Genomic DNA, 72,089 nt, shown 5'->3' with positions numbered 1-72,089 from the left:
GAAATTGGGCTACTCAAATGCTTGGAAATCTTCTTGTATCCTTCTCCAGCTTTATGACAATAAATCATTTTCTGCCTAAGGTCTTCAGATAGCGCTTTACTTTTTCTCATATTGACTTATTGGTAATGACACCAACCATCTTATGCCTAACCCTTTTATACTCTTTATGAATGTTCACCTACAATCCAGCATTTTCTAGACTTTTCTAGAATTGCGTTCTGCATTATCATATTGACATTTCTGGCACCTTGCAGACAATACTGTCATAGCATCAAAGAGTATAAATACTTTTGAATTAGCATTTTTGGAGTTTTGAAAAGAAATTGCTGAAATAAGTAAATGTAGGCATCTATTTCTTGTAACCTTTTTGTTCCTCATCCACAAAAGCAAATCTTTGCTACAATAGATTTTTTCTAAAATGTTTTGTTTTTGAGAAATTTCTAGAAATTATAAATTTCCACTGGGGTATGTAAACTTTTTACTACAATTGTATATAATAGTCCACTAGTATACACCCTTCAGAGAATTTCCTGAAATTTGGAAAAGGGTATGTGTAATAATTATTCACACTTTGTCAAGCCCAGTGTTGGTTCTTAATGAATTTTCCTAAAGTGAAATTAAAAACAACCCTGGCCTTAAGATCTTAACTCAAGCAGCTCAACAGGATGTTTCAATACAAGAAAACAGCTGGCAGGATTCTAGCAGCTGGTGTATGAACAGTATTGTACTTTGACCTGTATTGATTCCTTCCCATTTGCCATTACACTGAATGAAGAATGGATGGCGCCATTAATCTGGAGATAGGAAGGGCTGTATTGGCGTACAAGTCTTTGTAAATATAACTTCCCCAATGCTGGATTCTGTCTGTTCCAATGGTCAATACCACACAAAGCATGGGGGTCATGAGTTATTAGATTGTGTGTAGGATGTCTATAACTTTGAAGGTATAGTTTTATATTCTGAGTTATGGTTTATTTGCATGCCAGACACGTTACAAATTCCAAAACTGGAATATTAAATCGTGTTGTCATGGCTAGTCCGAGCACTGCATTTTGTGTACGAGGCAATGCCTCTATATAAATGTGTACACACACGGTACTGTATATAGAGCCTGTAACTCCACACGGTACCCAGCTAGGGAATGCCATCAGCAACATTCTTACTGTATGCTAGGATGCTGTTTTATTAACACAGAGATAGATTACATCTGTACTCTTTGAGCTTCAAAGGGGGCACAGTGCATCTCAGTACCATATACAATGATTTATAGTGCTGCTAAATATTTCAAGAGCGAATCGAACCCTGCTCCCTGCTCTTTGCTGGAGTTTCGCAGGGACACATGGCATGTTTTTGGGGGGTGGGGATTGGTCGTCCCTTGCTGGATCAAATCTTAAAAAGAAAATCTTACAATAAACACCTTTAACTCCTTTTAGATTCTACAATAAACTCCTTTTAGATTCTAGGGAATGTGCTTTTCTAAAAACAATTCAGAATCTGCATAGCAGCACGATCACGTACGTGTATAATGATCATGTTTGAGCATTGTGCAAGTAACATTGCTCCAATAGCAATCAACAGGCTGTTAGAATTGTAATTGTAAAAAAAAGTGCTAATGGTAATTTGGTAAACAGGAGTAAATAGAAATAAACCGGATCTAACCTATTATAATGCTGATACAGTGATTAAAGAAAAAGACCTTAGAAACACTTATAGAACATTAATAGAACAGGTTACATTCATTCTACATGAATGTAAAAGTGTTGTTTACAACAGCATCATCAAAAAAAAACTCATGACCAGGATACAAACATCAACATTGTCTACTTACAGCACCACAAAAACATAGGATAAGGATATTGCAACTGAAAAGGGGCAAGCTTGTTTTCATCAGCACTGTTATTAGACATGGATTGCTGTAAATGTGCACTACCTTCAAAAGTGCAAACCCATTACAGTGCTAAGTGGATCATATATAGAGGTAAAGAAAAAGACAATTTGTACTTGACAGAATAGAACCGGAATGACCTGGTCTTAACCCCCCAGCCTCTCTCTGCCCTCATTCCCACTTCGCTACAATAGTTACAGATCTGAACATTGAATAGCAATGCTGATTCCTGCTAGACAGGGAGAAAGACAGCTCTTAGGAGTATTTTAGAGAACTATAAACTTGAGCACAAATACTACAAAAAAGTCATTCTAGGACTCAAAATCGATTGAAAATGCAGACTGACACACAGCTTCTAACGTGATTTGCACTGGTTTAAAATCCCACTTCAGAATCCCATCACGGAAGCGTGCTATTATAGAACCATCACTTGCAAGATAAGAAGCTGATTAAATAATAGGGCGCATCAGTCCTAGTTAATTGATGTTAATATGTTTACTATGACTCCCATATGTCTTTTTTTGGAAGGTGTTTTAATCTGAATTCTTCAAGCTGAGATAAGACCCTTTGCCTGAGAGCTGGGGACAGACTATGATGGCAGTTTATTCAATATGACTGCAGTTTGATTTCTATTTCATTTTTTTTCTTGATAGAAATGAAAAACAAAAAGATAGCTTTTTTAGGTGGCTTGCAACAGATACTGTGCATCCTTGCAACATATCTTTTTATTTTTTTATTTTTTTTGGTATAATAAAATGGAATGGAATGAAATCTAGTTTACTACAGTACTCCAAAAAAAGATTCTACACTGTCTGCTGTATAGCTTGTGCAAGCTTATGCATTTCTGATTGATGCAAAGCAAATGTAATATGTATATATATATATATCCTTTGCACTAATGGCAATAGTGCATAATATAAAATCCTTGAAAACTCTGGGGCATAACTTTTTTAACCTCAGCCAACCACCTACTGCTATTTTTGCTGTTCTAAGAATAACGTTAATTACAGTGAATCATATTACTGGACAAACTGAGTCTAGATCATTTGGTTAATAACTGGTTTAAATCACCTGTTCAAAAGCAGACACAATTAGTTTCAGTGAATGGTAGTAATCCAGTAATCCCACAGGGATCACCAGCAGGGAGACTTTCAGGAAAAGAAAGACTTACCAGACCCTTGTGGATCTACCAATAAATACGTTCCCAGATAACACCATGATATAGGGAGGCGAGCAATGGGTTACTGCAGTGGCTTGCAGTCTGATTTGAAACAATTTACAGTGTTCCTTTAAATATAATGACTTATCTCTGAACAGCACAAGAGACACACTTAAGGGTATTTGAAATTAATTTCAGTATCAGTAAGTACTACAAACTTCCCTGACTGTATGACTCACACTGCACACCACGCAGCCATGCCTTTACCAGGCGAGCCTATCAGGGATCCCTAGGCCTTCTATTTTAAATTGCAGTTTCCTAGAAAAGAAAAGACCAGATTAAATGTACGAATGAGCATGTGACAGGGATGAATGCAGTGGAAATGCACCGGTTTCCAAGTTTGAAAAATATCATTGACTATTAATTAAATGATTAAGGACATGGTTGAAACAAGATCTTAGACAGGAATCACCAGTCTAAAGGGTTCAGGAAATTCGACCTTATGTGCAGTTTATTTGCATGTAAATGCAAAAAAACCCAGGTGTAGTATACTATAGTAAAATGAGAATGTGTGAAAGGAATGCAAATCATCCTGCTATTATCAACTTGCAACTCAAGCACTAAGGAAAGTACAAGTTATATTAGTCCCACTGATGAAGGAAGGTTAACATATTCAATATGACCTGCATATGTACAGAAAGAAGGCATGTACAAGCCTTATTTAAATTGTGGGTTAAAGACATACTCTACCAATGCTAGAGGTCAATATAGACTGTGAAAAACCGGTCGTGTCTTGTTGAAGTGAAGTTTAATCCATTACCGGTATGGAAGTCAGCATTCCCCAGTAAATAAGTATATAAGCTGCCATGTTATACAGGTTTATTATTACTATTATTTATTGAGCAGATGCTTTTATCCAAAGCGACTTACAGAGACTAGGGGTGAACTATGCATCAATAATTGCTGCTGCAGAGCGACTTACAATGTGTCCTCGCTTGTTTTACGTCTCGTCCGAAGTACAGAGCACAAGGAGGTTAAGTGACTTGCTCAGAGTCACACATTGTGAGTCAATGGCTGAGCTGGATTTGAACCAGGAACCTCTTGGTATGAAGCCCTTTTCTTTACCACCAAGCCTCCTGTTTTACTGTAATTCTGATTTCCCACATAACACTTTCTCTGGGAAGTCCTGTGCTAGAGCCCAAAACACCTATTACTAAGTTGTAACATTTCAAAAACAAATTCAAACAGGCATGTAACAGGCATGTATTGATTAGTAGATAATATTACATGTTCAATACATGAAAGCACCCCTAATTAGACCTTCTGCAACCTTGAAAAACAAATGCCAAGGACATAATTAATCACCAGCACCAAGGCCTGGGCTAAGAAAAAAAGAGACCATCAATTAAAATGAATCGTAGCTCAGAACAAATTGCTTTTATAAGCTTGCTTGAATTCTGCTTGCTCTGTTTTTATTTAGTCCTCGCTTGCTTTTATGGGTAGAAACTATGGGGTCAGTTTTTGCTTAATGGAAGTATCTTCCAGGTACATTTGGAGACCCTGGAGATGGGATCATTAACAGGACTGAGTATCAATGAGGCTCTCAGTGGTGAATGAATTGAACGGTCCTGCTAGAGGAGACGGGAGTGTCTTATTTGAAAAGTCAGTACTGCTGCTGGTGACGGTAATGACAGTAAAGAGGGGTCTGCTGATTTAAGGCTATGCTATATGATGGAATGGTGATAGCACTCATAGATTGGTTGTGTTTCTCTATTTTTGGATTTAGTTTATTGTAGGAACCCCAGAAAAGAAAATCACAGAAACATCCTGTCTTGAAGTTGTTTCTGTGAATCAAAAAGGGTGTTGATTAGGTTTGTCACCTTTTTTGCAAGTTGATAAAAATTCCTTCAGAAGGGTTTCATGAGTACAAATCTGCTCATGCAAAACCTAATACAATATTAACGTCTCTATATAGTGTCTGGAAGCTTGACCAAAGACTGCATCACTAAGACTTAATAAAGAAATGTTTCCAACTGCCACCTGCAATGATGCACAAGAAATCTTGAATCAGTCTCTTTTTGTTTGGTTTCAAAACCCAACTTTTCAGTCTCTCCAAATGGCTTTGAAGGAAGAGGTGACAAAAAAAAAACATTTACCATAACAAACAATAGTTACCATACCAAATCTTTATTTCTACAGACAATTTTTGGCTTTTATACTGCAGACAGTACCATGAGAATCACCAGTCTGATACTGTGAAGGAGATGAGCTGGAGTTTTACAGACTGGTTTCAAGGTACAAATGGAAACACGACTTTAGTGTTCAACTGGATGTTTAAAATATATAAGAAGAGCGACTAGTTTGCACACATGCTGCAGAATCATCATCATCTCTTAAAGAAACTCGAGTAAAGATAAAGCTCTGAGGGAGAACACAAGAATAGAGCCCCTGTATTAAATCCAGGGCACTCTTTGCTTAAGGAGTAGTAATGGGTAGGGTCCCACCAAGGGAGAACAGAGCACCACGGAGATTAATATCTGGCAGTTTCATTGGTATATTGTGAGGGTAATGAACATGACATCTGCCTAGTGGTGCACACGTAACTGTTTAATTGCTATCAATGGCCATTGGTGAAGCCACGTTTGAACCCAATCATGACTTTTCTGATCAATTGGAAGTGACTGTTAGCATGATTTCTAACAGCGCTGCAACAAGGAATCGTAATGTGCTGATTAGACTTCAAGGATAAGGCGGTCATGTTGCTGCTCAGGAGCTCACTGTGTGACCTTGAAGCTGAAGTCACTTGACCTCTTTGTAACTTAGTCCCGTTCAGCATTAAGAATGGGTAGAGGCAGCAGCAAGACCCCTACCCTTCACACGCACACGCACACACGCACGCACACACGCACGCACACACGCACGCACGCACGCACACACACACACACACACACACGCACACACCACGCGCGCACGTGCGCACACGTGTGCACGCGTGCGCGCGCACGCGCACGTGCCGTGCGTGCGCACGCACGCACGCACGCACGCACGCACACACACACCACACACACACACGTTTGTATTCCTATACTTGTGGGGACTTCTCATTGACTCTCACTATATTTTTATTTACTATTTCTAACTCCAGTCTGACAAAACTCCACACAGGGTGAAAGTTGACAACAAACTAAATATTTTGGCACTTTTAGGTTTTTTTTTAAAGGCATATTTAGTTCTTAAAAAGATGTTTTACAAAATGGGGACGTCCCCACAACATCGTTTTTTCAGGAGTTACTATCTTTGTGGGGACATTTTCTCAAATTTTGTCCCCACATCGATAGTGATACCTGCCCCCCCACACACACACACACACACACACACACACACACACACACACACACAAACACACACACACATACTCATGCACACATACACACACACACACTGGGCTATTCTTAGTAAAACTTTACCTCCACCCACACAGACACCTAAAGATGGCTTGTGGGTTTTTTTGCCGTTATACACTGCTGTTGCAACTAAGGCCTGGTCATAACTAAGGTGCACTCCCTCATATGGTCATAAACAGTATTCAGGTTGTATTTTTTATTGTTACCTTTTTAGCACATGTTGAAAATATTTGAATGTATCTTTCCATTTGGAAAAGGTGAACGACTTTATATGTTTCTGTTTTATTTAAGAATGTGATATATAACCTCGTACTGCTGCAAGTAAAAGAGGTACCGTAGTGACAAACAGGTTTCAAAGAGGGCAGGAGCTTGTGTTATTTGAAAGCAACCTTTGGAGAATGTAAACAAGCTAGGCTTTTAACAATTTCCACCGTACTGCAGTGCAGGGCTGTTTAACAGCGGGCGCTCCAGCCATGTACTGCTCATTGAGCTCACTGTATGACTCTGGATTTAACGCTGAAAGCTGGACAATCTGCAGCTCTTGGTAATTACAAAAACAAGAATGTATAACTTGTAACATGTTTGGTTAAATGCCTTGCTTGACACAATGTTAAGTGTACACAGTGTATGGAGGGTCTGGTAAGCATGCTTGTGTAAGCTGTAAGGATTTAACAATGAGTTGCTTTTGCTGAATAAAACAATGCTAATCAATATTTAAGCACTCTCACAAGGAAAGCAATCGAAACGTACAGGAGTAGAGTTTGTCAATGTATTTAGATTGTCAGCTGCTTGAATAGCTACCAAAGGGGGCCTCTGTTCTGTTCTGTTTGCTGCCTTTGTAGTTGAAGGAGAATCGAGGTACTAATAAGAGGTGGAATTCATTATCTCCGCCCTGCAGGAACCGACCAACTATTTCAATACAGAGTAGAGGGTTACTATGGTGATGTAAACAGTGTGGAAAACCAACGCTGCTGACTGTTCAGTAGGGTAGATACAACAGGTTAAACAAGAACCGTCAAGCTGACACACTGCAAAGATTTTGATAGCCATACACTTCAATTAGCACACCATTGAAGAGTCTGGAAAAGGCAGAAGACAATTGCAGGTTTTTCTTTTCAGGCCAGTGACACAGATGTCGATTCCTTATAAAGGCAATACACACAAGATAATTAATTACCAGGCAGGTGATTTATGTGCAGCACGCTGTAATCGGAACCTAAGCATTAAAGCAAGACCCTAGAGCTCTTTGTTTTGTTCAAGACACTGAATGGGAAAGGATTGGCTCCAGAAGACCAGATAAACAGAGAACTGCTCAAATTCCCTTTCTCTGACACGTTTGTCTATTTAATCTGCGATGCCTAGCTACAGCATGTTTGGTATGGTCAAGTTAAAGGAATAGTTTGTATCATTTACTTAATGTTTATTTTCCCATTGGACGTGTCCTAATCACGTATTACTGTTTTAGCACGCATGGATATCTGTCATGTTTAGTGGAGGCACCACCATATTTTAGGTGAAATACCAAGATTATCAAGGTGGAATTATAAAAATATGAAAGTATAAAAATGGTACTTTGGGGGTCCCTTGGGGTGTGTAGCGGCAGCTTCTCCTCCACTAAAGTAGTCTGAGATTTTCTATTGCAAATCTTTACCAATCTCTCTGTGTCAGGGGGGAAAGAAATTAAAAGTGCACACTACATTTGCAATGGTATACCTCATTACAGAAATTCCATTATGATCAGGTTTGCTGGTGACTTCATCAAACATGTCAAATATCCATGTGTGCTAAATGATGAAGGAAAATAAACAGAAAATAGGATGCACTTTTTTACACAGACTCATGGGAGTCTGAAACCAACTCCCCAGTAATGTTGTTATAAATGCAAATTGATATGTAACATAGACAGTTACAGTTTTGGTTATAATATGAATGTCTGGCAAGGCAGGAATGTTATAGACACTGGCTGCCTTCAGCCTTTCCATTATCGAGTGAGGGGATCTAATGAATTGAGTTATATTGGTTTTATCTTTCTTAATGGGCAAGGGCTATATCACTTATCAAGACACTTTCATTGTATCTGCCACTGCAATAAAACTTCACAAACTAAGTTGCAAAACGTCCAGAACTACACATGTAGAGATTTACAGGTAAGGTTTATGGAATCATTTGATGTAGAAATCAAAATCTTCTTGTGTAATCGTTTAAATACGGCTCATTTTAATGACAAGGGAGCTGACATCAGCTGCTTTGTCCTGCTGGCCCTGTTTCATCCGATTCAGTCTAGAGATTCAGAAGGTGTCAGTTACAAAAACAAAGTATCGTATTACGGAAAGAGATTCAGCTTGAAAACGTAGAGCAAGAGCAGGTACGTTGCACTGGACAGCCCCATGTCTTTAAATGAAAAACAGCAAGCAAAACATGCTGTTACTGTGAATGTGCACAAGTGTGGGAATATCCTGTGTGACTCACATTGCCACCTCTACGTGGTGAGGAGTGGGCTGAAGATTCAATAGCCCTGCATGAGATATCGTAGGTATGAGCTTTGGCAGTCCAATTGTAACTGTCTAATTAGCACTGGGAAACCGTCAATATGAATATTGTTACACAGACAGACAGAGCCCTCCCCCCACTGTAATAACCAACAATCATGTCCTAGCTGCATAACAACAGCCACGATTTTGCAAAAAACAGTTTGGAACTATCCCTGTAGGCTGCAAAGGCCTTGTAATTGTGGTTTGATTTGTATAGGCTGGCAGAAATCTCCCATTATATCATATAGTAATATCTGGAAGCCCCTCCCTCCCCTGCAAGGCCCCAGTAACAGCTATGGGGCTGATCTAATCAATTCCACTAAAGTACACAAGTCAAGGTACACAATGTAACTGCAGAATGCTGCTGTTGCTGCTGTCTAGAAACTTCAGGAGCTTCTTTCTTTGAGTGGGTTTAATGTCCACTATCAATCAATCAATGACATTTATTTTGTATAGTACATTTAATGCCAAGGAATCCCAAATAAGTATACTATACAATAATATAATATAATATAAAATACAATAAAATATCAAAAAAACATCCAAAAACAAATGGGGGTGTAGCAGGGGAGGTCTGTGCTGACTGTCTGGCGTATGCATGGTCCTGCAGGTAGTGGGCAGCTGCCTCGCAAAATCCGCCTGTCAGTCATGGCACTGACACAGAGAAGTAGGAAAGAGTGTGTGTGTGTGTACGGGTGAACCAAGCGCGGCTGGAGAAAACCACAGCATAAAAAAAGAAAAACAAAGAAAAGATTATTTGTACAGCAGGGAAAGAACTTGGGCAGACCCTGATAATTATATAGGGTAGTGAGCGAGCACATGAGAGTAGGATGGAGACCCGGGGCGTGCGGGTAGCGACAGAGACGCTGCAGAGTACAGCACTTTATTTTGTTATTATATTACTGTGTTTATTTTTCCTTTTTCTTTTGCCTTTTGTCCTTTATGATTATTATTTACAGAGCACCTGCGAGTGCACCTGCAGTGGACTGTGTACCTGGATTGGTTTGACCGTCAGCTTGTTTATCGTTGCCAGTACTCAAGCCAAGGACAACAGCGCCCTCAGCAGGCTGAAGATAAGAATGAAAAAGGAACTAATAAAACTGGGCACCTGTGCAGTGTTTGCAAGTACACTTTTGTCTCCCATGTCAGACAATACCCCCACCCTTCCACATGGGAAAAAAAAAACATATTAACCAAACTCTAAAATGGGCCATCCCGATTTACAAAAAGGGGGGGGATTGACCTTTTTGCCATGAAGGAGACATTAACGACATCATTCAGTTATTTGTAGTCATTGTTTTTGTGACATTCTGACAAAATGTACTGATCTGTTCTGCTTCCACAAACCAGGTGCTCTATCTTATCAGTTAATAATAATTCAGTGAAATTGGTTTGACGATTGCTTTCTTCATGCAGTCTTCCAAATAGCCCATGACAAAGCACTGAGGTGTGGAACCACACGGACCACATGGCAACGAGGCGCAGCTGACTGCTCATTTCAGAGGAAGCCAGAAGAATGCTAACTAAACACAGAAGTGGAATTCTCAATTCAGAAAGAAAGACTGACCACATGACAGATGCTTTATTTGGTAATGCACACACGATAGGTGAGACAATGACTTTGTTGGCTTCAGCCTTGTTCTTCAGAGGACGTTACTCTCTAATTGGGACTGGCAGGACATGGGATAGGGCTGGTGTTCAGAAAAGGTCCCTCAATCAGACCCATAGACAGTAGAAGCTCTGATTGAGTGACCCTTCTGAAGACCAGCCTTATATTTCCAAGCCTGCATAATTAGTATTAGAACCACAGTAATCATTTCTATAACTCATAACAAAAACCACTTGAGACTGATTGCAGACCCCTATTTAAATGTGTTTTATCTGGTTTGGTATTTCTATTGGGTGTGTTCTTTCTTTTTGAGAAAGAAAAGTTATTCTAGTAACAATTGGGAATAAGAAGCTGTTGGGTGTCATTCTGAGTAGTTCGTGGAATTACTCAAATATTGTGTGGTTTTTTTTTGTTTTTGAGAAGCCTGTGTTAAAGTGCTTTGACTATGAGTTTAGGAGGTTCTCTTCAGTTTTAGTTGCCTGCCACATGTATAATGTAGGCTAGATCAGCCTTTATATTGGTGGCAGCTGGCACCATCTAGTGCAGAGAAGTAAAATGCCAGAAAAGCATAAGGAAACTTAATTAAAAGCAGCAGATCACAAGATGCTGCTGATTCTTACTCCTATGAGGGCACTGGCTGATTTAGTGTATGTTACATACTGCAGATCTACAGATTTGAATAGCAGCTCCTGAACTTACAGTCAGACACCTCAACACAGAACAAGTATATGTCAATAATGCACAAGAATTGCAAACATCACAGAAAGATAAGGGGACATTTACACATTCAAATTAAACATGTGAAGCCCCTTTATTGCCTTTTTTAAATGCTTTTCTTTTAAGCATACATGCAGCTGTCTCAAATATCTACCACACACACACCTCATATGACTGGGGAGATTCTGTACGTGACAAGAAATCTTAAAAGGAGGAATATATTCCCCTGGCTTCTTGCATTTTACATAATCAATATGTCTTTTAGCTAGTCTACTTAATTATTCTATCACAGCTTCATAATGTAATTATGAGCTGAGTCTGAATACAGAAACAAACCAATAAATGATTTCTTTAAAAAAAATGAAAATTAAAAAAACATAATGAAAGAGAATCCACAAACCAGTTACTTCTCTCCTGCAGTAAAAAAAAAAAAAAAAAAGAACTTATTTAACTGATAAGAAGCAAAACTGTGAGTGGGAAAAAGAGGTCCTATTGTAAGTGACTCTGCAGCAGCAGCTGTTCGTGATTCATATCCTCTGTAAGTCACTTTGGATAAAAGCATCTGCTAAATGACTAATTAATAATAATTATAAGAACCCACAATGCTCAGTACGTGCATGTTAAGAAACTCAAAGCTTTCAGAGTCTGTTATCAGAGGACATGCTTCTGTCCATGAGAGTACAGGAATGTGCAGCAATGGGTTTTTGGATTCAGCTGACACATCATCAAAATCACCTGAATTGGGCTTTAAGGAGCGCGATTCATTTTCCATTCTTGATTTCCACTCTTGATTTCGATCTTTAACAATTATTTTTTTATTCACAGTGCTTCGTAAATGTGTCTTCTGTATGGTGTTGTTGAATGTACCCTGACCTAAATTGATACATAGTATGTAATTATTATGGTAATTGAATGATATGGAAAGTGGGTATATACGTTAATAATGGCTATAAACTCCTAGGAATCTCAATGTAGTGACACATATTCCTGTGGGGTTCCACTTGTATTGATTATGGATTTAAAAAAAAAAACTTCAGCACTAGAAAAATAATTAATGTACAAAATAACAACAAAACATTTTACTTATACTTTTTATAGTGTTACCAGAAAGTGGATTCAAATAAGAATCAGTTAATGCACGTGGATTGAAGTGTAATTGATAGTGATCAGCTTTGGTATTATGTTGGATGTGTCCCCTCATCTTGTAATACATATTTCTATAAACAGCATCACTTTTTATCAGTTAGACCAAATGCATGCAGCTAGAAAGCCTTGATGTCATTAACACCAGCACTCTGTGGTTAGGCTTGAGCTTGCAGAGACGCTTCCTGTTTTCTCAATCACTTCTGAATTTATTGCCTTAATTGCGTTAACGTCGTTGACCATGCTGTCACAACGGAAGTGTAGTGCAACTAACTGTCACACACTGCAAAGAAGACACAAAGCCAGGCATTTGTTTTGATGCCAGCAAACTTAGAGCAATGGACCTACAGCTGTGGATTTCCATATAGACAGCAAGAACCCCACACTGAGCACAGGTAGGTGAGTTCCTGTATAACCCTATTTAATAAGCAACGTATTGCAAGAATGAAGCCAAGTTTTCCTTTCAGGAGGAGGGGAGCTTGTGGGAGAAGCAAGACATTGTTGTTTTTTCTAGATGTACACTGCAGATAAACTATGACATGCAAGTAGTCTGGCTAGTGTTTTGTAACATGGCAGTACAATACTATTTCCTAAACGGGTAGGTGTACTGTACGTATTTTATTTGTATTAAGTTTGTTTTCAAGTGGGGTAGCTTTCTTTATGACATGGTCACTCAACCTCCAATTTATTTTCTGGCCAAAAATCCATATACTGGAGCGCTCACTATTGTGAGGCTGTATTGCCCCTCCAACAAGTGATTATTTTGTAATGCAAATTAATGTGCATGTGTTTTGTAATCATTAAAAATGTCAAGGCAGGTTTGGTCTTAATGGACTAGACAGCATTTCTGACAGAGCAGAGAGATGGCTGATGGTAGCAGTTCAGTTGGCAGGTGCTTACACATTCATGACTCCATGACCATTTACTGATGTTTTAAAAGAATAATAACCTTTATTTTGTAATAATAATTGCCTTCATTTTTATATAGCGCCTTTCATAGTGGACCACCATCACAAAGCAATTTACAAGATACGAGACTAGGGTGTGTGAACTATGCATCAGTTGCAGAGTCACTTACAACGTAGTCTCACCTGAAAGACGGAGCACAAGGAGGTTAAGTGTTTGCTCAGGGTCACATGAGTCAGTGGCTGAGCTGCGATTTGAACCGGGTACCTCCTGGTTACAAGGTAGAAATCCCTGGGACATTCTGGAGAACACATTCTCATACCCAACCCTTACAAACAGATTCCCATACCCAACCCTTAGGAACACATGCCAATACCCAACCCTTAGGAACACATTCCCATACCCAACCCTTAAACATGCAACACCAGGGTAAACTATGGCTAATGCATAGTATAGTCATGGGAAAACCCTGGGAAAACTGCAAAAATACAATGGCAAACTTTTATAAGGGGAGTATGTAGCTTCATTTGTCATTTGAATTGCTTTTTCTTATTCCCATTATCCTGGGGGCTTGTAGTCATCCTGAGCGCTTCTGGGTTTGAGTGCTCCCACAGTGAGTCACTATTGTTTTCCACTATAATGTGCTTTTACTTGAGTTTGAGCTTGTCTCAAGAATCCACAGGATGAACAGGTCATATTGTCCATTCAAATCACATGACAATATAACCTTTCACACAGGCTCTATCTGCCTATAAATATGTGTACTGTATACAAACAGATTGTGCTGGAAGATGAAATCATTTGACAGTTTGAATAGCAATGACTAAAACCCACTTCCATATAAGCTAACTGTTATCTAATATTTGAAGTACCTCGAGGCTTCGATTACAGAAGGGCAGAATGTTAAAGCATCTGTGAATACTCAGCCTATGCTAATGAAATGCACTGAAAACTGCTTTTACAATAATATCAGGACTTTTTAATGAGGCTAAATACTGACCGTCAATTTGGCATAATGAGGTTAAAACTCTCTCAACAGTATATATCATCCCTGAAAGAGGCGCTCAGCAGTTCAACCAGCAGTTCAAGTGTTTTTATGTGTATCATAGCAGTAAGAGCTTGGCTCTATCATGCAGTGCAGGGCGTCTGGTAGTGAACCCTAGGAAGCGGCTAGGTGCTAGACTGTTGTCCCACGTTATACACAGGACAGTGGTCATTACTATTTAATGACACATGCTGCTTGTTAGCAATCAGAGACATTGCTGTTTCCAGTATAACAGTGACACTAGTGTGTTTAGTACTATAGACAGTGTAGAGGATAATGTGTCAAAGGTTAACAATTGGGAGCACCCTGTTGGCGCCAGAGTGAGAGAGACTGCAATGCCTTTATGTGTGTTTGCTTGGATAGGTGCATTGGCAGATACAGGGCTGCATAGGTGGCACTATATAAGACTGGTTCCTATTGTTCCACAATTGTGAAGTAAAAGCCTTGTTTTATGATGGGGTACCACTATAAACCCAGGGGATGTCCTGACAGGCAGAATCATTAGCAGACCACTACAGTACCAGCAATCAAACATCAAATATTGCACAGTGGTCCTTACACAGTAGCATAACCCCAGTGATTTGATACAATGGTGCTGCATTAGATGATTAGTCTGCATGGTGAGATCCTTGCTATGGCAAAATATGAACAGCAGGGTGGAACCATTCAAATAAACCAATTCAGTGCACCAATTTATAAAAAGTAAAATCAGCTTTAATTCTTGAGGTTACCAACACTTTAAAAATAGGCATTACTGCATCAGGTAAAACTTCATTCATTTTGTTTTTCCTACTTTTCAAAATTGCCATTTTTGCCTGGCCCAGTAGAAAATTAGCCAATTGACAAAGATTTATATTTCCTTTAGTGTTCTTCACCCCAAAAATAAAAGTAATTTGAGCAAAACTCAGACCCAATTCACTAAACAAATCATTCAATAACTCAAACAAAGGCTTTAACCAATGACAAAACAAATAACAATGAAAAACCGTTTCTCTAATCAAGCAAAATTGACAAGTATCTTCTCCCCCCGGCTGAATAATGGAGAGAAATGAGTTGGTGGCCACAATGGTGTGCAATATTCTCCAATGCAGATCCACCACTCTTTCAGGAACTGGTGATCCATACAGATTCCTCCATGCAGGTGTGATGGGGTCCTCTACCTGTAGCCTCTCTCGACAGTGTGAATCAGGCAAATTTTTCAACTTTTGAAAATGCAACACTTTCACACACGTTCGATACATATCTTTTTTTTGTATTCCCCCCCCGAACTGAACCTTATATCCTTCTCCAAACTTTAGGATCTGCCCCTGGAGTATCAGTGGTCTGCTCTATTGCAGGTTCAATTTGCAGGTCCAACTCTGCCGATTCTATATCCAGCTGGTTTTTTCCTAGGAAAAACTGACTCAACTGCTGCAACCCTTCTGCAGGCAAAACAGCTTTATGCTGCACTAAAAAACCCTCCATCACACACATTGACTTCACATCCAGCTCACTTGCTAGTGATTCTGCAGTTTTCCAGGCTCGGTTATCAAAATGAATTAAATTACCGGCCTTCACTACTCCACTGGAAATTAAAGGTAAAACAAAACTGTTTGATTCTGAAAGATTGCATTTTAACACTGAGTTATAAATTAGAGGCTCTTCAAGCAACCAATACAACCCTACAGACTTCAAATCTCTGTTAATTCTAAAAACCTTCCAAGCATTCAGTATCCCCCTATAAAAAACAGGTAAAACAGAGAGTTTTAACTTTCCAACATCCGATAAGAACAGATGCCTATCAAAATTCATCCTCCCTGCTAAACGAAGGAAAGGAAAAGCCACTGTTCTCCAGGGTAGTGATTAGTGAAAGTATAGGAGCCTCTGAGTGACTGGAGTCTAAAAGCTGTTATTCTGCTTCTTATGTCCATTAGTCCCTGTCCTCCTTCTTCTACAGGCAAGTATAGCACCCCCTGCTTTATCCAATGCAGCCAATCCCAAAAGACGCTCAGCAATAATCTCTGAATTTCCAACAGCAGAGACTGAGAGGGATCCCCACACATTAATCTGTGCCACAGCATTGACGTGACCAGGTTATTAATAATTAAAACTCTTCCTCTATAGGAAAGTTTAATTAGAAGCCACCACCATTTATCCAATCGGCCTTTCACCTGATCCAGTACTCCTTCCCAATTCTCTTTAGCCATTCCCTGCTCTCCCAAGTAAACTCCCAGATGTCTGAAAACCTCCCTATTCCATTTAAGCCCTGATGGTAAATCTGGTGGTCTGCTGCCCTCCCACTCTCCAATTAAAAAGGCATTACCTTTGTCACAATTTACCCGAGCTGAGGACACTCTTTCAAATACCCTCAAGCTCTCCACTATGATCTGAATGTCTTTCTTATTTGTTACTAAGACAGCAAGATCATCAGCATAAGCCACCACCTTAACAGGCTCCACTGTCACTGTAGGGATAGACAACCCATTCAATATCTTTCTCAATTTTACCATCAGGGGTTCAAATGACAGAGAATATAACATTCCTGATAGGGAACAACCCTGGCAAATTCCCCTTTGGACTTTAAAGGAGAACATAATACACCATTTATTTTAAGTACATTAAAAATGTTACTGTAGAGCAACTTAATTTTTCCCAGAAACCTGGGACCAAAGCCGAATGACCTAATAACATCAAAAAGATACCGGTGGTCTCCCCAGTCAAAAGCCTTCTCTTGATTAAGAGAAAGCAAACCAGCTTTAAAACCAAAGAGCTTGGAGGCAACTATTAAGTCCAGACTAAAAATATATTGTCAAATATTGTTCGGACAGGTACACAGTACATTTGGTCTGAATGCACAATAGTGCACAGTACTCCGCTTAGTCTATTTGTCAAAGCCTTTGACAAGATTTTATAGTCAGTGCAAAGAATACTTACAGGTCTCCAGTTCTTAATAAGACACAAGTCCCCTTTCTTAGGCAGCAGAGTCAATACTGCAAACCGGCAGCTCAGTGGCAGTTCATTTTCCACAATGCACTCCTCCATCACTTCCAAAAGGTCACTTCCCACCTCAGATCAGAAAGTCTTATAAAACTCAACAGGTATTCCATCGATTCCGGGCGTTTTGCCCGTGTTGAGCCCTTCCAGAGCTTTAGAAAGTTCTTGCAATGTCAATGCACTCTCCAGCTTCTCTTTCTCTTCTTCTGGAACCTGTGTTAGCCCCTGGAGGAACTGCTCATTTCCCTCAGATCCATCCACAGCCTCCGCCGTATACAGCTGTGAAAAGAAACCCACAGTATGCTCCCTGATAGCCGCAGGCTCACACAGCAACTGACCATTTGCTGTTCTAAGGCAGTGTATTGTTTTACTCTGAGCCACTTTCTTTTCCAATGCAAAAAAAATATTGAGTTGGAGCATCCATCTGAGAAAGTTTTAAAAACCCTGAATGTACCAGTGCTCCCTGTACCTGTGAGTCCAACAACTCAGCCAAACTCCTCCCTTTGAGATTCAGGTCTTGATAAAGTCTGTCACTGTATGTAGCCTCCAGTGCATTATGGAGTTCAGTAATCTCGTCGTCCTCCAACTCTCTCATTGCCATACTAGTGCTCTTTGTAGCATTCATAGTGTACTGTTGACAAAACAGTCGGGTCTGAATTTGGCTCACGTCCCACCAGTGCCTAAAAATGCCTTTTTCTGCCTCCTCCACCGTTCCCAAAAGAATCTAAAACATTTTTAAAAATGACTATTTTTTAAAAGTTTAGTATTAAAATGACAATAAGATGAATAAACACATGCAGTAGGGATAATCATATTCAAACTGGCCAAACTATGATCAGATAGACCTGTGGGGTGAATCGTACATTTAGAATAACAATTTAATTGATGCTTAAAAACATAAAATGTATCTAGTCAAGCTAAACATATATTCCCATCACTCCCCTATCCCAGGTATAGTGCTCAACATCAGGATTCATTACTCTCCACACAGCCTCCATATCCTGTGCTGTTAGAACAGTAACCAGCTCCTTAACTGACCTGGGGTGAGGCTCTGGGCCATTTCTATTTAGCCTGTCATCAACTGTACAGTGAAAATCACCAGCTATTAAAACCACCTCTTCAGCCTGACTCTGGGCAATAACTCCGTTGAGAGTCTGAAAAAACAGCACCCTCTCTCCCCCATCACTTGGTGCATAAATATTAACAAATACTAAATTTCTACCCTCTACAGATACTTGCACTTTCACCAAGCACCCTTTAATGATCTCATTTACATTGATAGAGTCATACTTAAACCCCTTCGCAAATAATAAGGCAACTCTAGCACTAAAATTCGTCCCATGACTAAAAATAACCTCCCTTTCCCAATCCTGAATCCGTTCAGATTTTAAAATGTATCTGCCTGTTAGAAGTTCAAATACACTGCTACCGAATGTGCTTTATCATAGTTTACCACACTTGCCGTTGCTTTACTACACACTTACGAATTTACCATGGTGTATACTGTGGTACATTTCCAATGCATGTATCTCATACTTGTAATAGAGGGTCTCCTACTATTACATTAAAAAAGATGTATTATCAGAAGGAACACATCAAAACGCATATTCACACACACACACACAAAATTAATAGTGGATGACTACAGCCCCTCATATTACCTGGCATATTGGGCATTATATACAAATTTAAGTTTAATTTTGACCTAACCAAAACTGGCACCTACTGCATATTTGCTGTAATGTAGCAGAAAGCCAAAAACATACACCCAGACACTTAAAAAACTGCTTCCTGTCAGGTTTGTGTGTATGGCTGTGGTGATCAGGTGTTGCTGCACATGGCAGAATAACCGTTGAGCATAGAATATAAGAATACGTCACGTGATATGTACCTTATAAAAAGACTTTTAAGTATATTTGTTCTGCCTAACAACCACCGCTAAATCGTGTCATTATTTTTTTCGTCATAGTTCATTTGCAATACTGCAAATGCAAATAATAATAATAATAATAATAATAATAATAATATACCCTTGCTTGGTTTTTTCCAGTGCCTTGGTTTTTTTAAGCAATGTTTCCTCATTTTGGCTTGCACGTGTGATGACCACTGCTTGGACTGTCTTTAAATGGAGGCCCGGCTCGCGTTAGCGGCGCTGCTCAGGAACTTCAGGCTGGGTGTTCGATTTTCCAACTGTCAAAACCTGAAGCGTTTTACAAGAACTGATTCAAACGAAACTGCAAAAAACATTGGTGCAGATACAACTTGGTTCAATAAAGACTGAGGTAAGTAGTTTTGTTCTACATTTATTTAATTATTTATTTTACAAATGACAATTGCCTTATAAACGTGTGCGTTGAAAAAGTCTAGTTTGACATTTTTGAAAAATGTAACGAACAAGTTATACACAAAACATTAGAAAATAAAAACAAAATAGGACAAAAAACAAATAGAAAATAAAAACACATACAAAAATAAAAAGGCACATAAAGTACGCGTTCTTTTGTGATTTATGTCCTTTTATGTAGGTTGACAGTACAAACTGAAAAAGATAATCAGTAACAAGTCTAGTAGAGAACGACCTTCATTACATTGTGTGCAGGTTCTTATTAAATTGAGAGCATTGTTTAGCAAAGCAGAGATTTATATTTGTATTACACATTAACCCAAGAGCCATTTGAATTCCCAGCTAGTGCTATCATTGCCAGGTTGTTGCAGGGTTTTTTCTATTGCCAATAGATGACATACGGGTCAGCACTACACTACCTAATGGCTTGTTGCATGCCCGTAGCTGAGGCTTTGTAAATGTTTACATACCCTTATTTAAAAAATCGTATGGTAAAGGTAAACTGACTTGCATGAAAGCTGATGAGCATGGTAAACACAGGTAGTTAAGGTAAAGCAATGTGAAAACCATGATAAAGCATGCATCGGTACTGTATAGTGAAGGCTAGTGTGGTGAAAGCACAGAAAAAGTAAACCGTTGGATAAAGGACTTGTTGGTTTATTTGTGTATGTAATTATTTAAGTGAAGTATGTGGTTGTGTGTGTGTTTACATATAATTACACATGTGTGTTTACACATGTGTGTGTGTGTGTATTATATATATATATATATATATATATATATATATATATATATATATATATATATATATATCAATCTTTGATTTGTGCCCTTTTAAATGTAATGCACATTGCAAATAATTACAAATACCTTGTGCATAAGAAAGAGCAGCAAAGTAAATAATAAATAAAATAAAGTAAATCGTACAACTCAGCTGAGGACAACGTGTTTTCCATTTTGTCAAAAATGAGGTAACTTATTTAACAAGGACATTGCTTCCTTAAGCACAAACAGGGCTTCACTAGAGAAACTCTGACAAGGTGTAGATGACCATTATATTCTGAGATCAATTGATGACTATTTTATGTCCAGCAAAGTTAGTTGATAAAAGGTTTGCCATTTTCAAGGTTGGATGAATATACAGTACAGAATTTATGCAGTATCTCAGCTAACTTGTTTTTTTTTTTTTTTTAGAGCTGTGTATTATCTGGATTAGCCACTGGGTGGCAGTATTGTTGTATTTTCAGCGTACATTGTGATTATTAACCCTGGTCGTTTTTTTGTAACTACTTGTAATAATTGTTTTAGATTTAGAAAAAGTTTTGAGCAGAAAACATTTACACAGGAATTATGAATCCACATAATAGTGTGATAGCTGGAGGTTTTAAAAAATACAAAGTACATTATATATACACACACAGGGAGTGGTGTACTGGAGTATTCTGTTCCAGTATTGCTAAAATTAGATTTATTTTTGTTAAAATCAACAATTTGTCTGATTATTCAAAAATGCTAATTAAAAAGTCTATGATACAGTAAAAACACCTATTTCAGAAAGGAGACATCCACTTATGAGTTTGATTGTGATTTATTTATATAACACGTTTAATAATGACATTATTTGGCTTGGGGCCTTGTCAATTGGGGCTCAGAGCTGCCCTAATACTGGCCTCTGACACTGATAGGCTGCCAGCAGGCAGAGCAAGTGGTCCTGGGCCACCTTTCCCCAGGACAAGGCACGCTGCGACATTGAGGAGGAGGAACAAAGATCAAAAACGACATGAAACTGAGGCAAACAATGCTATTTGCAGGACTTTGGATAATGATGTAATTGGTATGGGGAGTCTCCTATCAGAAAGAACAACCAAGTTTCCAATACCCATATAGAGTGTGATAGGCAGCCACACAGACAGCCATTGTCAATATAAGTTCAAGTTGACTAGATATCCTGTTTCTGCTCAAAGGTTACACCCTGCTAGTGGATTTTTGCACATTCTCTAGATTATGCAGGTTCAGAACATTTTACAAAGTTTCTGTAATTTAAATTTGTAAACTTTATAAAGAAAAATGACAAGACCTTTTTTTTTGTTAAGAATCCTTGGTTATAACCTGTTTAAAAGCTATATGTGAGTTTTTCTGACAGTTGGCAACCCAGCTCACCACAAACTGTCCACTCTGTTGTGAAAATGTGATGTTTACTGTCAATCTCCCAATTTAAAGGTCATAAATTGTATGGCCCCTTTCTACTGTATAAAATGACTGCATAGAAATAAATGTGTTCTTTGTGAATGAGGTGCTTGTAGACTAAATATGTGCTTTATATGGGGTAAAATCTTAAATGCCAAATATGTATATTTGGGTAATACTGTTATTTTAAGTCACTGGTGAAGCATAATCTTTAATCATCTAGAATCATGTTACTGCTGAGTCTTTTTTATTTGATCCTTTAAGAGCCAGCTAGACAATGTTCTGGGATAAATCAGGTACATGAAAACGGACATGGACTCCACTCAATCATACATTTTGAGTCATCATCTTTGGTCCACTTCACATGGTGTGTCACATGTCTGTTTTTTTTGTCCTGTATATGAACACTGATTATGTTTAAATTTCATAATAGAAAAAAAAAAAAAAAAACATGCTCTCATAAAGATCTCTGGATTAGAACATTAGACAGATAAAACTTTCAAAGTCTTTCTGAACAGTTATATTTCTTTACATGTTTGTACAATTATTTATCCACATTATCATGACAAAGACCATATATTTTACAGTATATAACATAACAAGAAAATCACTCTTTTTTCAGTCACACTGCAGTGATTTTGTTTAGGTATCAATTTATCGTTTATGTACAAAAACTGTAGATTTTGTCATTAGCTGTAACACATAGATGAGGGAAGCCACATAATGTACAATCTAGAATTCAAATTATAGATTTGGAACATTATTCATTATTGAATTTAATGAAGTTGTTAACATATTATTGTTTTTAATTTTCTATAATCAGATTTACCGGTACTTAGAGAGTAATGCTTGATCCCTTTTAGAATAGCTTGGGAGAAAATGAACAATTTTTACTTGCACATGTGTTCCTGCCCTGCGACATCATCTTCTTCACAGTGTTTATGTGACAAGCCCAATGCACCTGAAACCTACAGCTCCACTGCCTGACACATTGTGTGAGCTGTGACAGAAAAGTGTGCTGGAAACTTGTGGAGTGTGTTCCAAACTGAGCACAGGTGAAGTCCCTGCAGTCTAAATGGGGATTTACAGGGTGTTAGCAACCTCACCTCCAGGCCAGGGTGTACCCATCAACCTGTATAGAGTAGCTGCAGTATTTTCACACTAACAGCTTCCTTATCAGGGCCAGACATACTGTAAGAACATAAGAAAAATGACAAGCCATTTTCTCCGTGATTGCTCGTCTAGTTCCAAGTAGCTGATCCCCAAACCTTTCCAAGGGCCATTGATTCAGCGTTGACAACGTGGCTTGGTAAAGCATTCTATACACTCACCACTCTGTGTAGGAAAGTGTCTCCCACCCTCTCTTCTAAGTCTGTCTCCACTTAATTGTTACCTGTGTCCTCTGGTTCTGGTATCTGCTGTGTTTAACATTTTGTCTAGGGTTACCGTAGTTGAACCCTTTTAAGTCAATTCACTTTATTTTATTTTTTTTATTTTTTTTTTGAGTGATTAGGTCACAAAGGTTTGTAATCATGAGTCTCGTTAATTCCTCAAATAAAAAAGCATCCTATCTGCAGCTTGGTCATATAATAAAATATGTGCTGAGACGGGGTATTTCAGATCATCTAACTCCTGATTTGATTTGCTCTGATCAACAGTAGAGTTAGGTGGCCCAGTGGGCTAATTCACTAGCTAGTCTTGAATTCATATGCACATCTACTCTATTCAAAACCATAATAAGATATTTAAGAAGCTGGCTGCTGCCCTCGGCCCATGGGGAAGCCATGCTTAGGAATAAAGGTTGATGTCTCACAGTGTAATGAGATAAATGGTCACAGACAGGATTGAGGGGAAGGCTATATTAATTTATTCGTACGGATTAAAACAGTTCTTAGGAAGCACCTGTAAATGCTTTTCAGGGAAATTAAGGCTTAATTTGCAATGTGATTAAAATATTAGAACGTTCTAAGGAATGTGATGTACATCCCAGGTGTACAAAGCAACCCCAGAAGAGGTTTCTGGTGATCTCTTATTTTTCTGTTGCACTAGGACTTTTAAAAAGAGGAGCTGTAATAAGTAGCTAATGCTTTCTCTTGTTTGTAAACCAAAACTGATAACATGGGGGGAAGTTTAAAGACATGCCTGTGCAGCTGCAACATACCTTTGTGAGGTTGTGTAAGGTTTGGGTGCCATGTTTTTAAAAATTGCGATATGAGGTGAGCATGGCAACCTTTTTTAGCCTGGTTTGGAAATACCCATGGCTTTGTGTCAAATAGTGTTAACCATATTGTGTACTGTGGGGCATTCTTTTGGCTGCTTCAGAAGTCAGTGTGGTTTGCTCTGTAAAACTAGAACCAGCAAAGGGTTTATGAACCTCTGCTTGATAGTGGTGTCCTGCAATCATTGAGAGGGGAGTATCATTCCACATACTGTAGGTGGTACTTACTTACTTGTCTCAAGGATGGAAATAAGGCTCATATTGCATATTCCTATCATGAAAAAGGGGAAATGCATGAGTCAGGCAATAGATAAATATTATGTTTGATAGGCATCTCTTCAAAAGAGGTCTTACAAGGAGGGGGAAGGGGCTAAAGCCATCTCCAGCACTTGCAGTTTACATACTGTACAAACTGCAATTTAACATGCAAACAAAGCAAGCAGTATTACCCATACCTCACTTTTCTCAGCTGTATTACAGTATGTAAAACCAATAGCTACTGTAACACCAGAGACATGGATCTAAAGAGGTCCGCTTGCATATTTATTTTGAAATGGCTTGAAAGAAAACCCTCACAGACCTATCGTTCCTGTTTGAATGAAAAGTGGAACTGTTAGATGCAAACATAGCTTCATATATAGATTATATACAGATTAGGAAAATGTATTGCCTAACAGCATGACATCTAAAGGAGAAGTATGTTAAACTGTGGGTTTGTTGGTCGTTTTATTACACAGAAGGGTTACATTTTTCTTCGTCATATGGAAGCATTCCAAAATAAATAAAACAAACGTGCAATGAAAACATCAACAAGGAAGATTAAATCTGGACTACTTGTGTACATCTCATAGACATGCATACCAACGCATGAACAAACACCTGTTTTTAACACACAAATGCTGTGACATATAAACTAAAAAAAAATTAGGGTTTAGGTCGGCCAGGGTGTCCTCGGCTCACTGTGCACCAGCGACCCCTGTAGTCTGGCCACACGGTTGCGGGCTTGCCTGTAAGCTGCCCAGAGCTGTGTTGTCCTCTGACGCTGTAGCTCTGAGGTGGCTGCATGGTGGGTCTGCAGTGTTAAAAGAAGTGGTCGACTGACGGCACATACTTCGGAGGACAGCGTGTGTTCGTGTTCGTGTTCGTCTTCGCTTTCCCAAGTCAGCTTTAGTAGTTAGGGTTAGTAGCGGTGAGCTGATCCTAAAAGAAATGGCCTGTTCTAAATTGGGAATAAATGATTTAAAAAAAAAAAAAAAAGGCGACTACAAAATAAAAAGAAAAGGTGCCCATGACATTTGGGAGTAAATTACCTTGTGAATTTCCCCCTGTATCGCATGTTTTGTGCGTGAATTGTTTGAAATCTAGAAGGGTGTTTACTTAACACAGTGAATCACACTAAGGTGCATTTGCAAGTCATTATTCTCTGGGGGAATGTTGTTTTAGAAATGTGTAACTGTCTCTTCTGTGTGCCTGTCATTATGGAGCTGGGAATTTTTCAGAACAATCCAACAAAGTGTTCAGAAATGTAGCCTCACTTACTTGCATTATAAAAACAAACAAAGGTATGTGTGCTTTGTTCCTACTCATGCAGGCTCTATTGGTTATTAATACCTCGTTTCCATACTCAAGCCAACTCGAGTGCACTCAGGTGCTCCCGGATTAGCCTGAATTTTGCAAAACTTAAGTTGAGGCGCAATGCGAGTTGGCTAAAAAAAATTGCTGGACATGTCTCACTCATGTTATTGCGGGAGGTGGCCAGATAATAACCAGGTAACCAGATTACTGTATCATCGTTATTGACATTGTAACATTGTTATCACCGAACAAGACAATCGATACTTTTGCAGAAAATCCACTAAAGACTGTCTTGTGATATTGGATGGTGTCCTAAAATCACATCTAATCTGTCATAATAGCTGAATGTTTTGAGAACGTTTCCGGTTTTGTTATTGTGGTCCTTGATTTTGTCCCAACAGTGGATCACATTCCTACTCACACCCATAGAAAGTAGAACTTCATTTATATTTTGAAACACTTTTTGATTTAAAAAAGATCCTTCAAACTGACTTTGAATGACCCGATCTCCCCAAACAGTAATCAGTGATAACTTTTCTTCATGATTCCACGTTGCATAATGTGCTGTCAGTTAAATTGTTTTTTTTTTGTTTTTTTTTATGGCGTTAAATTACAGCAAGCTATTATTTTGTAATTTGCAACTGACTCTGACTTTAGATATGGTTGCTAAGACCTAGGGTTAGTGACGTAATTTCTGACCGAATTGGAGGCCAACTTGAGTTTTACAAAAACGTGGAAAGTACAAGTACATTTTGGACTGTTTTTCATGTCGTGTATGACCTGCCGGGATCCCATGTATTGAATGTTTATTGACCAACGGAATTTCCTTCATGCTTTTGTGTGTGTCTCAAATGTACAGCCTCAGAGCTCTGTGGGGTTAGTCATTTGCAGTCCACTGAAAATAAAGGTACATTTCAAAGCTATGAATGGTAACCAGGATACAGAAACAAAAAACTGTTCAACCCCTGCCTTATGAATGTTGTTATGATATATGTGGAGCTGTTGTTTTTGTTATACTTTTGCCATACTTAGCCCATTCGTGAACATTTCTTTAAAAAAATAAATAAAAATACAGTATTGAATTCCTTGCCTTTTTGACATGGGAATTCCAGTTTAATTTATTTGTAAGCTTCAAATAAGGTTCAGGTAATTTAAGTGCTAGTACTACAGTAGTAGTTGAGAATGCTTTGTTTTGAAAGCCCTGCATAGTTAATTACACAACAGAAATTTTCTGACATATTGTTATTATTGTTATAAAACAAGTATTTTAACATTGCAGTTGTATGGTGGCACAGCAGAGGGAGTAGTGATCTGTTTACTGTGGTGTCTAAAAGGTTAATATGAAGACTGTGCTTTTAGGCTGCTGTGAATGACAGCAATTACAGGCACACAAACTTCAGTAGCTGGGATGTCATAGGGTTTTTTTTTTATATTACTTTAATTGTTGAATAATATTTTGTAAAGCAGTACCATATAATTTGTTACAAACTCAATAAAGCAAAGGTGTGAAAAAAGCAAATATAAATAGCTCTTGTTGGTGGTGGGGGTTTATTTGTTATATTACATGTGGTAGTATGCAAATGTGCAAAACACTTGATACTTTCGATATTATTCACATTACACCAAAAGAAGTTGCTACGCTAAACTGCTGTTGCTAGCCTGAACTCAACATGTACTCCATACTGTAGGAGGCCAAGGCATCCTGAAAAACAAAGCAATGGCATTCAACCTACCAAGAAACCCCAAAGATTTATTCAAAAGCAAATATCCCTTCAATAAAATGGCAGCAGTATAAAGATAACTGTTCATCGCTGGTTAGATGGATTGCTGCTGTCACCCTGTCATCCGAACAGTTGCAGTAACCAGTTCAAGGCTGGAAGCTTTCTTTTTTTTTCACTTTGTAACACAATAAATCAACATCTTTTTCAAGTCTCAAGCTGCCATCACCAATAATTATTTTGGGATGATAGCCCAATTGGCTCTATCACTGAAAGTGTGATATTGGTACAGAAGTGAATTGAACAAAAGTGCCACCAACCACATTGCTTATATTTAGCTACATATAAGCTTTTCATGTTACATACAGTACATTTGCAAAAGATCATGTCTTTGTAATTTTGTGTGAGAGTCTAAGTGGACATTACACATTGACAATGCATGTAATAATGGAAGGAATTATGCTAATTGATCCTCTTAACTTTAATAGATCAAAAAACAAACTGAGATTTCAGTCCTGCAGTCCTGTATCAACTGTTTTTCTTTTTTTTTTAAGTGAAAAGAATTAAGCCAAGTTGAAACTGTTTCAACCTCCTTTTAGAATTCAGTCATGAGAACACACTTTTCCACCATAGGTGTTTAGCAAAGTCGTGCCAAGGATTGGCAGGTTTCCCAAGGTTGCAGTATTGCTAAAAACCAGAAGATAACATTGAAGATACTTTTGACCCTTCTTGCACTAATGTGCAAAAGTAGGGCAGCAACGATTCTGAAACACTGTGGTTGTGCAGCGATGTCTTCTTTCCTTTCAAATTAACAACCAGTTTGACCCAATTAGAATCATGTTGCAGGTTGTGGGTAAGAAATTGAAACCTGACACTTTCTTTCAGTGGCCTCTCTTCATTATCAGTGAAGCAGTTTCCTTCATCTTTGATTACTGACATGACGCTCTGCACTTACTGTATTCTAATAATCCAGCTGTGTCGAATAAAGCAATTCATAATACCGGTTATACCAAACCAAAAATATCAACTTTAGTGTTGAAAATATAATTAAGCAAATCCAAAAGGGAAGTTGGATGCTACATTATAAGTCTGAAATGCCTATGTAATTTGCTTTTCATATATTGTTTCAGTCCCTTTTGTCAATATATTAAATCTCTGCTTACCATTTGAATTACACCGTGTAGCAAATATATATATTTTTTTTTTGTTCCTGGGTAGTAAGTGTTATTTCCTAATTGCTTATAGAAAATGGCTATTATTCCCCACAAACTTTGCTTTTGTGACCAGGACAGTGATATTTCAAAATATCACTATTTCCAACGGGAAAACAGGCAAATGTGAGTCTTTTCGTTCACATAAAGTCAGAAAAAAACAACATATGAATCCAAATTAACATGTATTTATACTAAAGTAATACAAAAATGACTACAAAAGATTTAGAAGTGAGTAGTTTTTCGAGATTTACGATTATACTGTATTTATAACACTTATTACCCAGGAACAAAAATTTTGTTACATAGTGTTAACACTTAGGGATATTTAGTGACCTCTTTATCTCTGGAGTAAGGTGAGGTACAGTAGGTGAAAAGAGCATGAATCGCAGACAGTGAAAATTGTTGAAGTACAATTCTTTATCTTTCATAGCTAAAAGAACCATATTGATGTGACAACACACAGCTTCATTATTTTAGTGCTCATTAAACATATAATATGTTTAAACACTTCTACAACATTTTTAAAAGAGACACATTGTTGCGCACAATAAGCCACATACTGTATGGTTCAAGTGCCATAGGTTGTCTGTTTTTTAAAACTGCTAATGGCTTTGCCCGTCAAACTGAAAGATGTAGTTTCTGAAAAAAAAAAGTTTGGAAAATTCTGATGTTGTGTTTTAATGCATTTCCCTTGCGTATATGCTTACTTGGAGAGTGTGTGCTCAGCATGTTGGTTAATAAGTGCGGTCTATCACCCCAGAGTGTTTCACCTGAATCATCAGTATGTATTTCCCATCACACAGGGGAACATTTTCAGTTCGTCGAGCATGACAGAGGAAAGAGGTCTTCTTAAGAAGAATTACAGCGCTGCATGTTGATAGTCAAAAAAGAAAGATTTAGGTGAAAAAGTTAACTGAAATTAAATGAAACTGTCTTGTGGCTCCATTGTGTGGGCGGAGGAAGTTGCAGCTGTGGGTTAATGTTATGTACTCCAGACATGGCCCTTTTTTACAGTACTGATGAGGGTGTAAAGGATGAAGAAGAGGAGGGAACCTGGACTGCCAATTGCTACAAAAAAAAAAAAGTTTCACAGATGTAAAGTGTTAAGGATATAAATGGTGTATTCTAGTTTATTAATTGTTTATGACTCTAGTTTGGAGGGTTTATTTTATGTTAATAAAAATTAAAAGCAACCTGCAATCTCTTCTATTTGACATTTAATTTAATAGTTGGTGTAAGGATTAAAAAAGATAAAATATAAGTCATTAAATATATGATGTGCAGTATTGTGTAGTTTGAGATACATTTTCATTATCTAACACACTACAAAGCAAAAACAAAAATATAATATTTAGAACATGAAACAGTTGTAGTCTGAGTTTTGTACTTCTATATGCAATGCCTGTAGTTGTATTCACCCCACGTTTTCACAGTTTTTTGTGTTACAATCTGAAATCTTGATGCATTTAGATGGGATTTTTTTCCTTTGATTTACACAACCTACTCAAAACTTTCAATGTGTGATAAAATGGGGGTGTGAAAAAACAAATATTCAAAATTCAAAATAAAAACCTGAAAAGTCTTCATTAGGTAAGCATTCACCCCCTTTGCTGTGACACTCCTAAATAAGCTCAGGTGCAACCAACTGCCTTCAGAATTCACACAATAAGCTAAATGGAGACAATCTGTGTGCAATAAAAGTGGTTCACATGATTCCAGATTAAATACACTTGTTGCTGTAAGGTCCCACAGTTAGGTAGTGCATTCAAAGCAAAGATACTACAACTCTGGGATAAAGTGGAAAGACACAGATCAGGGGAGGGGTATAAAAAGATTTCAAAAGCATTGACTATCCTTTGGAGCTCAGTCAAGTCGATCATTAAGAAGTGGAAGGTATATGGCACCACTCAGAATCTGCTTAGAGCAGGCTGTCCTCCCAAACTGAGCAGCTGGGTAAGAAGGGCATTGGTCAGAGAAGCCACCAAGACACCAATGACAACTCTGAAAGAGACCTACAGCATTGCATGGCTGAGATGGGAGAAACTGTCCATGTGTCAACAATAGCTGAGGTACTCCATAAATCTGGCCTGTATGGAAGAGTGACAAGAAGGAAGCCATTTCTAAAAAAAGCACATGTAAAATCCTGCTTGGAATGTGAAAAAAAGGCAAGTGGTAGACTGAAAAGATGTGGCAAAAGATTCTGTGATGAAACAAAAATTGAACTATTTGGCCTAAATGCAAAGCTCTATGTCTGGCGCAAACCCAACACAGCACATCACCCAGGTAACACCATCCCTACTGTGGTAGCAGCATCATGCTATGGGGATGCTTTTCATTCGCAGGGACTGGGAAGCTTGTCAGGGTAGAGGGCAAAATGGATGGAGCTAATACAGACAAATCCTTGAAGAAAACCTGCTTCAGTCTGCAAAAGACTGATGGAGATTCACCTTTCAGCAGGACAATGACCCCAAGCACACAGCCAAAGCGACGCTGAAGTGGCTTAAAAACAAGAAAGTGAATGTCCTAGAGTGGCCCAGTCAAAGCCCAGGCTTGAATCCGATTGAGAATCTGTGGCAAGACTTGAAGATTGCTGTCCACCAACGATCCACATCCAACCTGACAGAGCTTAAACAATTTTGCCAAGAAGAATGAATGAATACTGCACGATCCAGATGTGCAAACCTAGTAGAGACTTACCCCAAAAGACTCACAGCTGTAATTGCTGCCAAAGGTGGTTCTACCAAGTATTGACTCGGGGAGGGGGGGAATACTTATCTAACCAAGATATTTCAGTTTTTTTTATTTTTAATTATCTGTTGTTTCACAATAAAAAAAAAAATGTTGTTGCCTCTTCAAAGTGTTGAATAGGTTGTGTAAATCAAAGGGAAAAAATTCCTATTTAAATGCATCAGGTTGTAACACAACAAACTGAAAATGTCCAAGGTGGGGTCAATACTTACTATAGGCACTGTATCTTATGAGTGTTTTAAAGCTATGCGTTAATGTCACCAAAAAAAAAAAAAAAAGTATGAAAGCAATATACTGTACAGTAGGGTTAAGCTTATTTTAAAGATGACGTGATGTTCAGTGTCTGCACAACAGAGAGAAACAGATAAGGAAACCAATTGAGTAAAAAAGGTTACATTCCTGTGGGTTGTATGACAAGAAAATAACTGCCCATCTTGCTGGTTCAGCGATAGGACTTCAACCTTACAGTACAGCTATAAATACCATTTCAATATTTCTTTTTAGCCTTACCTTTTTATTATGTTTCTTCTCTAATACTCTCTAACTGGCTGCCCTCTTGCTTGCAGGCCTGCTGCTCTTGTTGTAAAAGACTGTCCTCTTACTTTGTGGGAGTGAGTCACAAGAGAACCACAATGTAGAGCTGAACAGGCTTATCATCGAGATTTAAGGTCAGTGAATTGTCTTTTAGATATCATAAAAGGACAATGCTGTATGCATTCAGGCGCTCTTGTATCTTTACTGTGGTTCATAATTACAGGCATGAATATCCACATGCCCATTTAGGCAAGTGTAAAATCTCGTGCATGCAGTAGTGGCATGGAAGAAGTTGTGTTTTATGAGTCAGAAGGATGCATTTTCATGTTTTTAAGAATTAACTTACAGGTGCAAACAATTTTGCAAAGCTGTTAACACATACCCTGCCTTTCACAAGCAGGTTTACTTACCGGTCAGTATGCTTATGTATTCTTCTCCATTTAAGGTAATTGAATAACATGAAGCTTTCAAACTGCACAACACAGTAATATGTGGTCTGAAAATGTGTGTGCTGACATGGTTCAGCTGTAACCCAGCAGTTCATACTGAGTTACCAGTTTAGAAATGTTCCATTGGTGTTTTGGTGAGATGCTGCAGGCGTGATCAGTTGAGACCCACTCCGAAGGGTCTTCAGCTCTTGAAATGAGTCATTTTGTCAGGCATGTGGGTCATCAAACAATGATACGATTTTTGGCCATTGTCTCTTGCTTAGCAAACAAACCAACCCTACATTCTGTTTTTACAGTATTGTCAGACACAATACTTTTAGCTGATGAAAATAGGGACAACAAAAAAATGAACACCAACGATAGGCTGGCAGTTCTTGCAACAGGATTTTCATGCCTGTGGGCAAGGGACAATGTCACATTCCCAATAATATTGCATTGCTGCACCGGGATAGGCAACTGCAATACAGGTTCCTAAATATATGATTATAAACTGATGCCAGTTACCGTATAATGAGATGATCGAGCAGAGGCAAAGTTACTGAAAAAGTCAAACAACAACATTTGTTCACAGTGAATATTTGTATTTTCTGCATTACAACAGTTATCTTGCAAATATAATCATGAATCTCTTGGTTTACCTTTGTGTTATTTGAGGTTTAGATGAATATCTTCCTCCCACCTCCTTTTATTCCTCATCTTGATATCGTTATCTTTGACTAAGTTGACACAGTTTGTATTTATAGCAGTTGCAACTACAAATTCTTTCTTAGAGTTGCAAGGATAAACTCAGTCTGTACCGTTCTATTTATAGAAACAGATTGCATAAAGGATGTAATAGGCCTTGATTAGACAATTGCAGTATGAAACAACAATTCAAAAGGAGCAAAACAACAATTTAAGCCCTTTGTTTTTGGTCAATGAAAAAAACCTGTCACTTATTTTTTAGAGCATTTTATTTTTGTATGTAATAGCATGGACTTTAATATCACTATGTGCCAGTCAAGGAGAAATAAACCATTTATAAGGTACTGAAGGTTGCCATCACCTTGTGTGTAACTGGTACACACATGGAACATGGACGCCTACTGTGGTAAATAAGTGCAGTTATCAGGTCACTGATTGCCCTACTTTTTAAAGCTTAAAGTAGCCTATGGCAGGAAATGGCTTGGCGGTGACTCAGACCAGAAGAGGAAAGCACAACAACCAAGGTATCTGCAGTTTGAAAAAGAGATGCAGCATGCAGCGTTTTATTAAATAACAACACAAAACTAAATAAAATATTTAAACAAAAATAATAACAAACTCAAAACGCTAAGGTCAGGCTGAGCGATCGCCTTCACTGATCCTTAGTTCTTTAAATATCTTCGATCTCGCTTTTTCCTCCTCTGTACACCCACCCAGAGTGCAGAGAGCTGCAGGTATTTATAAAGGTGACCATTGCAGGCCACCTTCTGCACGGGTTTTATAATGAGGATGGGGCTTCCCATCCACGCTGCAAAACAATAACAAAACTAAACACAGCTACGCCGTCATACAATAAATAAAACAAACACAAACACGCGGCGGTTCACCGTCATCTATAAACAAAATAAAACACAATACAATAAACAAATACAAAATAACACAGGGGCTGAGGGGGAGACGCAGTTCTAAAAATAAACAAACAATACAATTAAACAGCAGGGCTTTCCTACCGCCCTGCTACATAGCCATATTTCTTTTTGCTGCCAAAGTACCTCTAAGACTTTACCGACACACTCGCATGCAAACTGAAAAATTAAAGTGACACATTGATTTCCAAATCTTTCGAGTTTGTCTGGCTGTTGTGTTGATTTTGGAAAGCATGTTTAAACCAGCCAATGTGTTTTGTGTTAACAACATTTTTTCATCTTATGTGTGTGAGAAAACTAAAATAAATGGCCAGGTTTAGGAAAAAGCATGTCAACAACTAACCAGCTGAGTAACACTAATTTAAATTAAATAACACCAACACATGTTCATGGAAATTCAAAATCATTTGCAGAGGATCCAAGGTAACTTTTTGGACAGAAATGTGCAGTTGAGAAGAAATACCAGAGCTGAAAACAGACAGCAGATAAGAGAAAATGAAACCATGGGCCTCTGAATGTTGGTTTAGTTATTTTGACAGAAGTGTTGCCGTTTTATTACAAGGATTTGCTGAATGCTAAGATTAGCTTATCTTCCTTTCTGAATTCAATTTAGAAATAAACACCGTAACTATGTAACATAGTAAAGCAAAAGAGCACAGCGCAATATTCTAAAAAAACATGGCTGGCCTACTATAGTAAATCAATTCAATGGATGAGTGTGTGTGTGTGTGTGTGTGTGTGTGTGTGTGTATTGTAGATTTAGCACCATTTTTGTCAGAGGCTATTGAAGTTATCTATAAAATATTTTGCTTTTAACAGGAAGCATTCTGCCTATTCTGTTTGTAGGCTCTCACCTACCCCATACATGGATTGAATCCTATCAAAGAGCAAGATTGAAATTGAACCGTCCACAATGGGTTTCTAAAGGGTTTTTTCACATCGTACCATCTGTTGGCTTTTAAGAACACACAAAATCCTACCTGAAATCATACAGGTCTGCTTTGGAGGAAAGTTGCAGGTGAGATATCATCATTAGTCTGCTGGGGCTTTTGTGAAATTGATTTAAGATATAGTAGGCATTGTCAGTTTACAAAAAATGTGTGCGTGTTGTTACAACCCAATAAACATGTGAAGAAAACAATCCAGCTTTAACTTCCATTTTAATGTAAATGCTTGCCCTATCCCACTGTTAACGCTTTCTCCAAGAAATATAAAGGTAAGGCAGTACACCAATTTAAAGTGTATAACTTTGGGCTTTTATTCTGGGAAATTACATTCAAGACTTGTTCCTGTTCATACGAGTTGCACGAAAAAAAGCAACAAATCTGGCAAAATCATATTGTCATATTATGGTTATTGCTCAGTAGATCAGCACGTAATTACCTTTACAGGTTTTATGAAAAAAATGCCTCCAAACTGAGTGTTTAATTTAAGGATGGCAAAACTGAAGCGCTGCACATGAAGTATAATTTTTTTGTTTGGTTTATTTTCGTGTTTGTATGGTTATTTTTCTCTTACAAGCACACCTTCATATGTAATCACACCTTGAAAGATCCAGCACTAGTAACACTGCCAACACTGCAACAGTCCAGTGCTCCCTCGCTATAACGTGGGTCTTGGGGGACACACAATATGAGCACTATAAGTGAAGAGCGTTTGTGGCAGAGCACAGCTCTGCTCTTTAGAAATTGGCAGGGATGGGGTTAAATTCCCCTACCTGCCTGGGTTCATTGTGTTCAGGTGGCTGGGGTTGATTAGATGATTAGTTTAACTAACGATCAATCAGCACCCAGCCACCTGACATAAAAGGAGGCCTCTGCTTCCCATTAAAGAGGAGGGAGTTGAGGAAGCAGGTTGGTGGTTTGTTGTGGTATTTTTGAAAGTTTGAAAGTTTGAAAGTTTGAAAGTTTGAAAGTCCAGTGAAGGCATTGCCCAGCCTGGAAACCTTTATTTTTGGGAATTTTTGTTTTTTGTTTTATTTCTGTTTAAAGATTTTTTGTTTTGCCCTTGTGCACCTGTATTTTTGTTTATTTATAATAAAATTTGTTTATTTTTTTAACTGCAGACTGTTTCTGGGCCTCTATCCACTCGCCAGCCTGCCACAGCGTTATTAATGGGAGAGAGGGTGGGGGTGCCTCGGGACACATAACACACATCCGTCAATTAACCATGCATAAAGCACCATGTAACCAACGCTATATTTTTACAAAAATTTAAAAAGGTAACATTCCCACTCATTTTAATTAGCAGTTTTTAAACTGTAGATAACCTGGCTAAACATCGGTCAGGAGTTCAGTTCAAAGCGACAGACAAGCAAACCAAGAGCGAGAAGGAGAGTGGGTTGGGAGAGGGAAAGAGGGAATGGAGCGTTTCGTCTCCTGGAGAAAGCTGCAGGGAGAGCGGGTTGGGAGAGGGGAAGAGGGAATGGAGCGTTTCGTCTCCTGGAGAAAGCTGCAGGGAGAGCGGGTTGGGAGAGGGAAAGAGGGAATGGAGCGTTTCGTCTCCTGGAGAAAGCTGCAGGGAGAGCGGGTTGGGAGAGGGGAAGAGGGAATGGAGCGTTTCGCCTCCTGGAGAAAGCTGCAGGGAGAGCGGGTTGGGAGAGGGAAAGAGGGAATGGAGCGTTTCGTCTCCTGGAGAAAGCTGCAGGGAGAGCGGGTTGGGAGAGGGGAAGAGGGAATGGAGCGTTTCGTCTCCTGGAGAAAGCTGCAGGGAGAGCAGGTTGGGAGAGGGGAAGAGGGAATGTAGCATTTCGTCTCCTGGAGAAAGCTGCAGCTCCTCTCGTAACACAAAAAGTAAATACATTAGGAAAGATAACTACGTAATAGGCCTAATATTTATTTAGTTATAAAACGAATGCTGAATAAGAAGTCTGTGTTATAAAGTGCCAGCACAACCTTTCTTTAGCGGTTATTGTGAGCAAGTTTGAATAAATACATTTTCTTGGTTAGAACTGTTTATTTTAAAACTGCAGTGTTTTACTAATAAACATTTAAATTATGTTTTCTGAGAAAGTGTCAATGTACAGTATGCAGTTTCTATGAATTCTTGCCAGCTGAGGTATTGTGGTATTAGTATATATTAATTAGCTTCCTGTCTTTGTATTGGCTGCTGCATGAAGCACTGCCTGAGCCTGTGGTCTGGTCAAAATGAGACTGAGACATTTGTTTTACCGTAAACTCAATATTTACTAGAAGTGATATGATGGGGTTTTCAAAGTAATCTTGCATTGAAAACCAATTGAAGTAGTTACAGCCACATGTTGGTATGACAAGCCATTTTCACACACTTCACATCTTCCAGCAGGTTCAAGGACATATTTTCAGATATTGCCCAACTACGACCTTTTATTCATTTATTTATTTTCATTAAACTTTTTTTTTTTTTTAAATCAATTTTGCAACCGTATTTAAACCTAATTTGAAATGCCTAATTCAAATGTTACCTCACCGTGGCAACCCACTAACAGATCAGAAGGAATCAATGGACTAAATCCACTCCTATTGTCAAGTCAGTCACCTCCGGCTGTTAGGGGTCACAGGCACAACAGTAGTAGCTTATACCTGCAATGCCGACATTGAGAACAGGTCCTAAATGGAGATCAGGGCTAAATACAACACTTTAAACAGTTGCTGACAATTTCAGACTGGTTCCTGAGGTATATCTCAATGTTCTAGTGATTTCAATTCTGAAGGATAGATGGACACAATTTGATTATGTTGAGTTGGAGTTTAATGTACCTGTTGGATGACAAGTATTGTTGTATAAACTTCAAGGAACTTACATATAATTTGTCTTCATACCAATTAATGTTGTATAAGCTACACTTATCAATGTGTCATATTGGGATAAGAACCAACTGAGGTGTATGGAGGACCCCTTAGAGCAGAGGTGTCAAGTTATGTTCCTGGAGGCCAATTCCACTCCAGGTTTAACAGGCAAAGTGAGATAATGAACTGTTTCTAGGTCTTGATGAGGTTTACTTAAGGTTCATTTAAACAATAAAGAACAGGGTTGGAACAAAGACCAGGACTGGAAGGACCAACTTTGGCTACCCCTGCCTTACATTTTCCCACGACCCTGTTACACTCAAATATAAGCTGTTGTTTACATAGTTTTACTTTTTTTCAGAAAACAGACTTCGCTATCACACATAATCAATTTGTCTAAGGGATGATAGCTATAAAAAATATATATTTTAATACTATGGGAAACTGCACTAAGGAATATTATAGATGAAATAAGTGAAGGTGGTGTGTCGTTACGTTCTGGAAAAGCTGGTTTGATGACATCAGCTCTGCTGAAACTTGCATACTGTAGAAGGCGTGACATAAGTCATCGGGATTTCCAGGGTTTGTACATTTCTCTTAGACTTTGGAGATGTGCAGTAGGGAGTGCCAACTTAAACTTATCAAAGACCTGATGTACTGCAGTCGCGACACTTTCAAGTCATTAGTAACATCTGAATAATGAATCAGTTCTGGACAATCATTGTAATGAGTGGTTTACCTGGTGATGTCAGGTAACCACCCATAAAGTCACTCATTTCAGTTAGAGGGGTATATCACTGAAATTCAATAAAGAATGTTCAGCAATTCCTTGGGTTGCAGTGTGCAGTGATCTACAGTACTGTGTTCTTTAGTTTCAATTTGCTTATTCAAGTTACAGGGGAATTTTAGCAGCACACGGTTTATGCCAGCACTGGCAAAGCTCCAGAAATGAGTAATGAGCTCTATATCTCATAGCTGGTTGTTCTTAAAAGAAAAGAAGTGGGAATGGCCTTTAAGCTGAGAAATATTGAATTAAAATATTGTACTAATAGTGAATACTGTGCAAGACTTTGTTTACCTATAGTTTTATCTACACCTAAACCACCTACTTTACTTAAATTTACTTAAATTCTACAAATTCCACAGTTACAAAGCAAATCAGGATGAAATCATTGTATTTCATTTTCTACATAAAAAGAAAAACTCAATATAGCTCTTAAAGTTATATTTGTCTTATTAATATAATTATAAATACAAGCTAAAAGACACAATTCTACAATGCCAAGCTTAATTACCAAATTCCTCAGAGAAGTACAAATGGTATACATTAATTTGTTGTGTAAAAGCATTAGTGGTTACTATACAAAGCAAACCAACAGATTCATATTTGTGACCTGAGAACAATCCTTTCCTGGAAAGTACACTGGATGCCTTTTTCTAGTTTATGGCATTTAAATGACATAACCTTAAATTAGGTCCTGCTGTGTTCAGGAGGCAGTAACTCGCCACAGACACATAATACTGACCAAAATATCTTAACAAGTTATATAATTACAGAAGAGTGATTGGAAAGATCAGGCACTCGGTACATTCATTAACAACACATTGGCCCCTATTTACAAAACTTTAAGGAATGGTTTTATAAGGAATGGTTTTTAAAAATCCTCTTAGGCTAAACTGGGCTTTGGAAAATTAGAATACTTTTCAAACCCTCTCTAAAAGAGTTGACCAAGACTTCATAACCTGCAACTTTAATTAATCCAAATCAGCTTTTAAAAACAGCCCTTAACATTTTAAAACAGTCTAATGTTTTGTGAATAGGGCCCATTATTTCAAGAACAAAAATTAACATGTAAACACTACTGTACATGTGGCCTACATTTGTGCATCTGCAAAAATAAAATCCAACTTTTTAATCCTCTAAATAGGACTTTAAAAAAAAAAAAAAATCTGATACAGGCTCCAGGAACATCTGTAACACCAGCGGCATCTCCACAAAACAACTTTACATACATTTCACTAAGGGATACACAGATTCATATTTGTGACCTGAGAACAATCCTTTCCTGGAAAGTACACTGGATGCCTTGTTCTAGTTTATGGCATTTAAATGATTTAACCTTAAATTAGGTCGTTGGTTGCTGTGTTCAGGAGGCAGTAACTCGCCACAGACACATAATACTGGCCAAAATATCTTAACAAGTTATATAATTACAGAAGAGTGATTGGAAAGATCAGGAACTCGGTACATTCATTAACAACACATTGGACCGTATTTACAAAACTTTAAGGAATGGTTTTATAAGGAATGTTTTTTTTAAATCCTCTTAGGCTAAACTGGGCTTTGGAAAACAAGAATACTTTTCTAACCCTCTCTAAAACAGTTAATTTCTGAAAGTGACCTTTTCACATTGGATTCTGAGAACTGAAATGATCAAACATTTAAAGTCTGAAGAAGGAGGACTTAATAGGGACATTTCATGAGACGCTGCAAGGGTTAAGAGGTTTTTAAAATCACTTTGTGCTGCTGTTGTGGAACATTTTTTAACTATTTGTCAAGAGCAATTCCCATAAAGATATGTAATTTCTTCTGTGTCTAAAGTTATCTCAAGATGAATGATGGACAATTAAATGCAAGCCGTTATTGCAGTAACCCTTTTCGATGTTGGATACAGCTCTGGGAGTGGTCTGCTATTTAGTACCATGCCTCCTGGTGTCATTCCTATGCATTTGATGTTTTCTTCCACAACAGTGCAATGTGATTTTATAACCACGTTATAATAAATAAAATGACTTCTGTTCATTTTCAGTTCCAAAGAATACAAAATGAACAAAAACAATGTGATACATAAAGGTCAGTAGATCTCAAACTATTACTTTTAATTAACCTCTAGAAGCATTTTTTTGGGTCGAGCCAGACAACCTGAAAGACGATCAAGTTCAGATATGGCCCTTTCTTGGATCTCAGTGTTGTTCACCTACACCATAAACAAAAAACAAAAACAAAAAAACAAACAAAAAAAAACACTTTACCAACAGATAAACTATCAAAACTTACCACAACAGATACAATACTTCCAGACAGAACCAATTCTGTACAGTAAATGTGTTTTAAATGCGTGTCTAGCAATGCACAGTGTGTATTACACATTGCAAAAAACATGTTACAAACCAACAACTAAACTAAAAACATTTATGAACTTACACAAACACACTACCAAGAATATATTAAAACTCAAAAGCAAAAACCTTAAAAAACCTACAAATGTTCCTGAAATAAAGATATTACAAAAAGGGCAACAGTGATAACAATCCCAATTACCTGTTTCATTGCGTCATCAAGTTTCTTAACCTGTAGTATTGCTGCATCACAAGCTAATATTTCATCCATACAGTTCTCGGCAGTCTGAAAAAATAAAAATATATATATTGTATTGAATAAAGAACATATGTCCAGCCTTCAGCTGGGCCTTACCCAAAAGGAAGACACAAAACAGCACTTTTAAATAAAAAGATAATACATGTTACAACCAGTTTACCCTCGGCATGTTAGTTATAGACTTTTTATTATGAGTTATAGGGTTATTTATGATTTTTCTATTGGTATTTTAAGTTATTTCTAAACAAGATGTTACCTTTTTATTGAGGTATTGTTTGCCTCCAGATGTTTTTTCATTGAAAGTTATATTGTATTTTGTCAAAAAAAGATTTATTAGAACCTTTATATCAAATTGGATTGGGCATCACCCTGCACTACCGATGCAAATAATGAAACATGCGCTATAAAGCTGTGGAAACAACACAATTGCATAACAGTCAACCAGAATTCACAGGCAAGCAGAGGCAAGATAGTGGGTGCATGTCACACGGGTACCACAGTAGCAAGAACAGTCACATGGATAGGCTGCTCCATGACATCAGTCATTATTTCATAGATAAACATAGGTTGGATTTAGTAACAGAATTCCAATTACCTTGTATCTCTGTGGAAGCTTTTTGCACTTTTTCAGTAACCTTTCACAATTTGTCTGCCGAAAAAAAAAACCCAAAAAACATAAGTTGTTTGAATCCCAGAAGACAGACATGCATGTTTCACAGGATGGGAGCCAGGGCTGCAAGAGGAAGGGGGTGTTTTGGCAACTTAGGATTGGAGGATTGGCCTCTAGAACAGGGGAGAAAGAAGAAGACTCCAAACAGGAGAGTCTTCCCTATGGAGTCAAGGCTAGCCCTATTCGCCTCCAGGCCCCTAAAAACACAGAGTCCTCCAACTTCTCAGAGAGTCATTATAGGAGGAGCCTCGCGACTGGGTCCCAGTTACTGACTGGGTTTGACCCTCACAGGACGGAACGGCTCATACTAAGCCTTGATGTAAGGAGGAAAAGAGAATCTGAAACGCAGAAATAATTGATAGTTATGAGACTTGAGCACTAAGAGTATGAGGACCACGTCCCGGGAGGATAAAGGAGGAAGTAAGACAGAGCCTTTTTCTTGAGGCAAGATAATGCGTGTGAACTGTGAAAGAATAGTGTGGCTGGTGGTCCCCTCTGACCACACGAAGAACCTGTGGAGTTACTGGAATTCCAGGTCGGGGAAGTGAGACTCATAATCCCCCCAGAGCGGACCGACACAGAGACACGCGGCATATGAAAAACTGAGGAGGAGGAGAAGAAAGCTAATGCAAGAGAAAGAGCAAAGCTGTGACTGGGTTTAAATAGGAAGTCTAGGATGATAGGCAGGTGAAAATAGGAAGAGACGAAGCCCTGGCTCCTGCCCCCCGAACCATGTTAACATTTAAATAGAACATTTGTCACAGTACTGATAATAAAACTTTCCTGGGAAATCAAATGTCAACCAAAAAAAATTGCATTTGGAGACACTTTGCCATCTTTGTTCATTATTTCTACTAGCCAAGAATTTAAAATGTATGTTCTTACCTCTTACCTGTACCTGCAACATTATCTCTGGTGTGAGTTTGATTGTATTTTAGTCTTTTAAAAATAAAAATAACTCCTGGTTAGGTCTTAGTTAAAAATGTAAAAAGTGGCAGTATTAGATCTGTATTGAATTATTTTTTATTTATACGATAGCAAAATAAAAGCCAAATTGGTGCTTGAACAAAATCTTCAAAAGTCTTTTAATTGAGCCAACGTATACTTACAAAGTAACAAAAACAACATGAATTGTAGACTTACGCAATTAAGGCTCTTGTTCATTCTGTCAATGATTCCTATTGCATCTGGGTTTGCGTATATTTTAAGAACTGCTGTATAAAATTCAAAAACCTTCTTCAGAACACAGCGATACATGTTCTTTTTCTGCTGCAATATTGAACAGAAAAAAAGCTTTTAGTTGTTTATACATGAATGGTAATCATAGGAAGAATGTAAGTAATATAATATGTGTAAATGATACATTTGGGAATTTAGTTGCAGTTTATCCTTGCCTATTAATGCTAAACTGCAGTTACAAGGGAAAAAGCGCACTTCACATCCCACTACAGATGAAGATCTGATTGAATGCTACATTGTACGTTTTTAAGATTGCACATGCTATGGAGAGTGCTGGTTACATTCAGCCACTGTGCAGTTTATTTGTGGTCTTACAGTGTTTTACTATAGAAATTATTCAGTGGGCTTTCCTAAAGGTTAAACTGTGGAAACAAACAGTTTTCAAAACCAGTGAAGAGAGCCTGTGCTATTTATCTATGTTATGTAACTGTAGATACAGTTTGTCACAGTATCAACCGGGATAAATCTTTCTTTGGCAATATTTGCTTACCTTAATGATGTGAAACCTTCTTATACAGAGAAGGATACTTGAATTGTGTGATGGTCCAACCTGGGAAAAAACATATTAAAATAAAATAAATAAAATAGGCATATTAATATCACTTTTGTTAATGTCACCCTCCACTTAATAACTCAAGCTCCTAATAATATCACTTTGCTATTACCACGCTCGCTGTGGTTAATATCACTCACATACAGGAAAACTAATTTGCACGCACTTTGGGAAATAATAGGGCAAGTTAAGAAGGTTTAAATACAAGTAGGTTGCTGTACAGTACTGACGTGCAATATAGCACAATATAACAGACAGTACAGAACACTGCAATGTGTATGTTTACAGCTTTCATTTTTGTATTATTACAGAATTGTATAATGCACTGTATATTGAAAAGAAAATGCATTAATGAACACAATACATAATCAATGCAATAACTATATTTGAGAATCAGCATATTGAGTAACCACTGTTAAAGTCAAGTTCACTTATCACCAAGTATAATCAATCCCTTTGAAGTGATGTTAAAAGGGTGTTTACTCTATATAAGAGAAACGCACTTACTGTAATAATTGGAGTGTGTTGTTTTAATTCATCTAGTTTACGCTCATACTCGCCGTCACTGCTAGTAGAAGTACAGCTTGCTGCTTTAATGCATTGTCCTTTGCATTTTCCCTCTGCAAACGTTTGGCAGTGTAATCCGACTGACAGTGCCAGCAACAGGCATGTAAGACAAAAACCCATACTGTAGCTTGATTATGTACTTCTTGTAGCTTCAATGAAAAATCTCTTCTACTTTCTCAAAGTGATTTCAATATGGACTACTTACCTTTTAAAAATGATTTCCTTGTGATGTCACTGTGGGCCCTCCCTCCTTACTTTCCTTTGACAGAGGAACAGGAGAAGCGTGATGGCTAAAAACAATTCCGACTGAAACACTCCCCCGCTCCTTTCCCTGCCCCAATCACAAAACCAGATCCATCACTTCTGTTTGCCAAGAACAATACTTGACTGACATCTCCCAAAATTAGTAATTTATAGAAATTAAGTATTTGGAGAATGAATTTAATAATGTTTGGGTTTGGCAAAAAATAAAAACAATACAAAACTTTAGTTGAAATAAATATCCTTTGTCAGTGCTTATGCAATGGCATCTTATGCAGGTCACCACGTGGTGGGCTTTGTGGCAGTGTCCTAGATACGAATTATAGATAAGATTTATCAATATAGGGCATGTTTTACAGCCTTTTTAAACTCACAAAAAAACTAGCACAAGCATAGGCGGAGCATGAGATTTCCATGTAACAAAATAATTAAGAAATTGCTGAACGTTTTGATCAGAAAGTCCCATTGCGTTTCCATGTCTTCAAACCTGTACGTTTTGAAAGCAGATTTTTAGAAACCCATTTATTTTGGTTCTAGCTCAACCAAGTCAACCAGTTAGATCCCATTCATTTTTGGGCAGATACTGCACTAAGGCATAAGATAAGGTTCACACATTTAACGTCCATTTTTAATTAAGTGAACCTGTATTTCCTAAAAACACTGTAATGGAAAATTTGAAATTTGATTAAACTTGATTGTCCTGATTTTATTTTGTTGTTTTGTTGCCAGATTTCACACACTTTGACAGGTTCAGTCAGCATGATTCCACTAATGACTCAAATGGTTGCCATGCATTGATCCCAGATAAACCACAGGAAGTGCAATAGACTAGATCTGAAAGTAAAACATTGTTTCATGAAGATACATGTTTTTAACAACCTGTGCTTCTTTCAGAACTGTGCATGTTAACATAATATTTGCTAGAAACCTGTGGTTTATTTCTATAAAGATGTATACTTTGTCAACTGGATATACAAATACCAAGGCTAGGACTTTGGATCAATATCATAGGGATAGCAAGGAACAAAGGACAAATATTGATGTGAGTGCAACGCATAATCTGGTAGCATTTAAAGTAATCTCAATAGAACCCTGCAGAGCAGATGTGGTGTAGTCACATGACATCCAAATTATGTGTTTCTGAATGGCTCCTTTTTAAGAACAGCTGATTGATTATTGAAAGGAAAGATCTCAGTAAAAGGGAGGGGACAATTTCACCCTCTAGGTAAAATAACAGGGAGTAAAAGTTTAAAAGCATATCTTGCAAACAAATATTTCCTGAACCTAGTGTACTACCAGATATCATGTTTTAGAATGAAAACAGAAGTTTGCTAAAACACATGTTTCCTTCTAGACTCCTGTGACAGGATCACCAGTGGTGATGTCAGGCCAGGTGCAGGAACAGAAAAACCCAAGGCAGTAAGGCAGTTTATTTTCAATAACAAAAATAAATAAAAGATTTAAACAAAAACAGTTCTCACGGAGCCCAATAAAAGTTTTAAACAAAACAAAGTCACAAATACCAAAAACACAGGTCAGGTTCCTCGCCTCGCCTCGCCTCGCCTCCTCTCCTCTCCTCTCCTCTCCTCTCCTCCAACACCTACCCGGTACATGGAAAGCTGCAGGCTTTTTATATCGTGATCGAGCGGTTTAACTACCTCGTAATTATTCTATTACCCCTCAGCCACAATCTGCACAAGTTTAATTAGTTACTGGCAGAGGACGGGCTGCCAACCTCGTCTCTGCCAGATCACATTTAAAACAAACAAAACATACAGCGCTTCGCCGTCATATACACAAATACAACAAAACACACGGCGCTTTACCGTCATATACACAAATACAACAAAACACACAGCGCTTCGCCGTCATATACACAAATACAACAAAACACACGGCGCTTCACCGTCATATACACAAATACAACAAAACACACGGCGCTTCGACGTCATATACACAAATACAACAAAACACACGGCGCTTCAATGTCATATACGCAAATACAACAAAACACAGGGCGCTTCGACGTCATATACACAAATACAACAAAACACACAGGGAGACCCTGTTCTAAAAATAGACAAACAAATACATTTTCAGGGCTCCTGCCCTGTCACAACTCCATATAAAGAATGTATGTGCATGGCAGACAAAAGGTATGGAATTGTTTTGTTAGCTACATTTACTTAAAGTTTGTGAAAGATTGTGAAAATGAAGATAAACATTCATTCAATACCACAGTTATTATAATAGTAAAATCATTGTGAAGTCCTCTGTCTTAAGGATGAAATGCCGTTAATATTACTAATAACCTAAGAGTTGTACTTGTGTTGCCGAACTCAAAGGTGTGACATGATTGAATGAAACCTTGATGTAAAGGCAGTTGTGTTTCCATACAGAGGGGTTTTTCTTTTATAAAAACTATTTCAAGATATGGTATCAGGCAATAATGGATCTGAGCTGTCATTTTCTGTCCATTAGCAGAGGACAGGACATAAAGCTTTACCATACTCCAAATAATCCTACATCATCCCAACAGATGGCACACTTTCTGGATTCAATTCTGGCCTAGGGGGTCTGTCTGTGTGGAATTTGCATGTTCTCCCCGTGTTTGCGTGGGCTTTCTCCGGATACTCTGGTTTCCTCTTTTAAATTGCCCCTTGGCTGCCCTGTGGTGAACTGGAGTCCTATGCAGGGTGTAGTTCTGCCTTGCACCCCTAGTCTGCTGGGTTAGACCCGGCTCACCACGACCCTCTGTAAGTGGTTACATGTAATGGAAGTATTGAATTAGTGTAGATTACACTATGTAACACAATTTTTGTTCCTGGGTAGTAAGTGTTATTTCCTAATTGCTTATGCCTCAAAAGTGTAGAAAATGGCTATTATTCCCCACAAACTTTGCTTTTGTGACCAGGACAGTGATATTTCAAAATATCACTATTTCCAGTGGGAAAATGGGCAATGTGTGTCTTTTCGTTAACATAAAGTCAGAAAAAAACAACATATGAATCCAAATTAACATGTATTTATACTAAAGTAATACAAAGATGACTACAAAAGATTTAGAAGTGAGTAGTTTTTCAAGATTTACAATTATACTGTAATATACTGTTCTATACTTTTGAGGCATAAGCAATTAGGAAATAACACTTACTACCCAGGAACAAAAAAAAAAGTTTTTTTGTTACACAGTGTTATAAATGATATATCAGAAAGCAACCAATTGCAGTAACGTATGTGCCAGTTAAATTTTTACATTTGTAAGATGAATTGTTTATTCGCTCCTGAGTGTGATGTATTGGGATCAGGCCAGCTCTGTTCTTGTTTCACCAGCTTTGAGCCTCACAGCGATATATTGTCCTCTTGTGTTTTATGAGTCTGTTTGCCAGAATGATGTCACAAGTTTTTGTAGTGGAGGACAATTGCATCATTATGTATATTATCATCTTTCAGGCTGACACGTAAGAATGCCTGGGAAGAATCATATTCTTGTTTGTTTATGACACTAAACACTTACTTTCACACCTACAGTATACACTTACCAACTACACTGAGAAAAATCTTTGTCTTTGTCCATTCAACTGGTTATGGTATAAAACCACTGTAATCATTTTCAATCTTCAGTTTCCCTGATTACCAGGAAAGACTATTCAAATTAAACACCAGGAAAAAGAAAAAAATATATATTCTGGATATTTTTAGATTCACAGATAAATATACTGTAGCAGTGAAAAATAATCGCTAGCTCATTTCATTGACCTGTAAGTCCTGTACAAAGTCAGTGCATTGTGCAAAGCTCTTTTACAGTGCTTAGAACTTGACATCTGGACATGCTTGAGTGTTTCTGATGCCCAGACCCTGGTTGTACCTTTACCCTTTTTTACATAAAGCTAAGCAAACATGTTTTGAAGCCTTGGTTATTACTGCTTTAAGCTGTTGCACCAGAGTTTCCCCTCCACTTGCTACTTAGTTTATGAGCTGAGCATGCCTGATAAGCAAGGTCTAGTTCACTGATAGTAACTCTGGCCTAATTTTTTCCCACTTACCAGTCTTGCTACCCATATGCATTTGCTATAGGCTTGAGGGAATTTCCATGAAGGTGTGAAGTTGCAAACTGATTCTATCACTGACTGCACAGTGCTCCCAGCACCCAAACCACCTATCTCTGTTCACATGCTTGAGGCCCCAAGGAGTTGTAAGGGTTTGACCCACCTAGAACACTGACGTCAGAACTACCCTGACTTCCCAGAATCCCCAGCTGGCAGAGCTCTGAACAGTCCAGAAGCACAACGTGATGTTGTCATATATCTATGTTGTTCCTTTACTTGAACGATGTGCAAGAAATTTATGCATATCTAAGGAAACCAAGGAAAGTGAAAAAAAGATTCATATCAAAAGGATAAAAGGCAAGACAAATAATCACTTCTAAAATCTAAATGAGTTTTAGTTAGTTTGATCACAACAGGTCCTGTATTAAATACTACTGTCAGATTGGTATTGATTGCTACTCAGTAATTGTGTAAACAAGGGAAAGTGAGAGGCTGCATTATTTTGTGTTGAGTAATTAACACGTTTCATTCCATTTAACTTCACATTTCGTAAAGGCAATGTGGTGGGGTGCCCGCCCCGGTGCGTATTTTGTGTTTTATGTTGTATGTGGGATGTTATATATATGTAGTGGTGCACGGAGTGTGGGTTATGTAGCACAGGTGATTTAAAATGTAGATTTATATTTAGGCACAGGGATTGCACAATCATATTAAAGTGGGTATTTGTATGGGGGCATGGGGCGTGCACAATTAGTTCAAGTGCAGGCTGTGCCTGCTCAATTAAGTGATTTAATAAGCAATCGAGCCAGGCACAGCTGCATAAAAGAGGCACACATTTTTCCCTTGGGGTTGGTGTGTTCAGAGGAGGAACAAGTTGGGAGGTAGAGAGAAAATATAACTAATAATTAGTTATAACTAATAATTACAATTGCTATTCATGCTGGTTTTGCTATTCCGTGTCTTATATTTATTTATAATTAAACATGTGCCTCAGCACTTTCATACCCTGCAGCACTAAGTGTCTGTGTCCACTCTCTTCTGTGTCTGACATCACCCACAGAGTTATCCTGTGACAGGCAATTACTCGGAAACAACGAATATTGCACACCTCGAATCTTTACCCTTTGTCTTTAAGGATATTGTTTTATCTTCTACACAGAACATCCTACATCTGTTAAAATAAGTAAACCCCAGTGAACTCTTTCGAAGAACTGCGGAGGCTTTGCAAGCCTCATGCTCCCTTCTGTGGTTTTACTCAGGGCTGGGAGGATCAGCTGTGACCCACATTCAAGGAAAATCAACACAACAGACTTTCTCAATAGACACAGAGAAAGTGACTTATTTCTGAAGTGTATATACCTATAAACCCATGTGACGAATGTACTTCAGTTTTTGTATGGAGGAATACTGCTATATTAATGTGACGTCATCATTGCACATGAAAATGTAGGTTTCTGAGACTGGATTGTAAACACAATATGCTACAGAGAGTGGCAAAGTATTGTAGCATATGGGATGCACTAATGAGCATTACAAATGCATGAATTGTTTTTTTCACCTGAACTACAGTACTGTTGCAGCAGTTTAGCTACTTCTCAGCCATTCGTTGATACAATATATGGAATTCATTTTGAAAGACAGGCCCCGATGCAGGACGTTACTGTGGGCCCTAGATCCCAAACCTGAATGTAACACTGTTTTATAAATGTAAAACAACATGCCAACTCAAGTGTTCAGTATTTAACCATATTGAATTCTCAGCATGCACTGTAAAAAAAAAAAAAAACTGTTGATTTTACGGTACAAAACTGGCAGCTGGGTTGCCAGTAATATACCGTATAAAAAACAGTATCACAGTACATCATATTACGGTAAGACTTGATAACCTTCATTTGTACAGTAAAAAAATGTTATCTTGTGAGCAAATTACTGTATAAATAATGTTATTACAGTAAAACCGCGTAAAAATAGTATCATCGTGTTTTTACATACATTAGAGTAATCTTTTTTTAAAAACCATACATTTACAGTAAATTATCATAAAAAAAACCACGATTAGTAAAGTTCAGCAAATTAACTCTTAATAAAAAGAGTTTATGTGCGTTACAGAGCCGCCACAGCAAGCTTCAACCAGCAATAATCACACCTCGGATTTACTGCATCGGCTACGATACTGCCAGCATTGAATTCAGCAGAGAACTGAGATACAAATAAAGGGAATAGAAGGTTAGCCCACTCCAAGATCTGACCTACCACAAGATGGTGACCACACAAAATATGAACAAAACACATAAAATGGTGAGGGAACACAAAGGACATGTAAATTTACATATAATTGTGCAACCACACATCACATGTAACACACAATAACACAAATAACACTGTTTAAACACTACTATTTGCAATCAGCCCTGCAATAGATTCTGTGATTCCAGTTTTAACGTTATTAGATGTAATATCTACAGTATTTAACCATCAACGCTACCCATGTTTTTTTAAAAGAAACGTGGTCTTTTAAAACAAAGGAAAATACCTGTTTTTACTTTTTTAATGTAAAAAACTTTTTTTTGAAGGAAATGTTCTGTAAAAATAAGTTTTTTTATGTATGTTTGTTTGTTTGTTTGTTTGTTTTTAGTATGAAGGTAATTTGCTGTTAAATTGAAGGTAAATTGTCATTTTATAAGAGAAGGCAATTTACCTGCACTGTTTACCAGAATTTTACTGTTGAATTCACGGACATTTTTTTACAGTGTGCCAGCATGTTATAAAGGTTTCTATAACCTACTTGCAATGCATTTTGCGTCCATCTTTACACCTACACTACACTATGTTCACAAGCTAAGAAACTTTCAAGGAAACTAATTTTTATTACATTAAACAATAGAGCCTGAAGAAGAGGGTCGTCTGGTAAGGCCCGCCTCATGTCATTAAGTGCCTCAAGCCAAAGGCGGGGGCAGGCATTTTACATAACGAGAAGGGCCTTACCACATACATGCCAACAGTCCCTAGATGGGCGGGACAGCCCAGATTTCCTAGCAGATGTCCCGCGTCCCGATGCATAGGAAGAAAGTCCCGATATTTACCCATAGAAAAAATAAAATTATTCTGCACAGTAGAGTTAGTGAAAACCACACACTGTACTCTTCGTGCGGCTGACACATCTGCTAATCACTAACTTGTACAAAGGTAAGAAGGCTTCATTATATCTGTTTTACTGTCATGATGGTCGTGTCGTGTTGATTTGGGAGGTATACATCTATTATATGATAATGAGTGTTTTTTGCGTATGACTCCTCCCATGTGTATGATGCGTATTTGCTATACTTTATTTGATATGCTAAATTTATGCATACTTTATTTGCTATACTAAATTTAAATAGATAGATAGGACAGTGAGGAAGCAGAATAGTCTGCATTGACAGATAACATTCAGAGGGCGTGTACAACAATGGAGGTTTTCTTTCAACAAGCAGAAAAAATACCCTAATACTGATTGATTTTGAACAGTGATTAACATGGTTTGAATGATGACATTCAAGGTCCTTTATCAGAGATTTAAGTCCCGGTATTGGCCAATCAGGTTAAAGGTAATCTCTGATACATTTTTAGTTTTTTTTTTATATAAGAGAATAGCGGTGTTGGAATGAGGGAGGATAAGAAGTGAATTACTGGCACTGGTAGCTACATTGATAAAGGTTGTAACATCTGTAAATCTGAATGTGAAGGTTGTTATCAATGTTAAATATTTTCTTGCACACTTTCCGACTCCTCCGGGGCCCTCTGAGTGCGTGGGCCCCTGTGCAGTTGCCCCAGCTGCACCGGCCATTCCTCCACCACTCACTGCAATACATTTTTGGCCATTTGAAGTGGAGTTTGAGTGTGATGTATCGGGATCAAGTCAGCTCTGTAGTAGTTTCTCCACTCTTGAGCCTCACAGCTCAGGTGTGGCATAACTCTGCAACATCTTCACATTTTATGATTCACTTGACAAAAATGTAAATTAGTTTCCTGCCTACTCCTTTTCATTCTTTAGCAAATTGCAAATAAAATTACAACTCCTCTTAAAAATATAGAAGTGTGCAGCAGGGAGAGGATGGAGGTTATCTGAAGTGGGCTGTTTATTTCAGTATGCAAGTTAACACAGTAACATATGGTTAAAAGAGAATATTTGCCACCATCGCAGTGTTGGTTCTATATTGCAAAGCGCCTACAGTACAAAACACAACATTGTGCAACATATAACTAACTGGGCTGGCTGAACTTGGGAGAGCGAAGAACCCTACACTGCAATCAGTTCCTTTTCAATTGGAGTAAAATATTCTTTTCAGATCTTCATTTAGATGTTTCATAGTTGTGCCCAAAGTAATGTATGTATTCTAGTAAATCTTACCTAATTAGATGTTGTAATGTTATTTTATTTTACTAGAAATGAATAAAGTTGCCCCACGGTCTTGTAAATGTTTCAGGTTTGCACTATGTAGAGAAATTGAAAACATGTGAGTCATAGGAAAAACAGCTACTGGTTACTAAGAAGGCGAGTCAAAGCATGGAACAGTTTGCTTTTATTATTTTGAGTCCACTCTTCAGTAAGCAATCCTTTTTGCTATGACTCAGTTGTCTCTGCGTTTATCACGTGACTTCAACTGAAAGTGAAAATTAACAAGAACGTTAATTCATTGCAAGAAAAAATTAAAATAATAATGTGAGACCAGACAAAGTGATAGTAGATCATAATATATATGCTAGAGTATTTGCTTTGAGAGAGTGCACCGCTATGCTGCAGGCACAAATGTAGTACCCTCCCATTTGTGGACAATTTTTCTACACAAATTGGATATAATTTATAAAAATATCTTGTTATAAGAGTTTGTTTTCAGCTTTATTTGTCACTGACTTTACTTACTGGAATAATGGGAAACTAATAAAGTGCAACTCGTTTGGAATTAAGCTTGTAATACAGAGAGGCCACTGACCACTGATATTAAAGGTTATTTAGAGGTTTTTGTTTATGATTTCTTGAAGCTCAATTTTTTGTTTTGATTTTATTTCAGATTTTATTAAGATCCTAGTATCTTTAAGACAGCAGAGGGATATCTCTACCCATGCACTACTACACACAGCATCCTCAACTATTTCTAAGAATGACAGAAGTTTTTCACGTTCAGTAAAGCCTTGTGCTCCCTTTTGTGGTTTTACTCAGGGTTCAGAGTATCAGCTGTGGCCCAGCTCTGACCCACATTCGAGGAGAATCACCTTTCTAAGCAGCCACGTGTGCTTATATTATCACATTAGTCATTAGTAACTGAGCACATGAATATATACACTTATGACATAAGTATGACAACATGTGACATATTTAATACTTGAAACTACACTACTAACAAAAAGTATTTCGTTTTTAGAGTTTACACATTATAGAGTTTTTTTAAGCCTTTTTCATACTTATAATGACTGTAGATTAGAATTCTGCAACAATCTTTTTTTTTTATTGAAATGCTTTCATTACATCATTTCAGAGTAATACAGTGAAGGCTTTTTCTTACTATCCAGTATGAATGAATAAAAAGTACTCATTTGTGATTACCACTGGCAGATGTTATGCACATTCTTAAGTGATAATATGCTCTCTTTTTTAAACAGAGAGTGATTAATGTGTGTAATGGGTTGTCAAGTCATGTTGTTGCTTCAGAATCATTGTGGTTTTTTAAAAACTTAGACAGAGTACTAGGAGCATTGATGATTCGAATGGCCTCCCCCATCTTCTGTTCTTGGCTAACAGTTAAATTGTCCATATATATGACAGGACTTGAACCCAAAACTTAAAACATTCAAAAAACAAGGATAGCATCAAAACAAATACGTTAAATATAAATTAAATATTTATTCAAATATAAAAATAAGAAGTGTTACATGCTGGTAGTCAGACTATACAATAAATACTAATGTAATTCAGCAGTAAACTGTTGGGTTTTTCAAGTAAAATCAGTTCAACCAATACATTAAGTTGTTTTGAGATAAGTTAAATAAATATAACAATGTTAAGTTAAATGCAATAAATAAAATAAACATTCAAAATAAATAGTCGTCAAATAATTTATGGTGAGTTTACTCGTCTTCTCCTTCTCTTCTGCACATTTTTGATTTTGATTCTCATGGCTTTTTCTAGCACTTGTTTCAGTTCAAGCATAGCTTTACGCTGAACAATCGGATCATTTTTCTGAAATAAAAAAGAAGAAAACATTTTTATTTTAAGAGCAACACTATAAGGAACTATAAGGACATTCAGGTTCTTTACATTTTGTTATTTTCATGGCATCAAAATAATGTCCTATCAATTTGTGTTGCATAACAGTAGCAGTGGTGTTGCCTTTTAACTATATATTAATCGCAAAAGGGTTTTCCTAACAGGGTTCATTTATTGTAACATTAATAAAGTTTTGGAGCTTATTGGTTTGACCCCCCATGAGCTTTATTTTAACTCGTTTGTGACCAAGTAAAACATGTTATATCCAGCATACAACTCTTACTGTAAATTTTATTTAAGTGGAGCTAGCAATGGGGGAATCCGTTACACTATTAACAAAGGGTACTTGAGTCAATTCAATTGACCATACCAAGGCATACCTTACCTTAATTTCCCATAGTTTCTTTAACTCTTTCAGGGTGCTCATCCCACTTTCAAACTTTGCTCTCAGTCTCTCCATTTCACTGTAGATATGTTGGATGCTGTTTTTTGAAAGCTGATCTTCAGTGGTGTCTTTCATGTTCTTGAGGATATCAATGTACACGTTCACTATTTCGCTAAGAAGTATCTTGTCTCCGCCTTCCTGTAAGAGGTACAAGATAAATTAACTTTCCTGAAACATGAACACTGCAGCTGTCATTTAAAAAAAACTGGAATGAAAAACTTAAACAGTGTAGTGACAGGACTATACCTGTTTATCAACATATTTGAGAACATTGAGGAACAATGGACCTCCACCAGCCAAGGCGGGATCATTTGTTTTCTGAAATAAAGAAATAATATAAAATTTAGATGTCACAAAGCAGAATTATACAACTTAACTGTCACTCTTATAACAGCTGTGCAACGTTACTGTTGCAACCTCGGCAAGATAAGATGTCTTCATTAGTGCTTCTGCATGTAGTTTGTTCCATGTTTATTTTGTAGAAATGTCAGACAATTGTTAGAGCATTCATAAATAGCCAGGAGTTTAAGTTGTAATCCAATGTTGGTGAAAATATGTAGGGAAAACTGTTCTTCAGTACCCAAACTTGGCAGAAAAATGACCCGCTGTAAAACAAATTTTGCATTTCATCCAGGCTATCCTAAAAAGTAGGATCATTTTCCAAAACAAAAGATACATCCAGGACATCCTTTCACAGAGGGGTTTATCATATTATGCACAATACTTCCCATGAAGTTTTCCAAAATTCATTACCAGCAAGTTTTTATTCTCCAAGTTACAGTATCTTAGTTTTGTCATGTTCTTGAGTTGCTCCTCTGGATCCTGCACCCAAGGAACCGTCAGGCTCAGCAGAGTAGTGCAAAGGGATTGTCAGGTTGTCAGAATAGTTTCTTATACTGTAGCTCACTATCTGGTGCCTTCAAAACGTCGGGAGAGAAGGGTTTGTAAACCGTGCTCAGACAGTCCACTTTCATAACATACCGCTGTATTTATTCCAGATATGACTGTGTGACTTCATCTAGAGACCACAGTGATATTCATTTCACCTCCAAAGCCCTGAGTATTAGGGCGGGCTACATCACAGACCGTTTCTGCTCAGTGCCAAAAATAATGGTTCAGCATTGTCTGTTACATCTGCAGTCATTACATTCACCCAGTTGGGGTTCAGCTGTATCATACTGCATTGGATATTATTATCATGATATTTTAACATACTGAATGCAGATTGTAAGTTCACATGGAGCATGGTATTCTGATGTAATGTATTAAAAATCGTTCAGAAGCTACTGTACTCTTTTAACTTGTAAGACAACTAATATCATTAGTCACCCAACTATACAACCAGCAAAAAAATATATATAAAAATGAATTAACCTTTTCTTGTTAATAACACAACTAATTGTAGTATTTTTTTGACATCCACCAGATTATCTATAATATATTTATAACCCATATTAATTGGTGTAAAATTTAAATGTTATATTAAAGCATTTCAAATAATATATATATAACAGTGTGTACAGTACTTACATAATGTTCTTCCAGTTGTAAGATGCCTTTTTTCACATAGTCAGAGATCACCTCACTGGAATAGACACATCCAAAGGTAACTAGACCAATTGCATTTATAAGTAACAAACTCTGTAGTGAATTCATTTGTTGTAGTATTAATACAGCACCTAATAATCTTAACCCCTCTAGAGTAAGCTTCTGATTTCCAATCGTCTTATCAAGGGTCAGTAAGTTCCCTTTTGTCTTCTCAACTCAGCTCTGAGTCTCTTGTGAATGATGCCAAATTGTTGTCACAAGGGTATTTATACTTTAGCCATGTATATTTCTGTCACATCGAAATGCCCAATCGACGCACTTTAACGTTTAGATTGTGTCAGATAGTAGATTGGTTTGTGGGCAGTCAGCCCTGCTTATTGTTTCCTTTAAATAACAAAACCCCAACTCACCACTAGACTTCTCCATTAAGGCCTTTCAAGGATTCTTCGGAAACATTTTGAGTATGATGGTGTCTTTTCTTTTGGGAAAATTTGATTTGATGTTCTATGGATAGGGGGCGTTGGGTTGTCACACCACATAAAATTCAACTTTGTAATGCGATGGGCTTTGATGAAGGTGGAAATGTAGTTTCTGGTCTTTAACGTTTGAATGAAATGACTGCATTTGTGGACAAGGTAGTGGTGAAACTCACACCTCTCCACAAACCATAGTCCTTTAATGAATGCAGTAAATGTCATATTCATCACAGACTTTACACCATTAATGTAATTACCTTTTTCATTTTCCTGTTTTTTTTCTTTCTTTAATTAACAATATGCCTACCTGTAAATATTATGAAAAGTTATCAAGCTGAAAATGTTAATAACACTTCATTTCTAGACTAGGTATTTTCTGCATTTTGAAAAATTTGACACTTTGTAAGGTCATCATTACTTCAGGTTTCAGAGCAATTTATTTGTCTGTTGATCAATCTATGTTTCTATGAGTAAACATTATTGATTTTTAAATTTTTTTTTTTTTTTTATAGAAGTCTTCATAATTACAATCAAACAATTAAGAAATACTGAGATGCATTCCCTATTACACTTGCAATGGTAAATGTACACTATAGCTAGATACTATTTGTCTTTCGTGTGCATCTGCAATGCACCCTTTCCTTTCTTTTTACTTGAAATTCTCATAACTAGCTTCATATCTGCAGCTTGAGGTTTTCACACTTCTTAACAGCTAACACTTTTATGAAAGGTGCTCAACCAGTTCTGAGTAAAGATGAGTGCTCCGCCACTTTGCAACACAAAGCTGAGGCTTTACTGTCTTTCATGCAACCCATCTGCTTGCTTTAGCACTTTGGTTACAAATGGAAAATAAGAACTTCTTGTATGAGTTGTGTTAACCGTCATTTAAAGTCATCTTTAGGTATTATGTTAAAGAGCAATCTACATGTTGCTGACTGTAAGATTTAAACACAAATACTTCAGCACCAGCCTTTGCAATTAGTATTTCTGCATGAAGGAAATGCAACATAAACCATGCATTGTGTGTTTTATTTACACCAATCAACTACTTTTCTATTATTTTTCTTTTGCTGTTGGTCCTAGTGGGGAATCTATAGCAATGAAGTTTCTTAGTGCTACGGTTAGCTCCGAAAGTGTCCATGGCGCATTGTGAACAGGATGGCTTTGCAGGGGTGACGTCAGACCAGAAATAGACTCCAAACACTGATGAATGGCAGTGAGTTTTATTGCAAATAATAAACAAAAGGGTTTAAACAAAACACACAAAACAGGACACGGTACTTGAGGCCAAAATAAGAAGGTAAAAAAATGGACAACACTAAACAAGACAGTGGATGAACAGACAAACAAGTGCCATGCTGGCCCTTTCAGCACTCTGTAGCAATTGCTCTCAAAACCCCAAAAACTCCTTCTCTCTCCCGTTCTCCACTCACGAACATACAACCCAAGTGAGTGAAAACATGCAGCTTTTATTCAGCTGTACTGAGACTTGATTGCAAATCAATCATTCAATTGGAGTCTCGGTACAACTGCACGTGAATTAATAAAAGTGCTCACATGTTATTTTACTTGCACGTGAAGTGCTGTGCAATCCTCGTGCCTAAATACAAATATATATTTTAAACACTTGTGCTCACAACCCATATTTATAGCCTGTGTATAAATAAACACCAACATTAACACACTACAGACAACATAGAACACTTAAACATAAAGGGGCGGGACACTCTGCCACATATGCCCCCCCCCCCCCCCCCCCCCCCCCCCCCCCCCAGGTGATGCAGAACAACAGGCAGCCCCAGGCGACGCAGAGCGGCCGGCATCCCCAGGCGACGCAGAGCGGCCGGCAGCTCTAGGCGACGTGGAGAGGCAGGCAGCCCCAGGCCATGACAACGTGGCATCCCCAGGCAGAGCGAGGCAGGCATCCCCGGGCGGAACCAGGAATTCATCCTCAGCTGGTGGAGGTGGGAGCTGCAAGCAGTCCTGCCACTGCAGTGGAGGCAGAACCAGCAGGAATTCATCCTCTGCTGGTGGAGGTGGGGGCTGCATGTAGTCTCCTGGCGATGGGGTTGGGAGCAGCGTGTAATCTCCTGGCGACGGGGTTGGGAGCAGCGTGTAGTCTCCTGGCGACGGGGTTGGGAGCAGCGTGTGGTCTCCTGGCGATGGGGGTTGGGAGCAGCGTGTAGTCTCCTGGCAACGGAAGTGGGAGCAGCGTGTAGTCTCCCCCTGTTGCAGGGGACTGGTGCAGCTCTCCCTCACTTGGCAGGGAACTGGTGCGGCTCTCCCTCACTTACAGGGGACTGGTGCGGCTCTCCCTCACTTGCAGGGGACTGGTGCGGCTCTCCCTCACTTGCAGGGGACTGGTGCGGCTCTCCCTCACTTGCAGGGGACTGGTGCGGCTCTCCCTCACTTGCAGGGGACTGGTGCGGCTCTCCCTCACTTGCAGGGGACTGGTGCGGCTCTCCCTCACTTGCAGGGGACTTGTGCGGCTCTCCCTCACTTGCAGGGGAATGGTGCAGCTCTTTCTCACTTGCAGGGGACTGATGCGGCGCTCCCTCACTTGCAGGGGACTGGTGCGGCTCTCCCTCTGGCAGCCGCTGGGTTTTTCTCTATAAAGTGGGAGATAGCAGGAGCCCTGCCATATCTGCAGCCAGGTAGCGGATTACCATCTCCACAATATCTGGGAGGGACACTGGGCGGTGTTGCTTTTCCCAGGCTTCCCATCTCTCTCCATCTCTGGCCCACAGGAGGTTGATCACATCAGGGAGGGCCTCTTCAGCATTCCTCCCAGGCTCCACCAGCCATCTCCAGATTCCCTCAGAAGAGAGGGAATTTGTCGGCTCTCACCATGACACCGGATGCTCAGGATCCTCCTTCTCCTGCCATGCGTGGCTCTGGCTGAGTGGGCGGTACCTGACCTCGCCACACAGGAAGCACCACCCTTCCTCATCCAGACAGACGAGGCAAACATCCGGCGTTGTAGAGATGCGATGGAACTGCACTGCTGTTGCTGCACCTCTTGCTGCTACACCTCCTGCTGCCACTTCTCCCCATTTCTTTGATTTTTTTTTTTTTTTTCCCCTCAAACACAACAAAAAAAAACACACTCTTGGTCTGATGCTAGGAGGCTCTGTTGTCCCGTTTCTGACACCACTGTGAACAGGATGGCTTTGCAGGGGTGACGTCAGACCAGAAATAGACTCCAAACACTGATGAATGGCGGTGAGTTTTATTGAAAATAATAAACAAAAATGTTTAAACAAAACACACAAAACAGGACACGGCACTTGAGGCCAAAATGAAAAGGTAAACAAAACGGACAACACTAAACAAGACAGTGGACGAACAGACAAACAAATACCGTGCTGGTATTTCCAGCACGCTGTAGCAATTGTTCTCAAAACCCCAAAAACTTCTTCTCTCTCCTGTTCTCCACTCAGGAACACACAACCCCAAGTGAGTGAAAACATGCAGCTTTTATGCAGCTGTACCGAGACTCGATTGCTAATCAGTCATTCAATTGGAGTCTCGGTTCAGCTGCATATGAATTAAAAAAGTGCAATTCCCCGTGCTCACATATTATTTTACTTGCACGTGAAGTGCTGTGCAATCCTTGTGCCTAAATACAAATATACATTTTAAACACCTGTGCTTGTAACCCATATTTATATCCTGCGTATTTTATACATAAACACCAACATTAACACACTACAGACAACATAAAACACTTAAAACATAAAGGGGCAGGTCACTCCGTCACACTCATGTTTGATAAGTTGCTTCCAGGGCATTTTGGGTGATTGCCTCAATCTTTATCGGATATGAGAAACCCTATCTGAGGAGACTAAAGTAATACCTTGAACAGAGTGGAAGAACGTCTTAAACAAGTTGCACTCAAGATAAGTATACAGAAACTTTCACACAGCGGGCCATAAGCGTGTGTCATCTTATTTCGTCATTCCTAATAATTGTCACCATCAAGCCATGGGTGAAGAATACTATTGCTGCTTTCTATGGTTTACTGAGTAAGCAACACTGCTTACTTCAACAAAATGAAAAGCACCTGCCATGTTAAATTAAACAGAAGTGTTCCAAAGAGATTTTTCAAAGGACAGTGGCCTTCTTGGTGGGTCCTCATGTGGCTCCTTTCACTGCCTAGTGCTTTCCAAAAGCAATGCAGGCTTACGTATTCTCCATGCCTATTTCATGATACCATACTGAGCCCACTGTTAGGTATCTTTATAACCTTTCAACAATTAGGTGACAAAACATATCTAAGCATTAAAAAAACAAATGGGTGTATGTTATTGCTGAATATATGACAACCAGACACTGCTTTCCCATTGTTTTCTATGGAAATCAGCCTTGCTGTTATTACTCAATAATGCAAAGGCAAATAAAGCATGGCTGAGATGACACTAATTAATGACACCTGTTGTGAAACAACTGTACTGGTAAAACATTTCACATGGACACTTGAGCCCTGCTCCCAAGAAGTGAACTCTGTGTACTACAGTGACTATTTCAGTTAAACATTTACTTCATTGCTAACTGAAGGTGATGTAGTATCAACGTAATATTCTCACTGACCATATACAATATGCATTTAAAAAATAACATTGTGACTCACCCTTATGATGGCCATTAAACCAAGTGGATTGCAAACTCTCTCGGTTATTCACCAAGTCTTAGTTTATAGTTCAGCTCTTTTAGCTTTTAGTGGTAACATACAAGTTATGGGCCCTTTTCCCCAGACCATGCATACAATAAGCAGTCGTGGTAACATAGTCTTACTTATATAAGCTGTAGCCCATTGTATTTACAAGCACAAAAGCTATTTAACTGGCTTATGTTTCATACTTCTACACCAAGTATGAAGCTTGTGAAAATAAAACTGACTATTGCAAGTGTGGAAAACTTAGTAAAGAAGTATTTGCAGTTATATATTTGTATGCAGAATATATTGGTAGAAATCACTTCAAGCAAAGTGTTTTGTTCTTCAAGTTAAGCAGCGACAGTTACACAACAACTTCAGAGCAACGCAGACACGGACATTCCAGCTTGCATAGGGTTTCCATCATCTCAGCAGTTTAATGAGAATTTCTGCCTCAACATGTGACCCGTTAGAAGTTAATCTGACTTTACCTTGAGAATAACACGCTAACACAACATGTTCCCCCGCAGTTTAGTGTGAACGGAAAAAACATATTTTTCGTGATACAAAGTATAAAAGGGATTTTTAGAACAATAAAGGCACACATTTAAAAAATGAAAAATAAAAGTTTTCCTGTCAGACTTCATTAACTTTTAAAAGGCATGCTTTGTATTGTGCATATTGTGTGCAATGGGCTTTAATGAGAAGAAGGTATTAAACTGCTTTTCATTGGTCTACAGTGTTGACCAATAAAGGGCCAGGACATATAGGCTGCTATTTGATACTGTGGCCTAGTCAAGAATCAAGGAACTACAGTATGTATATATGTATTAGAGGACAGCATGGGTACCCAAAGACCCGGGTACCCAGCAGGTTTTAAATTACTCGAGCCGACCGGGTACCGATTTATTCATTTGAGAATTTAAAGAAAATGTATAAAATATGACAGTGTAGTTGTAAGCACGGGTCTCTGGCCGAAGTAACTGAGACAGAAGTGTTAAAGGGACTAGGAGCTCTTAAAATAAACAAATCCCCTGGGCCGGATGAGATCCTCCCAGTAGTACTCAAAGAAATGAAAGAAGTAATTTACAAACCGCTAACCAAGATCATGCAGCAGTCTCTTGACACAGGGGTGGTACCGACAGACTGGAAAATTGCAAACGTAATACCGATCCACAAAAAGGGAAACAAAACTGAACCAGGTAACTACAGACCAGTAAGCCTGACTTCTATTATATGCAAACTTATGGAAACTATAATAAGATCCAAAATGGAAAATTACCTATATGGTAACAGGGTACTGGGAGACAGTCAACATGGTTTTAGGAAAGGGAGATCATGCCTAACTAACTTGCTTGATTTTTTTGAGGATGCAACATCGATAATGGAAAATTGCAAAGCATATGACATGGTTTATTTAGATTTCCAGAAAGCTTTTGACAAAGTCCCGCACAAAAGATTAATTCTCAAACTGAACGCAGTGGGGATTCAAGGAAACACATGTACATGGATTAGGGAGTGGTTAACATGTAGAAAACAGAAAGTACTGATTAGAGGAAAAACCTCAGAATGGAGTGTGGTAACCAGCGGTGTACCACAGGGATCAGTATTAGGTCCTCTGCTATTCCTAATCAACATTAATGATTTAGATTCTGGTATAGTAAGCAAACTTGTTAAATTTGCAGACGACACAAAAGTAGGAGGAGTGGCAAACACTGTTGCAGCAGCAAAGGTCATTCAAAATGATCTAGACAAGATTCAGAACTGGGCAGACACATGGCAAATGACATTTAATAGAGAAAAGTGTAAGGTACTGCACGCAGGAAATAAAAATGTACATTATAAATATCATATGGGAGATATTGAAATTGGAGAAGGAATCTATGAAAAAGACCTAGGAGTTTTTGTTGACTCAGAAATGTCTTCATCTAGACAATGTGGGGAAGCTATAAAAAAGGCTAACAAGATGCTCGGATACATTGTGAAAAGTGTTGAATTTAAATCAAGGGAAGTAATGTTAAAACTGTACAATGCACTAGTAAGACCTCATCTTGAATATTGTGTGCAGTTCTGTTCACCTTGCTATAAAAAAGATATTGCTGCTCTAGAAAGAGTGCAAAGAAGAGCGACCAGAATTATTCCGGGCTTAAAAGGCATGTCATATGCAGACAGGCTAAAAGAATTGAATCTGTTCAGTCTTGAACAAAGAAGACTACGTGGCGACCTAATTCAAGCATTCAAAATTCTAAAAGGTATTGACAGTGTCGACCCAAGGGACTTTTTCAGCCTGAAAAAAGAAACAAGGACCAGGGGTCACAAATGGAGTTTAGAAAAAGGGGCATTCAGAACAGAAAATAGGAGACACTTTTTTACACAGAGAATTGTGAGGGTCTGGAATCAACTCCCCAGTAATGTTGTTGAAGCTGACACCCTGGGATCCTTCAAGAAGCTGCTTGATGAGATTTTGGGATCAATAAGCTACTAACAACCAAACGAGCAAGATGGGCCGAATGGCCTCCTCTCGTTTGTAAACTTTCTTATGTTCTTATGTTCTTAAGTAATAAAGACAAAGTTAAAACAAGCTCTGCATTAGAGACAAGTACACCTCAATAATAGGAACTGCAGGGACTATTCTTCTCAGGAACTAAATCGAAAAGAAACAACATGTTTGTGCTGGTGATAACTCTTAATTATGCATGAATAATAACAATACGGAATGCTTTATCTACAGATATTGCGCAGATGTAGCTTCTTACCAAAAATATCAATTAAGTAGCCTTTGTTTAAAAATAAACAAATAACTAAAATATTTCGAGCAGTGTACCCCAGAAAACGTTTAATTTTAATGAAGTAGATTTACTAAGGAGAAGCATACGCATTCTAAAATGCATAAGGTGCAAAGCACAAATTTAAATCAGCAAGAAAAAAGCATTAGTCACATACTTACGAAACCTTTGCCTGTTTTGTTTTGGGTTAAATAAAAATATTTGTGGAGCACATTAAAGTTAAATTACATATTTCCTTGGACGAGTAGAGAAGAACAAATTCCGTTTTCTCCTGCTTGATAAAGAAATTCCACCCAATGCTTTGCTTGGATGCCATGTTAATGTAAAACTGAAATATTTAGGTTTATTTATCAGTTCAGATTTGGAGGACTGCACCTTTAAATTTAGTTTTGGACTATTGTGTTTGCCTTAGAGAGACCGGTGAACAATACATTTAGAATAAACTGGATGTGACAAAAAGGGATTGTGATAGGGTGGCTGGGTGGACAGAGACTCAGACAGTAAAACTGCAGTTTAAGCGCTGTTGCACATTTAATAAACACAAAATGAAAAAGGTTGTACAAACAGAACCACAGCTCACAGAGCTAAATAAAAAGTAATGAACACAATAAACAGAAACAAAAGCTCAAGGGCCAACCCTTATGGAACAAACATATGTTTCTAATATATGGTAGAAAAGTATGATCCTTTCACATTTTATATATAGAAATTGTCCCCTTTTTAATATATTTATTATGTGGATTACAGATTAATAAAAATATATGGTGCACCATATATTTTCAACATATAAAATAGGTATATGAATTACAGACTAAAATATATTTTAAATCTATCCCATATATTTTAAATATATAAGAAAGTGGCCAATTTATTATATATGAAAGTGAAAGGATCATACTTTTCTACCATATATTAAAAATATTTTTTTTTTCTACAAGGGAAAACAAAAGTTTTAAACAAAATACAAAAACCGTAGGCTAGGCATTTGACTTCACTACCTACACAAAGTCAACAAACATCCCTTCCATGTGGTCTCCCCCTCTCCCAAGCAGTTTCCTCTCATGGAGCTGTGTAGCTCCCTTATATACCATGTGGCCAAGGTTGATTGACAATTAATCATTCAAGCAACGCCAGGCCACATTTTCACATGTATCTGGCAGGGATAGGAATTAACCCTATCCCTGCCAACCACCACCATAAACACACCCAAAACAGCCAGGGCTGGAATCTCAACTCCCAGCACTGCCATATCTAGCACACACTTATACATTTATTTACACGTGCGGGGCTTCTGCCCTGCCACAGGGATACACAGGAAAAGCGAGAGAAAGAGAAGCAGCAGTAAGATATACTCCTTATCTATACTTTTGTTTTGTGTAAACTACGCTGTTTGCCGATTGAGAAAATAAATAAAACCTCTATTACTGGAACCCTTGCATCACCCTGAATCAATACAAGTACAACATTACATTAACAACAACAGCGGAATATGATCAACACATGTCACAAAAAATCATGCAGCATGAAGTGCATTTAACATAACTGTAGTCAAACTGAGATATTATTATTATTATTATTATTATTATTATTATTATTATTATTATTATTATTGTGATGTTTCCAGTACTGAAAAAGGTTACACATGTCTGCAGATCTGAAAGGACTTTTTCAGGGTGATATCACCCTTGGCAGTCAGCATCATGCTACACAATTGTAAATGCTGTAAATTATTAATATTTGGTTTATCATTCCTCTTGTGGGATGGATTGAAGAACCTGGTATAGAAGTAAAGAGCCTTGGAGAGGAGGGTGAGTCTGAAGCAGGTTTGAGGGATCTGGTATAGAAGTAAAGAGCCTTGGAGAGGAGGGGGAGTCTGTTGCAGGTTTGAGGGATCTGGTATAGAAGTAAAGAGCCTTGGAGAGGAGGGGGAGTCTGTTGCAGGTTTGAGGGATCTGGTATAGAAGTAAAGAGCCTTGGAGAGGAGGGGGAGTCTGAAGCAGGTTTGAGGGATCTGGTATAGAAGTAAAGAGCCTTGCTGCTGTTTATTTCAGGTAATCATTGATCTCTGTGGGACTTTCCTTGTTAAAACAGAACCACTGTGGGTGGCATTTTTCAAAAAATGGTGAAACTAGTGATGCAGGTAAAATGTTTCAAGGGGACTGCCACAGTGATATAACTAACTAGCAGACAAAAACTAACAACAGCTTTGCTATGACTGAGTCAATGGTCTTGATTAGTTTGATTCTACTGAATGAAACTTCACCAGGCAAACAACATTATGTTTTAGGTCATATATGTTACGGTAAAAGTCTGAATATTGCCAGATCTCAAGATTTACTGGTAAATTTCGACACTTACCAAGTAAAGCGGTAAATGTCCGAAATAAACACGATAACGCTTTACTGCGGACATCTACAGGTAAATCTCAAGAATAACCAGGTCCCTTTATCAATAAGCTTTCTGTAAATGTCTGAAAAGCAATATGTTTCTTCATAATTTCGGACATTTAACTATACGTTTGATAAATCAAAAGATTAACTGGTAAATTTCTTCCCTGGTAAATGTTGACAGTTACTGGTAAAACATAAGAATGAACAGATTCTGACTTTTACCGTAACATATACACCATCTATATGGATATCAATAACTGGGTTCAAAATGTATCTGTTTTTAGCTGGTCCGTGTGCAAAGTGTCTTCCTCAAAGTGTCTTTCTCAATATATATATATATATATATATATATATATATATATATATATATATATATATATATATATATATATATATATATATATAAGCAGGATTTTATTATCATCCCTCAAATTATGAGAAAGTGCAATCTACATGATCAGATTTTGAGTACTCTATTCTCACAACGGAACCCATCAATCTTTTGAAGTAGCCTTGTGTTGTGACTGCATCAAATCTCTTTGCGATATGACCTTGATCTCAGAGTACTGATCAAAATGATAATAAAACCAAAACAATCTTCAAAACTCTTGAGGTTTTTACAAGATTAAAGACACACACACACACACACACACACACACACAGTACATCACTGATTTTTGTTTTTTTGCTCACAAAAAAAAAAAGTCTAGTTAAATCATTGTCCGGCCATTTGAAGTCTAATCTTCTACCTATGCTAACCGATCTGCGTTTATGGCATCTACTCTAGGAACTGGTATTTCAGTGAGAGACAGACAATTCTTTTAAGGGGAAAACATGTGGATGATAATTCATAAATGATGCAAGTTTATCAAGATAACACTTGTGCTTTACAATATCTATTTAACATTATAATCTACTACTGAGTATGGTGCCACTCCTTCTATAAGAAAATCATCTTGAATGTACTGTTAGTGAATGAGGTGTTAGAATGAGAACCGACTGGGTTCAATAGATCAGCTGTGCCTGGGTTTTTCTGTGTATAAGCCCTACTTTTCAGAATGGTATTGACTTTTATTGCAAAGTGGTTAAACTGCTTTCCGTTTATACAGAGAGGATGAGTCTCTACCTTTAAAATGCTATTTTTTATATTTGTATGGTGTAGGTGGGGGTGTCATACTATGTGTTTTACTTGAAAATAATTTCATTTCGCTACACATACGTATTGTTTCCTATAATGCTGCAAAATGCTAACAGCTTTTCCGTTGAGTCAACGGCGGTTAAAATCATTAGCATTGTGTTCCTTCGCTAAGACGTCAAAGATACCTACCGTTCTGCGGTTACCCTTGAAACCCCTGTGGTTAAAGCAATCCCTGTGGATTCTATTCATAAAAACGACACCCCTGAAAGAAGCGCTTGCGTAACTTCTTTGCTCATGTGTCATCACTCTGAACGAATGTGATTGTAGAAAGCTATGCAAATGTGGCATATGAGTGGGCTTTCTGGATTCAGTGGAACCCGGGTCTGAAGTAGGTGGGTAAAGACAAGGCACACTTTCAGAGGGTAATACAAACCCACGAATGGTGTAAAAATAGAAAGAACAATAATTGAACTGCTTCAAAGTATTGTGTTCATAAACTATTATATCAAAAGGGAATATACCAGAACAAAGCTAAGTACTTTATTAAAAATGAAAAATGGCAAATAACAATGGTAGATACTGATCAGTGACTTGAGCGGCTTTGATTGAATTCAATAGCAAACCTTGGTCTCTTGTCCAACAGTGTTTTGCACCAGCTGGCCAAGCATGAAGGGTTTTGATTGTGGCCTTTGGAAAGCCAAATGAATGCCAAGTGAATCTAAGTCTACAGGGATCCAAGGCTAAGAGCTCGACCTTTTGATTTTAAATGAAGTCCAGAGACTGAAAAAAAAAATATATAGCTTGATAAGTCTAAAATGCTAAAATGAAAGCCTTCAAGTCCAACCCAGCAAAGAAACCAATGATGGGGATCTTTCAAAGAGTACAGAAATCCCTTTCTTTAGTTCAAGAGGTTGTAATTTAGTAACTACAAATAAATTGCAAGAAATATGTTGCGTTTTCTAATCCGATTGCACAATGAAACCAAGTAGTATTGCGTGACAGGCAGGATTTTTCAATCTACCTGTATTTTTGTTTTTTAGTTTTAAATAATATTTTTATATGTTAGTGTACTGTATGAGAGATTTTAGACATATTAGTATTGTATGCATTGTACAGTACTGTGAAAAAGTTTTTGCCCCCTCTCTGAGTTTCTGCGTTTTTGCATATTTTTGCACTGAATGTTATCAGATCTTCAACCAAAATCTAATATTAGTTAAAAGGGACCCTGATTGAACAGATAACTCAAAATGTTGATATTTATTTCATTTATGTATTAAAGAAAGTTATGCAACACCCAATGCCCCTGTGTGAAAAAGTAATCGCTCAAAAAAAAAGACAAAGTAGACTCAATAACTGGTTACGCCACCTTTAGCAGCAATAACTGCAACCAAACGCTTTCTGTAGTTACTGATCAATCTCTCAGAGCGCCGTGGAGGAATTTTGGCCCACTCCTTCATGCAGAACTGCTTCAACTGAGTGACATTTGTGGGTTTTCGAGCATAAACTGCTCGTTTCAGGTCCTGCCACAACATCTCAATGGGGTTTAGGTCTGGACTTTGACTAGGGCATTCCAAAACTTTAAATTTCTTGTTCTTCAACCATTCTGATGTAGACTTGCTTCTGTGTTTCAGATCTTTGTCTTGCTGCATGACCCAGCTGCGCTTCAGCTTCAGCTCAGGGACGGATGGCCTGACATTCTCCTGTAGAATTCTCTGATAAACAGCAGAATTCATGGTTCCTTCAATGATGCCATGTCATCCAGGTCCTAATGAAGCAAAGTATCTCCAAATCATGACACTACCACCACCACACTTGACCGTTGGTATGAGGTTCTTACTGTGGAATGCAGTGTTTTCGCCAGACATAACGGGGCCCATATTGGCCAAAAAGTTCCACTTTTGACTCATCTGTCCATAGAACATTGTTCCAGAACTCCTGAGGATCATCCAGGTGCTTTTTAGCAAACTTGAGATGAGCACTCATGTTCTTCTTAGTGAGCACTGGTTTCTGCCTTGCTACTTGCCATGAATCCCATTTTGCCCAGTGTCTTTCTGATGGTGGAGTCTTGAACACTGACCTTAGCCGAGGCGAGAGAGGCCTGGATGTTGTTCTAGGGTTCTTTGTGACTTCCTGGATGATTTTACGTCTTGCTCTTGGAGAGATTTTGGCAGGTCGGCCACTCCTGGGAAGATTCACTACTGTCCCAAACTTTCTCCATTTGGACAATATGGCTCTGACTGTGGTTTGGTAGAGCCCCAGAGTCTTAGAAATGGCTTTGTAACCCTTTCAAGACTGATAGGTATCAACAACTTTTCCAGAGGTCTTCAAGAATTTATTTTGATCGTGGCATGATGTGTCTGTAGAACCTGTGTGCTGACAACTTCACTCTGATGGTAAGGGCCAAAGTTAGTCAGATTTATATTGGGCAGGGCTGGCCCAAATCAGGCCTGATTGTTAATCAAAGTATTCAAACAGCTGACCCTAATTATTCCTTTAATTGGGTTGAGTTAACTAGGTGAGTGTGACAAAGACGGCTGTAGTGGGGACATCAGACCAGAAGAAACACACAGTACAGCGAGGTGAAATGATAAATGGATGCGCTGCTGCACGGTTTATTATTCTAAAGTAAAACAGGACAAAAAACAGGACACGGCACTGGCAACCAAAACAAAAAGACAAACAAAATGAACTACACAGACAAACACGGTGAGCTTCTATTAACTATTAACTGTTCTTATTACCTCTGTCTCCAATCCTGTTCTCCACTCACCAAACACACAACAACCCGGAGTGAGTGAAAACATGCTGCTTTTATGCAGCTGTACCGAGACTCGATTGCTAATCAATCATTCCATTGGAGTTGCGGTACAACTGCATGTGAATTAATAAAGTGCAATTCCCCGTGCTCAGATATTATTACTTTTTACTTGCACGTGAAGTACTCTGCAATCCTCGTGCCTAAATACAAATATACGTTTTAAACACTCATGTTACACAGACCTGTTTATATCCCGTGTACCAGTGACTATACACCAACATTAGCATACAACATATACCACAAAATACACACAGTGGTGGGAACTTTGCCACATATACCCCCCCTTGTGCAAAGCACACATGGCCTCAATGGCCACCTCCCCCCTTAAAATCCCCAAAGTCTCGCTCAAAGTCCTGGGCCAAGAACAGGGACTTTAAGGGGTTGATGGGCGGCAATGTTGCCAGTAGCCAGGCTGCTACTGGCCATGCTGTCAGCAGACGTGCTGACAGTGGGGCGAATCTCTCCTCCCGCTGTACTACTGGCAGTGGAAATTCTGCCAGACTGACTCCTTCAGCTGGGGCGAAGTACAACAGTGGAAAAGCTGCTGGGGTTGGTGGTCTCCAGACCTCCCCCAAGATCTCCGTCTGCGAAACTGCTGCGGGGGAAGGTGGTTTCCTGACCTCTGCCCCCTTTTCATAGCCGGCAGCTCCCTCTGGTGGGGCTTCGGCCACATTGACCCCTGCGGCCAAGCAGAGCTGACTGCAATCCCTGGCGAAGCAGTTCCAGCGACCCCAGGCGATGCGGAGCGGCTGGCAACCCCAGTCGATGTGGAGCAACAGGCAACTCCAGGCAAAGTGAGGCAGGCATCCTTGGGCGAAGCGAGACAGGGAGTCATGACAAGCTGGGGTGCGGGTGTTGGCCCACTTCTCGGCCACTGCGGCCGGGTGGTTCTTCCCCATGCTTCCCTCAGCAGCCTATGCAAGGGCTGCTGAGGACCTCCAGCATCTATTCCTGTTCCTTCTGGTGCAGGGAGAGGCAGCTCCTGCTGCTCTGTTTCTGCCAGTGAAGGTGGTGGAGACAGAGACAGCTCCTGCTGCTCTTCTCCTGCTGATGGAGGTGGCGGAGGCATGTAGTCTCCTAGCAACGGAGGTGGGAGCGGCGTGTAGTCTCCTGGCGGCGGAGGTGGGAGCGACGTG

The 72,089-nt window shown here is 38.4% G+C and overlaps 2 protein-coding genes and 1 long non-coding RNA gene across 4 annotated transcripts; 1 reads left to right on the top strand and 2 right to left on the bottom strand.

Moving 5' to 3' along the window:
* The first annotated feature begins 12,731 nt into the window (after positions 1-12,731).
* LOC121317931 lies at positions 12,732-35,109 on the top strand. The gene is made up of 4 exons (XR_005950550.1): positions 12,732-12,843; positions 19,423-19,654; positions 31,943-32,044; positions 34,816-35,109. It is a non-coding gene; the product is annotated as an uncharacterized LOC121317931 (long non-coding RNA).
* Positions 35,110-38,988: 3,879 nt separating this feature from the next.
* Positions 38,989-44,324, bottom strand: LOC121317981. Of its 2 annotated transcripts, none has more exons than XM_041254096.1 (6): positions 44,085-44,324; positions 43,515-43,574; positions 42,929-43,054; positions 41,711-41,764; positions 41,059-41,142; positions 38,989-40,714 (listed from the first exon to the last, which is right to left on the bottom strand). In XM_041254096.1, exons 1-6 carry the CDS (start codon positions 44,262-44,264, stop codon positions 40,616-40,618), a joined length of 603 nt encoding a protein of 200 aa, XP_041110030.1. In that variant the 5' UTR covers positions 44,265-44,324; the 3' UTR covers positions 38,989-40,615. The 2 variants fall into 2 exon arrangements, with proteins under 2 accessions (XP_041110030.1, XP_041110031.1); XM_041254097.1 differs by having other exon boundaries at positions 42,929-43,051.
* Positions 44,325-54,547: 10,223 nt separating this feature from the next.
* Positions 54,548-56,811, bottom strand: ifng1 (interferon gamma 1). Its single transcript, XM_041254027.1, has 4 exons — positions 56,674-56,811; positions 55,390-55,461; positions 55,084-55,281; positions 54,548-54,671 (listed from the first exon to the last, which is right to left on the bottom strand). The coding sequence occupies exons 1-4, from the start codon at positions 56,797-56,799 to the stop codon at positions 54,549-54,551; spliced, it is 519 nt and encodes a 172-aa protein (XP_041109961.1). The 5' UTR covers positions 56,800-56,811; the 3' UTR covers position 54,548.
* Between the last annotated feature and the right edge of the window lie 15,278 nt (positions 56,812-72,089).

Source organism: Polyodon spathula, chromosome 7 (genome assembly GCF_017654505.1).
Source record: "Polyodon spathula isolate WHYD16114869_AA chromosome 7, ASM1765450v1, whole genome shotgun sequence".
Taxonomy (NCBI): Eukaryota; Metazoa; Chordata; class Actinopteri; order Acipenseriformes; family Polyodontidae; genus Polyodon; species Polyodon spathula.
The sequence above is the reverse complement of the archived record's forward strand: the minus strand, read 5'-3'. Positions and strand labels throughout refer to the sequence as shown.

Coding starts and splice junctions, on each gene's coding strand:
- LOC121317981 (XM_041254096.1), bottom strand. CDS start 44,264: ATGGGTTTTTGTCTTACATGCCTGTTGCTGGCACTGTCAGTCGGATTA. Junction 43,575..44,084: donor AACACACTCCAATTATTACA/GTAAGTGCGTTT, acceptor GTTTTTTCCCAG/GTTGGACCATCACACAATTC. Junction 43,055..43,514: donor GAAGGTTTCACATCATTAAG/GTAAGCAAATAT, acceptor TCAATATTGCAG/CAGAAAAAGAACATGTATCG.
- ifng1 (XM_041254027.1), bottom strand. CDS start 56,799: ATGAATTCACTACAGAGTTTGTTACTTATAAATGCAATTGGTCTAGTT. Junction 55,282..55,389: donor TCAAATATGTTGATAAACAG/GTATAGTCCTGT, acceptor TACCTCTTACAG/GAAGGCGGAGACAAGATACT. Junction 54,672..55,083: donor AGAAACTATGGGAAATTAAG/GTAAGGTATGCC, acceptor TTTTTATTTCAG/AAAAATGATCCGATTGTTCA.